This window comes from Vigna angularis, chromosome 1 (assembly GCF_016808095.1).
Source record: "Vigna angularis cultivar LongXiaoDou No.4 chromosome 1, ASM1680809v1, whole genome shotgun sequence".
Classification (NCBI taxonomy): Eukaryota; Viridiplantae; Streptophyta; class Magnoliopsida; order Fabales; family Fabaceae; genus Vigna; species Vigna angularis.
In genome coordinates this window covers 1,377,216-1,446,498 of record NC_068970.1, presented here as the reverse complement: position 1 = coordinate 1,446,498, position 69,283 = coordinate 1,377,216, and the positions used below count along the sequence as shown (strand labels likewise).

Here is a 69,283-nt window from a genome sequence, read left to right as displayed (position 1 = left end):
ATTGTGTTTCAATTATAAGTCGTGAAACACCTTTCAATGGCAACAAATCCCAATCAGAATAACCCTACATCAATTTTAAAATCCGCTCATCGATCACCAGTCACAAACATTTATAGATCGATGTGAAATGCAAAGCAAAGTTTGATTCAAAGAAAATTAGCATACCATGTATAATTTTATAGACAAAATCATCAGGATGTGCAGGTGGTATTCTACCAGCCACAGTCAAAATGTGAGTAATATTATGGTCTTTCAAAGAAGCTTTGTTAACTGCAGTGCCAATCGAACCCAAATACAGACCCTGCATCCATAACACACAGCAATAACAGAATAACAGCCTTTAACACAAACAGAATGCATTCAAAAGAAGTCCTAATGAAATTAGAATTGTACCTCATCTATTTTGAAAGGACTTTTGTCCTTTTTGTAGGCTTGAAATAAATGCCAAACCCGTGCGATAACTTCTATTTGCCCATTCATGCATTTGTCAAATTGTTCTATAGCCGCTGAGGTGCTCATTCTCGATCCCCTTTAAAACAATAAACATCAATTCAATATTAACATGAATCGTTGGTAGTCAATAAATAAGAAATGAAAATCGAACACGGAACACAAACTGATTGCAAAATATTCTGGTAAAAAAGGTTACGATTAGAGCAGATGGATGTGAATGCGATATAGTGTTTTGCGAGGAAGGAGAAGAACTTACCAACAAAGCGTGCAAATTGATTGCTGTGAAATATTTGTAACAAACTTATTGCTTTCTTCCCTTTTTCTTCGTCATCAAAATCCTTCTAATAAAGTAATACTTTATTTATTTATCTATTTATTTTTAACTCCACTTCTACCTCCTATTTGTAGTTTATTATTCCTCCTCCTACCAGTGAGAGATAGGTATAGAACTATAGTGATATAATAATATGAAATTAAGATCACGAATTTTGAACCGGAGTTTGTTCTATTACAAAATATTTTATAAGCTACAATAAAATTAATCTTAATTTATTAAATCTAACATAAAATTTCCCAAATTTGTTCTAACTTCACGAATGGAGCTTTTAGTAACAAACAAATGTTTAACTTATCATATATTCATAATCACTTTTAAAAGAAAAAAAATTCCTAACTTAAAACACTGTAAAAACTTTTTCACAAAATTTTCCTATATTTATTTTTTTAGAATTTATATACCGACTAGTTTTAGCCCTAATTTATAAAATATCTTATTTAAAGACCACGTGAATGAATTGTACAACAAAATGGTTATTTTTAGGGTTAAATATGTTTTTCGTTTCTGTGAAGTATAACTGATTTTTGGTTTTAATCTCTACTCAAAACTTTGATGGCATTTAGTCCTCATTGTATTGAAACATGTAATATTAGTCCTTAAAAATGGACGACGTCAAGTTTTTGTTGATCTGGCAAACGGCGAGGTCAGGTCCTTTGCTAGCTTCTGTCTTAAGTATCTGTCACGTTGCATTTTTAATTAATGGAATGAGATTAAGTAATTGGCACGTGTGTGGATGATTGAAATCAGATTACGAATTATAGCGTTTTTCGTGAACCATGGCGGTCCTTTTGTTTTGTTTGGAGAAGAGGTGTTGTTTGCATCACCGTGATGGATCCTTTTGTTTTGTTTGGTTCTTTTTTCTTTTCGGGTAAACTTACGCTGCTTTTCGATTTGGGGAAGGCAAGAGAAGGTTGCTTGGGTGACCCAGCAGAAGCAGCCACAAGTTCAGAACAGAGTACGTGATTTGTGTGATATTGGGTATGACTATGAAGCCATGAACTGCATATGCGCCTTGCCTCATTCTGTATGGCACCGTCCTCTTCAAGCGAAGCCCCAGAATCAGCAGGTTTCGCATTTTGGATCAGGGTCACGACCCGGTTTACAAGCTAGATCTGGCGCTGTTAACAAAAAGGGTTGCGCTGGAACAAGGGTTTTCCCTTCATCAGAACACCCAAACCCTAAATCCCCAATACTTATATTCACACGCAGAACACCAAAACAATATGTATCATCTTACCTCCTCAACAAGACAAACTCTAACCTTCAACTGAGATTACGAAGAAGAACCCAGCTTTGCCCCAACAGAGATGATGAAGAAGCTTCGAACTTTGCCCCCAAGTGAGATGATGAAGAAGAGCTCTAATTCGTAATCTGATTTCAATCACCCACACACGTGCCAATCACTTAATCTCATTCCATTAATTAAAAATGCAACGTGGCAGATAAAGATAAAAGCTGGCAAAGGACCTGGCCTAGCCGTTTGCCAGATCAACAAAAACTTGACGCTGTCCATTTTTAAGGACTAATAATACATGTTTCAATATAATGAGGACTAAATGCCATCAAAGTTTTGAGTACGGACTAAAATCAAAAATCAGTTATACTTCAGTGACGAAAAACATATTTAACCCTTATTTTTATAACCTTAAAAATATTTATTTTACATAATTATTTAAAAAATATCATTCATAAATATATTTTAAGTATTTATTTTTTAATACATAATTGAATTGTTATATTAATTAATTTTATTATTTATTTTCTTTAAAATACATTTTTATATAGAGAGAGGAGAGAGACGAGCTTAGATGAACCAGAGCCACAAATTCTCAAATAAAAAAAGTCGATAACAAACAGGACAGAGAAACTATTTAGCCCGTGAAAGAAGTTAAAAAAAATATATTTTACTGTTAAAAAAAGGATAGGTGACAAATTATTTTTTCAGTGAAACTCCAGATATGATTGATATTTTGAAAATCGTGTCAATCAAATATTTTAATAATTATTTAATTTTTACAATCTATTAAATATTTAAAAAGTCGTATTTTTAATAAATTTTTATTATTTTTATTATTTTATTGATTAGGTGATATATTTTAATTGAATTACGTGATTGTTATTTTTGTTATCATTTTATATAATTTTCATGTAATTTTTTAATTTTATATAATTACATTCTTAGAAAAAATATTTTAAGTTTCCAGAATTAGAAAATGACTTTTTTTTCACTTTCTTTTTAGTTTAAGAATTAAAATAGTAAATTTAAAATTTGAGAGACTGAAACAATCATTTAATAAAATAAAATTTGACAATTGCAGAGATTTAAAAGGTATTTTAGAAAAATATATATACATTTATTTTTGTATAGTATTTGACCAAAAATGGTTTGAACGAAAAGCTAAAACATAATTTTAAAAATTATGAGAAGTAGAAAAATGAATTTTAAATTTAAATTGAAAAGTAAAATTATCTAAGCTGTAAAGTACTAGAAGCACATTTGTTTATAAAAAAACTTGTAAAAGAATGACAGGTAGCATTGTTTTACACACTATAAAAACACGTGTATTGACGTGTATATCACGCATTACATGTTTACACTTACACACCCTTGCCCACTTGCTAATTATTTAATGGTTTAATTGCTTCCTTTGTCCCCAGTTTGGTTGAATTGTGTCAAATTCATCCTCATTTTTAAAAAAGTTTCATTGTCGTCCTCACGTGGTGTAAAAGTTTCATTGTCGTCCTCACATGGTGTAAAAGTGTCAATTGAATCCAAACATAGAAAAAATTTGTGTCAAAGTAGTCATTTTTCCTATATCTCTGTGTCTTCCTTTCATACAATCAAGTACAGATATTCATTTTACCTTATCCAATTTATGGCTTTTCATAGCTCCAGAGAAGTGACATATGAAAGGAAGACACAGAGATATAGGAAAAATGACTACTTTGACACAAATTTTTTCTATGTTTGGATTCAATTGACACTTTTATACCACGTGAGGACGACAATGAAACTTTTTTAAAAATGAGGATGAATTTGACACAATTCAACCAAACTGGGGACAAAGGAAGCAATTAAACCTTATTTAATATATATTTTTATAAATCAAACAATCTTGGCTTTTATATTTTATATTGAATTCAATAATTATTTTTTTCTAAATCTCTGGATCTTATTACATTACAAACTTCGGACATGCGCCACCAGTTAAAATGACGAGGGAAATCAATGAAGAAATAAAGAAGAAAAATAAGGAAAAATTCAATACTTAAAAACAATCACCAACAGAATTTGATTAATCTAGATAAAACTAAATATAATTAAATTAAAAAATTAAACTAATTTAATTTATTTGGTTTGGATTCTTGAATTCAAAATAATAAATTCTTCCAATAAGTTACTTTTATAGACTGGTGGTCAAATTAAAAAGTCAAGATGGAGTATTGAAAGAATAACTAGTTGGCAATAAAAAATATGTTGAAGTTTGTGTTGTAAGCTATGGTACTATATTTTCGTTGTAAGCTAAAGACTGGGAATAAAAGTTCATATCCAGAGACAACAACTTTGAATGGTTTAGAATTTAATAATTCATGAGTAATAAACATGTGAATCTAAGGATTTTTTAAAGTTTCGCAATTAAATATATTATATGTTGATAATATAGTCAGATGTAAAGAAAATTGATTAATAATGAAGAGTAGATCTTACAGCATTTTGGATGAGGTATATGAAAAGGAGACCCCAAAGGAGTTACTGAGAGATATTTCAGAATGGCTACTTCGTGTGACATACTCCATTTCTTCATCTTCTCAATAGCTCTGCTTTCACTGCTGTCTTCATCTTCGTCGTTGGCAGTGAATGCACCATCTAAACCCCATGCCTTCATCCTGCCCATCGAGAAAGACCCAAAAACCCTTCAGTACTCAACTTCCGTGGAGATGGGCACTCCTCCGTTCACACTAGATCTAGTCATTGACATAAGAGAACGTTTCTTATGGTTCGAGTGTGGCAGCGACTACAACTCCTCAACCTACCACCCTGTCCGATGTGGGACCAAGAAATGCATCCAAGCCAAAGGCACCGATTGCATCACATGCATCAACCACCCTCTCAAAACGGGATGCACTAACAACACCTGCGGGGTTCAACCATTCAACCCCTTCGCCGGCTTCTACGTCAGTGGCGATGTCGGACAAGACACCCTCTCCTCCGCGCACTCCACAACCCGTGCGAGAGCACCCTCCAATTTACACGTCCCGGCCTTCATCTCTTCCTGCGTCTACCCGGATAAGTTTGGGGTCGAGGGCTTTCTCCTGGGCCTGGCCCGCGGCAAGAAAGGAGTATTGGGCCTTGCAAACACTGCTATTTCATTACCAGCCCAACTCGCAACCAAATACAAATACCACCTTCAACGCAAGTTTGCGCTCTGTTTACCTTCCACTTCAAAATTTAACAAACTCGGGGATCTCTTTGTCGGTGGCGGCCCTTACTATTTGCCACCTCACGATGCTTCCAAGTTTCTAACTTACACTCCCCTCGTTACCAACCCCCATAGCACAGGCCCGATCTTTGACGACGATCCTTCCGCGGAGTACTTCATTGACGTTAAGTCAATCAAAGTTGACGGGAAAACTGTGAACGTTAACAGCTCTCTGTTGTCTATTGACAAACAGGGAAACGGGGGCACAAAACTGAGCACCGTTATTCCTTACAGCAGGTTGCACAGTTCAATCTACCGGCCTCTGGTGGATGGTTTCGTGAAGAAAGCGGCTCTTAGGAAAATGAAGAGAGTGGCTTCGGTGGCGCCGTTTGGGGCGTGCTTCAGTTCGAGAACGGTTGGGAATGTGCCAGCAATAGCTCTGGTCCTTGGAGGTGGGGTTGAGTGGAGAATCTATGGGGCAAATTCTATGGTGAAGGTTAACAAAAAGGTGCAATGCCTTGGGTTTGTGGATGCAGGTTTGGAGCCTGGAAGTCCCATAGCAACCTCCATTGTTATCGGTGGGTATCAGATGGAGGACAATCTTTTGGAGTTTGATCTTGCTTCTTCAAGATTTGGTTTTAGCTCCTCCCTTTTACTCCACAATGCTACCTGTTCCCATTTCAGACTCCTTTGATATTTCCCTTCAACGTTTCCTTAATTTCGTGATCAATAAATTTCATTTTCCCTTGTAATCGTATTTATCACGTCCTGTATTTTTAGTCAAAGTCATTCACATTCTCGGTTTCGGTCTCTTCTATATCTCGTTAACTTCTCGGTTTCGGTCTCTTCTATATCTCGTTAACTATGTCGAAATTCAATAACAAATATTTTAAAACTTAATTTTTCAACAATTTCTCACTTGAAAGCGTAGAGATAGATTTCCCATTATTACAAATCTCAAACACTCGTGTATGGATATTACGTGAAATAGATCGTTACGCATATCTCTTTCTTTTTCCTCTAATTATTTACTATTTATATATTTATATTGAGATTTCAAACATCTTTTAGGCCTATCTGATTTTTTCTTAAATGTGTTAAACCTACTATACATGAGACAAAAATATATGTGTTACTACCGAGGGTGGACAACCGACCGGGAAAATTTGGACACTACCGATCAGGCGTTCCAAACCTGGTATATCCGATCGGATCTCGTAAGCACAACGTATCCGATCGGGCAGTTGTGTAAAACTGCGGGCTGAAGACAGCAGTTGAATGCTCATGAATGTGTGGTTAATGAGGTAACGGTCCTTGTCGAGCATTTAAAGTGTGCATTAAAAACCATTAAGAGGTAAATTAACGGGGAATAATCTCTGAAATTATATAAATAGTAGTCAAAGGAGAAGGTAAACTCTCTGTTCTTTTGATAATTATAGACTTGCGAGAGCCCATTCTGACTTGATCGTCGGAGTGTTTGCTGTAGGTCAACCCATTTACACTGATACCGAGCGCAGAGGAGGCAAGAGAAGGAAGACCGATCGGAGGAGGAGGAGTGTTTCCGGACGGAGGTAGCAGGAGTTTTCCCCGGTCCCATTCAGCAGAAATAATATGTTTTTAGGATATTGGTTGATCAAATCAACAAACTCATTAAAAAAAGAAAAAGTATTGTTATTCATATATTTATAGAGATTTTTTATTCAAATTTTCAGTTCGGAAACTATAGAAATTAATCATTTAACTATCATTTAATTTATCTCCAAATAAAACGAGTCATATAGTAACATTTTGAGAGATAATCATTTTATTATTGTTCTTATCTTTTGTAAAGTTTATATATATATATATATATATATATATATATATATATTAAAAACTTCATTATATTATAAATCTTATTATAAAAATACGTTATTATGGTTTTTGGTTAACTTAAATATTAAAGTATATAATGCAGATTAAGCTTTATTCCATACTTAAATGACTAAACGTAATCTCTTTGGAGTTCAGAGCTCAGTGCAAAACATTTACCTATATAACAACTTCTCCAGAAATGGCTGGAAAGAACAATTTAAATTCAATTTGTTTTAAATGTTTATTTACCTCATTAAAATATAATGTGACCAGGTTAACACGTAAGCTTGAGTCGCGTGTGTTATTTTATCAACATACGTAGAAGAGTGTAAAAAGGAATTGCTATTACAATATGCCAATTGATGTGAGATGAACTTAGTTTTTTAGCCTTCATCCAATAAACACATCATTGTGAATAAGAAGATACAGAGAACATTATATAAATCCATGATGTTCCTTAAAATGAAAATTAAAGCTAAAGGATAAAGGAGATGAGCAGGAGCAAATAAATTAGAGGAGGTCAGGGACACTTGTAATTTCGATGCAAAGCACTTCCATTTTTATTTGTATAAAAGTTATTGTTTAATACAATTTGTAAGAATATGATTAATTTTTGTTTTAGTCTTTATTTTAAATTTTTATATTCAATTTTTGAAATTCATGGAATTGGTCGCTAATAAATAACATTAAAGTGTCACATCACCACTTCGTTTTAAGCCACATCCAATCTTGCCATGTTTATAATTAATTAATTATTAATTATTAATTGTAAACAGTGGATAATTACAAATTGTTTAAAACGTGTTAAAACTTAAGTTCATTTGTTTAATTCAAACTCTCAAATGATTTTACTTGAACTTGCTAGTTTCATAGGTTTCAAATCGAAAAAATAATCATCATTTCAAACTCATTTCAACAAAAATGATTCATGAGTTACTAAAGCCATAAAGAGAGGAAGCAAAAGAATAAAAAAGAGTTTTCTTCAATTTTTCAAGGTTAGATCAAGTTTGAAATATAAACTAAAATAAAAATCATTTGATACTTAAAAACCTTAAAACATAATTAACTCGTAACAATAAAATTATTTTATTAATTAATTAATTAATTATATAAGGTATTATGATTAATATAAAACAATATAAAAGTTAATTTGTTTAAAAAGTATTTACTGCGAAAATTCAATACTAATGAAACTTGAAACTTAATACCGTATTAGACTAAAATCTTAAAACAATCCGTTTAGAAAAAATATTCATAGACACCAAAAAGGTAATCAACACTTAATATATAGAGAGAGAAAAAATAATAAGTTTATAAGTTATATAATGTGATAAGAAAAGAGAGATAGAAATAAATAAAAAACAAGGGTATAGTAGGTATAGACAAAAAGAAAGAGTCTATGTATTATTTGTCATAAATTTATAAGTCTTCTTTCCATGATTTACTTAACTTTTTTTATATTCACTCAATATAATATCAAATTATTCAATTAAATAAAATTAAACTTTAGAATTTAGTTGAAAAATATAAAAATAACTAGTAATCATTAAATTAATCTATTTTTTTAATAAAAACTCATTTAAAAACACTTAAATTTATATATACGTGTTAAAATAATTTTTAGAATTTATGCATTAAAATTTTTACTTAAATATTGAAATTATTTTTTTTAAAAGATTTTAATTTTAATAAATATTATCATTTTAATAATTTTTAAAAAATATTAAAAATATAATTGTAAAGTCACACTTGTAATTTTTTAATTTTAATATTTGAAATACAGATTTTAAACAAAGGAAAATACAATTTTTTAAGTTATTTCAAATAAACATTTAAAAAAAATATTATACATTTAAAATGTTTTTTTAATTTAAATTAAAAATAAATTAATTTGAATATTTAAAACTAAATTAATTTTAAGTATAAATTCTAATAAGTTATCTATTTGTATATAAGTTATAATTATGTTTAATTATTAATTTTATGTAATTCACTCGTTCTCTTTATTTGCACAATATTTTCCTATATGATCAGACAATTCACCCAACAGTTTCTGAAGTGAAGGATCTATTGATTTATACACGAAACTTTGCAACCTTGTGTTTTCTATAATTAATCAACAAATTAGATATTTTACAGTAATTAAGTTCCGTTGAAAATAAATAACAATAAAAAGATATATAGAAACTAACCTGAATATTTATTTATCATCATTCCTTTGAATAATTAAGTAGATATTTTATGATAATTAACCTTTTTGGTTATCTATTTTTTTAGAATTATATATACGAAAAATATATATCTTTTTCATCGATGAGGAGTAATTGTGGAAGAAGGAAAGAGGAGAGAATACGTTTGGGACGCGGCTGCTTGTAAATAGAAAAGTTTTAGACGTTAACTTCTAATGCGTTTGTATGGATCATATTCACCCAAACACACTCACTTTTCTTTAAGTATGGCAAATATCGAATAACGGACAGGGATTTCTCATCAAGCACAAGCCTCATATAAAACTCACGTGCATATATAGGTAAATTTCTCCTATCATCTTTACTAAATTATTTTAAATATTTATCATTAGATTAACATAATTAAATTGTTTGATAAAATAAGTAAGATAGCAATTAATATATATACATACATAATTAGTCTTTTAAAAACACTAGTTTGCAAATTATTGCAACTATTTTTTAGGGTTTTTGTTTCCTGTATAAACTAAATACATTATATATAGAGTTGTGAAAACGGGTAACTCGGCTCGACCAGATCCGGTCCACCACAGGTTGGTCACTTAGTGAATCAACTTAATCCCGCTCACTTATTAGCAAGCTGAAAAAATTCAAACTCAGTCCGACCCACAACGGGTTGGTTTAGTACTCACTTAATTATAATTTTTTTTAAAACAAAAAAATTATAATTTTTTTAAAATTCAAATTTAAATAAAATTCACTCTCTAAAATGATATTAAACTCAAAAGACAATTCAAAATAAAAAAATATACTATACAATTCAAGCGTAATAAAAAAACAAGCACAAAAGCGAACAAATAAGTTTTGAATATTGATAATTTTTGTATCACTTATCCATTTATAATATTAGAGTATTGAATAGATAAATCTAAAATATTTTTCTCTCTTAAAACATTTTTTTTATCCTCATCTACAATATAATAAAAAAAATAGTATCTCATACTATTGAAAAACAAAATAATAAATAATTATATTAAATTAGGTGGATTGATGAGCCAACCCGACTCACCATGGGTTTAACCCGGGTGAGCCGAGTTCTAAGTAAGTTGAATTGAAAACTAACCTGCATAAAAAAATATATTTTTTTTCCAAACCCAACCCAGTTCAAACCCGTAGTGGTTCGAGTTGACTTGTAAGTTACAATCCATCTTAAGAACACTAATGATATACATATATATTTAGTAAGTCTGAAGTATCGAATAAAAAAAAAGTTATTTGTTAATTTATGTAAACTTATATTTTCTTTCCAGAAAAAAAAATTATATAGAGAGATTAAAATTGAGTGTCACAAAATATATAAAGTTTTTTTTTTCAAATTATAATCAATCAATTAATATTATAAAATAAAAAGTTTAAAAATCTGAATTTTAATAAATTTATTTAAAATATTCACTTCGGTTAGGTATTTTTCATAATAACTTAAGTTAGAATATTTTATAATCTTTGGAATATCTCAAGTAAGAAAATCAAACTAATACAAATATGTTTAACAAAGAAGAATAGTACAATCGAAGTAAACTTTCAATAAATTCAAAATAAAATTTTATACATCTAATTATAACACAAGGTAAAAATGTTCATTATTAAAAAATATTTGAAGAGAATTTTCAAGTCATTGTTACGTGAATTTTCTTTTGTTTTACCCACAAAAAAATTATGCTCAACATTTCACACAAGGCCTTTTACTTACATAATTTGAATTTCTTTTAGGTATAAAATTAATGCATGACAAGTAAATTTATTATTGTTGAATAAATATAAAACTAGATATTAAGGTTCTACTAGTATACACTAGTGAAAAAACACCGTATAACGTCGAACTACAAAATAGCCCAGTTAAAAATGACCGGTGACATTTTTGTAAATAAATGCAATTATTAAACGTCGTTTATAATTGTAATTAGACGTTAAAAGGTCAGTGAATTCAATAAAAAATTGAGCGGGAGATTGAAAATTCGTTCATTTTATCTTAGCGCGCGAGACCCTTCTCTTCTCAAACTTTTCTCGAACGAAGTTTGACGACCATCACAGGTAATCTTTCTTTCATTTGATACAAATGCATGTTAATTAACTACTTTATGTATGATTTTTCTTTGTTTTAACCGATTATTTTCGTGTTCTTGTCCTTCATATATGCATTATGCTTTCTCTCTCACGGTGACGACACTTTATTCGGATGAACCCACCTTCTGAAGATTAGTTTTCGTTTTCGTTTTCAATAACTTATTTGTTGAACTTGTTTTTTTTTTACTTGTTTATGGTTGTTGTTTGGTTGAACTTGTTTGTCGTTGTTGTTTGGTTGAACTTGTTTGTTGTTGGTTATTGTTGTTTGTTGTTGATCAAAGTTCATGCTTTATAAAATACCAAAAACTTAAAATTTGTTGTTTTTCTACTTTTCGTAGAGTTGTTAAAAAGGATTACAAATAATTAAAAAAAAAATTGATTAACATCTTTGACAAAATTTGACGTTAAGTTAACGTCGAATATTGACAAAATTCGAAAAATTCGACGTTAATTTAACTTCTTCTGATATAACGTCGTTCGCGAATTCGCCGTTAAAAGTCCAAAATATTCAACGTTGTACGCGATTTTTTACTAGCGATAAATTTAAACTATATAAAATTCGAGATAAAAAGTTTGTATATTTATAAAACAAAAACAATCAAATAAACATTTATGAGTTTGATTCGATTTTGAATATTGTGTATTGAATGAGTGTTGTATATTAAATAAATTTTTTTGACAAAATTAAAGAATAGTTGGTAAAGAGATAAATCATACTTAAAACAAGTTAAAATATGAAGAAGATTGAAGTGTATAGACATTAAAAATAAATAAATAACTTGAAATTTTTAATTTTCGATTCATCGTCAATTTCAATACTCTTGAATATAACTTATTAATATTGTCTTAAATGATCCGGTCTATATTCTAAATTTAACATCTCTAACCTAAAATATCATACACCTTTTTCATATGAATTATTTTACTACTAGAGATCAATTGAGTTACATAAATATCTATTTTTGTTTTAATATAGAAATTTCTTTTATTATGATAATTTTAATGTATCAAATTAGATATATTTCCAGAAATTTCTCTTCGTAGTTCGTTAAGTAATATTTTGTAATAACAAAATTATCACAGTCCTTTAATAAATCATGGAACTTGTTTAATTTATCAACAAACATAAAATACTCTAAATTTCTTTAAACATAAAAATTTAATTCTATTAAATAATCTAGAAAAAAACACGTCTACCAGTATATTTTTAAATTTGTATCCTCGTTATCATTATGTAGATTTTTTCATGTAGATATTTTGTCAAAGAATCATCTTAACCCTCCATGATAAATTGTTGAAAAGTTGGGTACCCTCGTAAACTTGTAATAATTTTTGTCTTGCACATGCTCCCTCAAACAATTATTTTAGTCTCTTTGCAATAATTTGGAATTGTAATTGTTATATAATTAATATAAATAATCAGTAGTTAATTATCAAATAAATAACAAAAATACATGTTGTATATGATTTTTAAATATGAATCACAGAGTTACTATAGCACACTCATCCTTCAATTTTCTTTAAACAACATAAGCATCTTCTAAAAATATTTTTCAAAAAAAAAGTGACATTTTAAACAAAATAAGCACGCACTAAATTTTATATTTGTAACATTCTAGATTTTTACAAATGTTACAGAAATCTTCCATGTTTTAAAAGATTATATTATATACACATTCTCTTGAATTTACTCAATATGATATTTACCAATTGAGAAATAGTCGGATTGTGAACATAAGCACGTGAGCTAATTTTTTTTATACAGACATATGTTTAAAAATTTTGATGGTTACAGTTTATTTTTGAGAGTAAATTGAATTTCAAGAATTGTAAAAATATGTTTGTTTAGAGTAATACTGGGTGGCAGAAACATACTAATAACTCACAATTGAAATTAAAAAATAAAAATAAAAGAAAATTACTGTAATACTGTTATAAGATAAAAAAGAAAAAGAAATCCTATGAGACTTGTGGTTTTTATTTATTTATTGTATGCAATGTTGATGCAGCTTACGCAAGCACCAATAATGGCAGGTGTTTCCAAACAAAATAGTAATAACTTTACTCTAAGGGAGAGGCCCACCACAAAAAAAGAAAGGTGACGTGTCCACGCCCACACAGACGAGATAGAAGATAAGGACACAGCCACAACAATGTTTAACCAAACCATAATTCATTCTCTTTCTTCTCTTCTTCTTCTTCCATGGCCTCTTCTTCTTCAATGGCTTCTCTTCTTCCCATCATCATCATCTCCTTCCTCTTCCTCTTTTCACTCTCCAACGCTCACTCCCCAGTTTCCTTCACAATCCCTGTCACAAAAGACGCTGCTACCCACCAATACCTAACAACCCTCTCCTACGGCACTCCTCTTGTTCCCACCAAACTGGTCCTTGATTTGGGAGGTTCTTTCCTCTGGCTCCACTGTGCCTCCCGAAACACCCCTTCGTCTTCTTCCCTCACCACCCCTCACCGCTCCCTCCAATGCTTCGCAGCCAAAACCCACAAATCCCCCAACTCCTTTCTCTCCGGCCCCGTCGACCAGCACCACTACCAACCTTGCCAAGTCTTTCCGGAGAACAGCATCACCGGAACCATCGCCACCGAAGGAGAACTCGTGGAGGACCTCATCGCCCTTCAATCTGCGGAATCCAAAACCATCCACGAGCACCAGAGTCGCTTCACGTGTTCCCCTAACTCCCTCTTGCATGGCCTCGCCAAGGGTGCCAGAGGCATGGTTGGCCTCGCTAGGTCCCGCAGTTCGCTTCCCTCCCAGGTTTTCGACAACTTCAGCACGCAGCGAAAACTCACTCTCTGCCTCTCCTCCTCCAAAGGTGTTCTTCTCTTGGGGAACGTCGCTTACGAATCCGAGATTCTCAAGTCTCTAACCTTCACACCCCTCGTCACCGGTTTCCCCTCCCTCGACTACTTCATCAACGTCAGCTCCGTCAAAATCAACGGGAAAAGGTTGTCCTTGGACGCCTCAGAGTTCAACGAGCAAGAGGGTGGTGGTGGAGGGGCTCTGACTCTTATAAGCTCAATTGTGCCCTACACCACCATGCAGAGTTCCATTTACAACTCTTTCAAGGAAGCTTTTTTGGACGCTGCCCTGTCCATGAACATGACCAGAGTGGCCTCCGTGGCACCCTTTGAGCTCTGTTTCGGTTCCTCGCAAGTGGGGTCTTCTGTGCCGGTCATTGAACTGGTTCTGCAGAGTGAGATGGTGAAGTGGAGCGTACATGGGAGGAACTCCATGGTGAGAGTGAGCGATGAGGTGTCGTGTTTAGGGTTCTTGGATGGAGGTGTGAACCCGAGAAATTCCATTGTGATCGGAGGGTATCAATTGGAAGATGTGATAGTGCAGTTTGACTTGGCCACTTCCATGGTGGGATTTAGTTCTTCACTTCTCACCAAAAATACCAAGTGTTCCGATTTTAAGTTCGGTAGTTCCATTCCTGCAGAATCCATCTGAAGATTAACCATCTTCTACATCTAGCTCTAGTAGTACTAAGGACTAAGTCCTTCTGTTTGATTTATGTTTCTGAACTGAAGCTTCTAAATTACCAAGTTTTCTTGTCTAATTAAGTTTCTGAAGCTTCTCAATTTTGTAAGAACTTGATTTTTGGATAGTTTTTTCCTTTTTCTTTGTTATCCTGCACTATTGGTTGTATTATTTAAAAGATGGTGGTGAGAGATATTATGATCTTATGATTTGATGGCACTTTTGCGCCACTGTATTTTTGACATTGGAATGGGAATATTGGTTAATATCGTGTGCTTAAAGAATTTTGTTAAATTGCAAAATGGAGGAAAATATAGTGATTGGATTCGTATTCTACCCCTTTGATAAAAAGGGCATCTCTGATTATGGAATTTGGACACTTACGAAAGGATATCATGAATCCATTGTGTAGGGCAAAGAGAAGAAGATGTGGTTCACATAAATTCAATTCTTTTCTTTTCTTCTTTGTTACAAAAAGCATGAAGTTACACGATTGGCTGAGAAACAAAGTTGCAACAATGATGACGCATTGGGCCAGTGAAGTGGAAGAAATTATTAATATCATGAATGCTGCCACATTTCATATAATGGTTCTTTACCACCTTCCATCCTCCAGTCAATTCTCTCTGCAGTCACTTCTGCACAATCTGGATACTTTATTGTTACACTGATAGTTCTCTACTGAGGAACTAGTTTCTTCAGTTTAATAAAAAGAAAATACAAAAATTTCAGTTGATGAAAAATGAAGTGGAACTTTTACTAAACAAAATAAATGTTTAATTACACGAAGTCCTTTCAGAGAAAGTGTCTTAATTTGGCTTTATTTTTAATTGTTTTAATTTTGCTTCTAAATTCGTTAATATGCATCAATCAATTTTTTTTATACTGTTTAAATCGTTAATAGTAATTGTTTAGGCATGATTTCGTGATAATTTATGTACATGTAACATCAGGATTTTGTGATTTGAAAATTTGGACTGATAAGAAAATTAAAAACGGATTTAGAATAAGGGCTTTCTATGGGATTATGTGCAAAGTGAATGTAAAAAATCAAGTTTTTATTAACAACGAAGTGCAAGTTTTTATTAACCACGAACTGAGTTGGATTGCTGGTGGAAGGTGCATATGTCTTCAGTATATATTAATGTGTGTAGATTTTGAATTTTTGTCACTTTTATGCTATTCCCATGATTGTTGGGTTTAGGGTTAGTATTTTTTTAATGTATTTTGTCTTTCAATGTTATGTTTTTTTTTGTAATTTTTATGTAATGTGATTCAGTCACTATTGTTTATAGAATTAGTTGACAATGGTGATCCACCATTACGTGAGAGTGTTAAAGTTGTGATCTCCATTTAAAATCGATCTTTTGGTGTATTTATGGTATATGTTTTATATTCTTTGGACATTTTCATATTTTATATGGTTATATATATATATATATATATATATATATATATATATATATATATATATATATATATATATATATATATATATATATATATATATATATATATATATATATATTACTTGAGATGTATATTTCGAAGTGGTGTTTTATCATGGTGAAAATTTTATAAATAATGGATCACTCAAATATATGAAAAAAGTATTATTTTGTCATGTGATTCGGATAAATGGAATTACTTTGAGATTTTGTCAATTTTGAGAAGATGAATTATGTTAATGTTAAAGAGATGTAGTATTCAATAGGTTAAAGTTCTATGTTAAGGAAAATTGAAATGGTTGTATGATAACAAAGGTTCATGTGGTGAATATTGTCATACTCAATGTTCAAGTTTACTTATATATTGTATAACTTCAAATAATAAATATGTTCAAATATTTTTCTCTAGGAGTGATAGCAATAAAAATAGTTGTACATATGATATTAGGAAAGATGATGAATGTGAACTTGAAGTTGATATGAAAGAGGAAGGGAGGATGAAAATGAGAAAAAAGGTTAATTAAACCTAAAATAAAATTAAATTCACTTATACATTTTTTATTTATAAAATACATTAATTGGTCTAATTAATTAACATCCTAAAAATTTATATCAATATTAAATTGATATCAATAATGTAAATAGCATTATTCCAAGGACATTATGTATTTGGAGTATAACATTTTAAATAATTGTTGTTATGTGGAAACTTTAATATAACAAATTAATATTTTTAAAATTTGTAGGTCATATTATAATTAAAATTGTTCACAAGTAAACGTTTTGTAAATTGAAAGATAACCTTTAACTTCAAAGAATAATTGAGGTAACAGACAAAAACCACGAGCCTTTATTAGTATACAAAGATGTACAGTACGACGTAAAAGACAGACAATGAGTGATAGATAACTCCTGTGCTTTTAACGTTGTAGAACACGATTTAAACATGGGAGCACGTTACGTTTCGAAGTAAAAGAGAGGAGCTAAAGCTTAATCTTGACGAAGCCTCATCAATCACCAAAAGATTGTTCTCTAACTATGCCCCCCAATAACAATAGATGTTTCAACAGAAGACAGTTTTGCTTTCATCCCTCCATTTACAAATGCAAGACACGCAACATTTTTGCCTGCCATCACCATGGAATTGGCTCCATGAATACTCCACTCCACTCCCCCAGCTAGCACCAGGTCAATGACTGGCACAACCAGACCAGTGACAGAATTCTCAATGGTGCTTGAATCGAAGCATGCATCAAACGGTGCCTCTGATGCCACTCTCTTCATTCTCCTTCCTGCTGCCTTCTTCACAAAATCTTGCACAAAAGGTTTGTAGAGAGAACTATGCAATTCAGTCCATGGAGTCACAGTGCTGATTTTCGTACCCCCATTTCCATTCTTGTCAATGGACAGCAGAGAAGGGTTTAAGTTGACAACATGGCCATCGATCTTTATTGATCTCACATCAATGAAGTATTCGATAGAGGGAGCACCGTCTATAGACACAGCAGTAGTGGCAACGGGGTTGACAACAAGGGCGGTGTTTTGGAGAAACTTGGATTCAAGTTGAGAATGGCCACCAGCAGCAGCTCCAATGAAGATCTTACGAAATCCTTTCAAGTTATTTGAAGAAGGGAAGCAGAGAGAGAAGATGGGAGGAAGCTTATTAGCCAAAACAAGTTGTGATGGAAATGAAAGTTTTGACCGTGAAAAGCCTACGATCCCTATGGTTCTTTTGGGTAAACCTTGCAAAGCACGGCCAGAGATGTCAACATCCAGATCAACGCAGCCAGCAAGAAAGCCAGGTACGTATGTGGGAGGCAAGGATATCACGTCCTCGACCATTGAATTGCTGGTTCTGAATTGACCTAATGGGTTGCTCATTGTCATAACACAATCGTTGATTGCACAACCTGGTTTATAAGGGCCAATGCAGCCAGTGGCAATGCATGAAGCGTTTTAGGGGCATTTCTTTGACTCACAGACAACTATACACTTGGAGGAAGAGTTGTAGCGTTTTGTGCTGCAGTCGTGCTAGAGGTTCTCTCCGCCAAGATCAATGGCGAGATCTGTGTTGTGTTGGGGAGTTCCTAGGCCAATTGTGGTGTAGAACACATTGGTTTCTGGGTCTTTCTTAATTGGCAAGATGAGGGGTTTTGCTTTGGATGTCGATTCAAGGGGTAAGGGTAGACAGGAAACTGAGAGAAGGGTTACCGAGAGGAGGATGAAATGAATGACTGCAGGAGGAGAAGATGGAGCCATTGTGAACATTAGCTAAAGGGATTGCTCTGCGCCGTTCAAAATGTGGACTTGGTTTTAATAGCAAAGCACTTCCAATGTGTAGGTATAATCTTAATGACCATACTTTTTTGTCAAAATGGGTAGATGTGCGAACTAAAGATCTCTGGATATGAAATTAAAATCCCAACAACCTACCCCGCCATGTCTCATCAAATATAAACGATCCCTCCCATTGGCTATGGCTGACATGCTATAAAGGGTGTTTCTTCCAGCGCCACATCAATTTTTTGAGTATTTTCGTTTATTTTGAAATGAACTTCTTCTACATTTGCAGGGTGTAGAAAGTTTAGGCTGTTATAAAAGAGACTACGCAGCACTGTCATTACTAACCCAGTTAAAGAACAGGGCCTTCGGGGACAGGCCATGACGATCCAAACCCTGGCCAGCATCTACTGTTGGGAGCTATGATGATTTCGTTAAAAACCTCTACAATAGAGCAGAGCCAATATAGATCGTCAATAACGTGAGTAGAAAAACAAATAAAGAACTTGAGAGAAAACGTTCTACTCTAAGAAAAGCTGTAAAATGCAGAATGTAAGAGTGTCTAAATATGTAGTGTCACGTTTCTAATACCTCTATTACAGTCCTTATATAGCTAACTACCTAAGTAACTAATCAACTACCAAGATACTGTCTATAGCAGGTCAGCTTAGTGCCAAGAACAAGTTAGCTTCCCGTGCAATCAGTCCTCACAGTATGCTTCTGCTTCAGTTTTTCCAGGTAACAATTCAGCCAGCTTCTTAAATTTGCCTCTTAGAGTTCTTTGACCGCTTGTCCAGGTAAGCTTGACAGCTAAGCACAATACAAATAGACAGTTTTGACTTCAGTTATCCAGCGTGGCAGCAGGCTTGCAAGCCTTCACAGCAGCTGCACTTTCTCCAATTCTGCCAATCATCTCATCCAGCTCATATTGAAGCCAATTGCTCTCTCAAGTGCACTGCACAACTCAAAACAGCACCAAATCACTACCATGAACTTGCACATCAAAGTTTATTAACAAAATATTCTACATATTGTCTAGAATTAAAGCTACAAATAACAAGACTAAACTGAAAGTAACGTAAGCTCTACTACTACTTAAACTATACTACTTAAACTATACTGCTAAAATAGAATGAGGACTTTAAACTACTCTTAAAACAGAAAATGGATCCTAAAAACAGCTCTAAAACTTTTTAAAACAGTAAGAGAAAACTAAAATCAAGGATAACTAAAGCAGCAGGTAATATAAAAACGCACATAAAAACTAGAATCAACTAGGAATCAACAAAATATGATTAGTAAACTAAAAAGGAAAAACAACTATCTAAGCAAATTTGAAATGCTAAGAGAAATCTAAAAACAAATCGAAACACTAAAAACAGTAAAGAATACAACATTTCACTATGAGTTGCTCATTGTCATAACAAAATCGTTGATTGCACAACCTGGTTTATAAGTGTCAATGCAGCCAGTGGCAATGGATGAAGCGTTTTTGGGGCATTTCTTTGACTCAAACAACTTTACGGTTGGAGGAAGAATTATAGCATTTTGTGCTGCAGTCGTGCCAGAGGTTCTCTCCTCCAAGATCAATGGCTAGATCCGTGTTGTTTTGGGGAGTTCCTAGGCCAATTGTGGTGTAAAACATATGGCTGACATGCTATAAAGGGTGTTTTTTCCAGCGTTCTATCAATTTTTTGAGTATTTTCAGTTATTTTGAAATGAACTTCTTTTAAATGTAAAAGATGCATTCCAAGATGAATGAATACATTTGCGGGATGTAGAAAGTTTAGCCTGCTATAAAAGAGTACACAACACTATGTCATTACTAACCCAGTTAAAGTAGTGGCCTTCGGGGACAGGCCCTGACGATCTAAACCATGTTCGGCATTCTAAACGTTGATCTTTTCTTTGTAAACCATATTGTATAAAGAAACCGTTGGCTTTAGTCCTGAATTTATCATCTTTTCTAAGAGAAGCTCTGCTTCCTTCCACTTTCCATCATTGCAAAGAAGCCCTATGGTTGAGCAAAAACTGGCCACATTAGGGACCATTCCATTGTGAACCATTTCCTTGAGTAGCCTAAAAGCCCTGTAAGAGCTTCCTTCTTTGCAGTAACCATGAATCATCGTGTTATATATAACATTGTTTGGTTCGAAATGCAGCTCCCCCAATGATTTGAATAGTTTTGAGGCTTCTTTCATGTTACCAGTTTTACATAACCCATGTATTAAGACACTGTATGTGTGTACGTCTGGAACCAAACCAGACTTCTCCATTAAAGCATGCATTTTGCGTGCTTTTTCCATATGATTTAGTCTTGCAAAAGCATCAATCAGAATCGTATATGTCACTTTGGAAGGAGCAAAACATCTCTCTTCCATTTCCTTGACCAAGCTAAGAGCTCCAGTTAAATTCTCAACCTTACAATACCCTGCAATCAGAGTATTATAGGTTACTAAAGTTGGTGAAAGTCCAGTTGACTTCAATTGACTGAATAATCTAACAGCAGTGTCTATTTTTCCAACACCACAAAAACCGTTGATCAGTATATTGTATGTAACAATGTTAGGACTGAGGCCAACTTTGCTCAATCGATGAACTAACTTTATTGCTTCACCGAACTTCTTCCCTCGACACAGCCCACCTATTAAAATGTTATATGTCATAACCCCACACATAACACCTTTCTCACGCATTTCACCAAACACCTTAAAAGCTTTATCCACCATCCCACCATTACAATATTCTCCAATCACACAGCTGTAGGAATAAACATTTGGCACTATTCCACTTTGCTTCATATTCTCATACATTTGAAACCCTTCCCTTTGAAGTCCTTGTTTGAAAAACCCGTTCATTAAGACACTATAAGTATGTTGATTAGCAACTACACCCAACCTATCCATCTTGCAAAACAACTTCTTCGCCAGCATGACATCTCCATTCTTGCAGCACCCATCAATCAACGTAGTGTATATAACAACATTAGGAGACAAACCAAACTCCTCCAACATGGTCACAAGCCGAAACCCTTTCGTTAAGTCACCAACCTCACAACAACCCTTGATCATAATCCCAAATGTGTAGACATCCATAACAACTTTAATCTTGAATTGGTTAAAAACCCACCAAGCTTTATCGAAACAGTTTGACCTAATGATCGAGCACAGAAGATTGTTGAAGGTGTTTGATGTAGGAAGATGACCCTTGTGAATCATCTGGTGTAGAAAAGTGAGGGCCTGATCAGGGGAGTGAGAATGAACATAAGCATTGACAATTGTTTCATAGAGAGGAGCATAAGTTGAAGAAGAGGAGAAATGGGCTTGTGTTAGTTGAGGTATGAAGGAGGAGGGAGAGAATGTGTAGAAGGGGATTCGACCAGAGATTAGACGCAAGATAAGAGATTGAGCTTGGGGTAGCATGTCATGGGATAGGAGATGGTTTAAGATGAAAGCGATAGAGTGAGGAGTGTGATGAAGGCCCTCATAGGTTGAGGAATTGAACAACAAAAGTGCTTTTGGTGGAGGCACTTTCACCATTTTTTGGATCACTATCAGAGTTTTTTCATGAGACATCTTTCTCCAACCCTTCCTACATCTCAAAACATCACTGAACTAAGCTTGTTCCGATAATTTTATTCTAGAATGCTTTTTCCAAAATATATTTTATATGTTTTGAACAACTCATTTCAAAATCCTATTTTAGAATTATTTTTCCAGAAATTATGTTCTGAAAATCCAATTTTAAAATACATGTTTAAAAAATTATTGAGAGCTTATTCTATAAGACTTTCATAACAAGTAATCTAAAACACGGGTCATTTTAAAAAGTATGGGAATGCGATTAGAAATTTTGGGGGTACAAGAACAAAAGCCGCTTTAGTTTTATATTTGAGATCGAATGAGATTATTTTGTAAAAAAAAAAATGGGCAGGGTTGATCTATAACGAACATATGTCCCAGACCCAAATTGTTCAATGCACTCATGATACCACTCTTCATTTTTTGGAATTGCTTTTTTATGGGGAGAAATGAGTAATCTAGTTATTATATGGTAATGTTTTTTTTTTTTTTTTACTTATAAGAGATTTATTTCTTCCAATTTTAAATGAACTTTTTTTGTACAGGATGGTATCTTTATATTCTTTAAATCGTGGTTGGGTTTAAATTTCGATCCAAATTACATAAATACGTTAGAAAACCTATATGGGAAATTTTTATACAATTTATAAGGTATGTTGAATTAAAATTTTAAACTCTCAAGGAAGCAACCGTCGAATTGAAATGCAAATTCTTAAATCCCACATATCTAATTTAACAATTTTTTTAAAAATTATATATTTGTTTTTCAAATATTATAATCATATTTATTTTATATTTCAATTTCAAATTCATTGAAATAACATTATTAGAATAAAAAATTATATTTAATATGTTGTATGTTTTAAACTTTGAATTTTTTTTTATTTTTAAAAAACGTTTTAAATGATTAAAGAAGGATTGAGTATTTAAATAATTCAAAATTTGATGTAGCATGGACCCTTCAAATAATCCAAACCCGTGACTCAAGTTACGCTTTCCTCTCGAGTTTTCGATTCCCTTCTTCATTTACGTTTTTGCTTTTAAAACAGTCTTTAGCTACGCTTCTTATCTTTTCTGGCACATATTCATGTATATCCCACGCATCACACTCAACATCATTTCAAACCAACTTTAAATATGTAGCAATTAACTTTAAATATGTTATAATTTTTTAAGTTTATTAGGTTGATAAAAACATCAATAAGTAATATGCGTTCCAGTGTTTGTTTCTGATAAACTAGTGTGACATTTTTTAAGTTTGACGATCGACATTTCTATAATAAGTATTAAATTAGGTTTCACTAATTTTCAACCAACTTGTCTAATTATTTAATATTTTGTTGTATTAATCTGATTTAAGAATCACAAAAGCCAAACATGTAACTTGATTTCTCAGTTAAACATCAATGTTTGGCCTAACTTTTTCATGAATGATATCATTGTCATCTCAATTTGAAGCTATCTTCCAATAAATGAGCATGCTTAGGTAAGTGACATTTGACGTTGTCTTCGTAATTATATAAATTCTTGCACCATGTGCGGTTCAACAATCTTGACTACGTTGATTACGATTTAATTTTCAATCGCTTTACGCAAAACTTAATTTAATTCTTAATTATAAAACTTTGTTAAGACAACTCTTTGCGTATCTTTCGTTACGTATAAACACTTATTTTTTTTCATATATAAAACTATAGATATTTTTAATTTGAAAATGAAAGAATATTGTCTTCTGTACCAGCAAGACCGGACGCCGTACGGAAAGACATCCGCGAGCGATCACAATGCCGACCGCCAAGGTCATGACCGTCCCGGGCGTCCAAACTAGCAGACGTCCAAGGCCGGCCGCCCAGGTCACAATCATAGACCGAGCGTCCAAACTAGCAGACGTCCACAAGGCCGGCCGCCCAGGTCACAATCAATGACCGAGCGTACAAACTAGCGGACGTCCAAGACCGCCCGCCCAATCATAGACCGAGCGTCCAAACTAGCGGACGTCCAAGGCCGCCCGCCCAGGTCACAATCATAGACCGAGCGTCCAAACTAGCATACGTCCAAGACCGCCCGCCCAGGTCACAATCATAGACCGAGTGTCCAAACTAGCGGACGTCCAAGGCCGCCCGCCCAGGTCACAATCATAGACCGTGCGTCCAAACTAGCGGACGTCCAAGGCCGCCCACCCAGGTCACAATCAAGACCGCACGTCCGAGCCAGGACTGATCTATTGGCCAACTGTACATAGAACGAGCGGGCCGCCAAGGCCGTCCATCCAGGCCGACCGACCGAGTGTCTATCATTGGCCGGTCACCCTGCTGACCGGACGCCAAGACCGTCCCTCCCAGGTTGACATCCTTGGCCAATCGTCGCGACCGTCATTCACTATGCCGACTGCGTGATTAAATACTAATGACTCGTTAAAGCCCTTAATGAAGATCAAGGTTTGATTGGTCCGTTATCAGGCCCACTAAAGGTAAAAGGGCCGTTATCAGGCCCATTAAAGGTAAAAGCCCATTACAATCAGTATAAATAAAGGTCTCAGGTATGAGTTCTAGGGGAATTCCTTACGATGCAATGCATACATGCATCACAAACTGCTCTGTCATATTACTGACTTGAGCGTCGGAGTGCCTTTGACAGGTACCCGACCACTCGGCTTGGAAGCATGGAGCAGCGCTTGGAGCATGGGGACGTCCGCCCGGCTTGGAGTATGAGGACGACCGCCCGGCTTGGAGTGTGGAGCAGCGTCCGTCCGTCACTGTACCGTCCGCCCGGTCTGCGTCAGCTGGAGAGAAAGCGTCCGCCCGATCCGTAACAGCTTCATCATTCGTCCGCCCGCCTCTACGGTTCGTGATCGTTCACCCGCCCGTCTTTGACAAGTAAGTTTGTGTTTTAACAGGATCCTCACTGAAAATGTCGAAACACCTTCCATGATAAATACACTATCTAAAAGTCTATGTTTACTTGTGCATGGAGAAGAAAATATAAGAAAAATAAAAGTGCAAGAAAAAAAAAAGAATGAAGAGTGATCGAAACCAACGACATGCCAGAGATTTTCTTCCATACACCCTGGAAGGACGGCGATAAATCATAATTTTGGTCCCCTCCACTCAGCTACAATTTATATAAAAAATTAACATATCTTTAACTTAAATTATTACAAAAATAAATTTATAAAATTTTTATTTTATATAATATTTAACTTTAATTGTTTGTATTTAATGTAAGACTTTAACTCACATTTAAATTATTTTAAATATTATTTTCAATGGGTACTACATTTCTTTGTTCAGAGGATATCTCCTCTCATGTCATTTTATAAAAATTTAAAGTATTTGTTGTGTCGACATCAATGTCCGTGGATGTAGTTTTCGTGTGTATATATATATATATATATATATATATATATATATATATATATATATATATATATATATATATATATATATATATATATTTTTTTTTTTTTCCTGTGATGCAAGCATGTTGATTTTCAAAGCAATATTAAAGTGGAGGTCTAATGTACATCATGCGACATTTGAAGAAGAACGCATAACCTTAGCTTCTGTGTGGACGTGAATTAAGTGTTCCATAATTTAAATATAGGCACTAAATATCTAGATTAGCCTTACCATATTTTGAAATGCTCTATGGTAGATATTTTTCAAAAATAAAACTGTTTCTGCTGAATTGAGACGAGATACCGCCTGTGTGTTGTTTCTGTCTCTACCGAACGTTCGCTTAACTTCTTGTTTTAATAACCGATAGACTGAGAATGACCTGTAGAAGATCCTTTAACGTTCAAGTCATTTTTTTCTAAAAGTATTAAGTAATTCAATGATAAGTCAAAAATAAATTTATTTCGAAATTAAACCTTTATTTATAAAATTTATAAAAAAATTTATTTCTTAATGATCATTAATATAAATCTTAATCATTCATTAATAATCGTTGTAATATTTATTATGTTTTAACTTTGCTCAATTATTATCCAAACCGAACGACGATGAAACTCTTTTCTCTACGTCTATCACTCGGTTCTTTCAAACCAGCCGACTATCGTAGCCAATCGGATTTAGGCTCACAATAACAAAAACTAATAAAACAATAATATATTATACGATGATTATTTTGAAATTAGTGGCACGTGAAGACGTTCCCCCGGTGGAAATTATGTATGTTGTTGTGCCATCCAAGAGATGTTTTTTGTTTGATTTTACAGTGAGAAATTGAGACGTGGTTTTGAAAACAAGGGCTATTAATGAATACACGTGGCTGCGATAGTGTGTGTGGGTAATAATGAAAAGCAGAGTAATATTTGGTCATTGTCGCAAATTTGCCATGCGCAGTTGAATCGGGCCCACACCATCCACCACACTCCTGTGTTTGCTCTCTCAATTTGTATGCTTTATGGACACTACTATACTATGCATTAGGAAATTAATAAAATTTAGTTTTATTATAACTTCTAAAAAAATACGAGACTTTTAATTGCAGTTTAATGTATTCCAATTTTAAATGGATTTTCAAATATCGTAATTAAAAGTTAATAAGATTTCAAATTGAAAATTTATAAATAAGAAAACAAATTGAAAAAGAAAATTCCAGTAAAAGGGATGAAATTATAAACAAATACACTTCATTCTAAAGCGTATTAATTATCATCACTACATCTAATCCTAAATTATGTAGCTGCCTTTAGTTAAATCTATAAAAGCGTAACAAAGTTTATAATGTTTATTTTATTCTTCTGAAATAATTAGACAAATACAAATTTAAATGACTGAAAAAAATTTCTCTAAAATTAACATCAATGTTAAGTTTCTTTAAAGTTTGAAATAAATGTTTATAAAACAAGTAATGTATTTTTCTTAATAGTTATTTACAAAAACATAATGAGATTTTACAGTAAAATTGATTTACATTAACTTAGACTTGATTCATAATAGTTAAACATTTTATAAATAATTGTGCAAAAATTAATGATTTTGTTCCTCCCAACATATGAAGATCTTTAAAGAAAAAATATTTTCTAATTTACATTTTATAAAAAAAAATGACTTTTTATTTATTTTAATCCTTATTTAATTTTAGTGGTTATAAGTTATTTTGTGATGAAGATAGCATATGGTAAAGAATGTATAAAAACGAAAGCACAGGTTAAAGAAATATTGAAGAATTAAATTGGAGAAGATTAAATCTGTGGGCGTGTGATAAAACGGTGGGCGTGGGGTTAGTTAGATTATTAAAGGAACAGAAAACAAGGTGTGTTTATCCACAAAGAACAACCTCCACGTCACTTTCTTACTTTTTTTATTCCAACTATTATTCTACTTTTTCAACCTTCACTCAACTACGTCATTCAGATTCTCCAATTAAATACATCTATTTCTATAATTCAAAAAGAAAAGTCATCTTTAAACAATTATAGGTGATTAAATATATATTTAAATTAATTTCAATTTTAAACCTGTATTACTTTTGTTCAAAAGTATTTTTTATTTTTTATTTAAAATCAAAAGTAAAATTTTATTTTAAACTATTTGTCGTTGTCCCATCAATAAGTGTTAAAATATTATATGATTAGATTAATGTTAATCAAACACCACCTTCTTAATTTAGTCTCAAGTTGCTGTTACAATCCATAGAAAACATGTAGGGTCACCCATGGTTTTCATCATAATAATTCTAAGCAGTCTTATTTTTTCCTACGTACATATAATAATAAAATATTAAAATTTACTTTGAGTTTAATAATTGTAAGACAAATTTTATTTAAAAACAAAATTTAAACAGACATAAAATAGAAAGGCTCTATATAGTGAATATATTTCTATTTGTTATTTTATTGAAGTTTTATATAATTTTAAAACTCAGTTTCTCTTAATTTTTTCAAGACCAGAGAAGAATCGGACTATTATAATAGTATCAAGTTACATATTTTGAGGAGACACTGACACGAACATCATCATCGACCAACCAATCAAAAGTATGTTTCAGTAAGTATTTTAATTCCTATAAAGACTTTCATTATTTTATTGATTTATTGTAAAACCCAAGGAGAATATATGGTTGAATGAATTAAACTATTATATGCTCACAAAACCTAAATTAATTAATCTCTTTTATTTTATTCTCTCCAAATACATCTATTTGTTACATCTACTACCATTCTCTCTAGGTACTACAATTTTATTTTTTTATAACTATAATAATGAGACTACAGTTTCATTAAGTTATAAGTTTACATCAACCTTTATCATAAATTTGTTTCACATTAAGCAGAAAATAATAACAATTATTAATTTGATATATTTTCTCTATTGATTTCTTTTATCAATACTATTAGTCTTTCTTTATAAAATACACTACTTTATAAAATACACTACTAACAAAAATTGAATCGGACTTATTTCCCATAATTTATCAGAAAATTTAAAAGTGTACAATTTATTCATTTAATGTATATTATTTTTCTAAAGTTTGTGTCATTTTTTTAATAAGAAGCTTATAAACTATCCCAACATTTCCTTTATATTGATTTTTAATGAGTTATAATATATTTAGAGGTCATACTTATTAAACATTTTGTGCTTTTTTTAAGAAGGATTTTGTTGATTGGAGTTTGATATTAATTTTTGTCATAATTATTGTAACATTTTGTTTAATAGTATAAAACGATTAAATAAAATATTATAAAATTAAAAACAAATAATTAAAAATATATATGATATTAATATAGTTATTCAGGGTAATAGTTATAGTGATATAATATATACACATAAAACTATAAAATTATTTTCCTGAATTCTTCCCTTCCACAAAAAAACAATCAATCATTTATCTCATCATCTGTTCATACTATGAAATATTATTACAAAAGAACAGCAAAACATAAAAAAAATATACAGGGTTATTATAGTTATAATAATAACTATAGTAATTAGTATTTTATTAATTTTTATTATCAAACGTATGTGTTTTTCTAATTTTTATTAATACATGTGTTTAATTTAATTAGTATTATTATTATTATTTGTAATTAAAAATTTTAAATCATCCTTAATAGGTAGTTTAAATTTTTAAAATTAAACTCTTCAATTTTCCAAATTTTTGATTAATATATATATATATATATATATTAATGAAAGATTTGGTAATATGAGGAGAGATAATGTTAATTTTACCTTGAAACTAAATTCATTATTTAATAAATTTCTAAAGCTTAAGTGCATCAATTAATAGCATTTATACGTACTCTTAAAGTTTTTTATTGACTATCTCATTTGAAGTTAATTAAATACGTACTTAAATATGGTTATATTATCTAATTTAGAAAAAGAAGACTGAATTAAAATGTTAAAGTTAAGGGTGATAGGAAATGAACATCATGTTTTTAACTGCATACTTATTCAACACCACAAAGCAACATTTTTGTTTTAAAATATGAAATATTTGCAGATGAATGAAATAGAAAAATTAAAAATAATATTTTTTAAATATTAAATAGGTGTAAAAAAGATTAAAAACGTGTATGTTTATAATTTTCCAAAATTAGCACGACGAAATGGGTTGAACTGTTATATCATGAAAGGTTAGGGGAGGACGTGGCAGCAATATGAGTCGTAGGATGAAAGTCGCATTGAATCAGGCTGTGGGATCCATTCGCTGATGTTGTCGGATTGCAGTAACGCCGATTTGGGTCCCACGTGTCACTTGTCTAAACTCATCAATTAGCATCATTATTAGATACTCTTAAAATTAAATGACTAAACTACCCTTCCGGCTCCCTCTATAAAACCAATGAACACGCGCTCCTTCTTCCCATCCCATTCTGTAAGAAGATTCTGGTGAATGCGTAGAAAAGGAAAATAAACAGTTTAGGGGTGTAAAATGTTGGGTGTGTTCAGCAGCTCCATCGTTTCGCCGCCGGACGAGCTCGTGGCCGCCGGCAGCCGAACCCCGTCGCCGAAGACGACGGCGGCGGCGCTGTGGAAGCGGTTCCAGGAGAAAAACGCTTCCACAGTGTCGGTGGAGATCGGAGAGCATGTCCACCTAGCTTATACCCATCACAACGAGTCGCCGTTTCAACCCAGGTAAAATAAACCACCGCTGCTCCTTCCTTAATCATTCAACTTCAAAAATATTAATTATAAACTTTAGAAGAAAAAAAAGGTAATTCGTAAAATGATCGTATGGTTGATGGTGCCAAATCTGATCGTCGTGACTCACACACGACGAGTTAGTGAGTGAAATAACTGTAGTTACTGGTTACCGTGGTTGGTTCTTGCGACACGTTGCAAGAACTATAAAGTTGTCAGATTTACTTTTTATTTTTATTTTTTATTTTTAAAATGGTTTTGTTTGAATAAATAGGTAAAGGTAATTGCAAATTTCAACTTACAAAACTCAAGTTTCTTTTTAATACCGTTGAATTTGTTTATTTTTAATTCCTTAAAATGAAAAATATATTTTCGTATTTCTTTATAATATGAAATAATATAATAATATGATAATGTGTAATATTGATTTCAAATTTTATTAAAAGCATTTATAATCATGTATCGAATGATTGCTTGAAAAATGAAACTATAATATACGAATAGGTTTAAATTTTATTTAGAGACTTTAAATTCCATTTTTTAAACCTCTATGTAGTTTATTGCTTCTATCGTCCCCGAAGAGAATATTCCAAGTGATTGTCTGTGACTGTGATAAGTGAAAGTATAGTTGAATGGATCTGATTATTTTATATGTTCTGATTTTACATCGGGCAATTGGACGGCCCAATAGGCTCCATGGTTCCATGATGGCCCAACGAGTTTAATCAAGCGTACCGGATCTGATTATTTCTCCGTAAATCTAAATCTGAACATTCTGCGATCGTTCAGAATATTTTTTGTCTGTACCAACTAAACCTATGTCTTATCGAAACGGTTAATAGGTTTTTGCATTCAAAACCGGAGATTAGTCGCAGGAATTGGGCAATGAAAAGTTAAAAGTTTTTTTCTTTTTATGTATACGAATAAGAAGAAAGGTTAGTTTGGTTTGTCTAACTAAGTATTGAGTGGAAAATGCAGATCTTTTGCAGTGAAGGATGAGGTATTCTGCTTGTTTGAGGGAGTCCTTGAGAATTTGGGGCACTTGAGACAACAGTATGGACTGGGGAAGTCAGCCAATGAAGTATTGTTGGTGATTGAGGCTTACAAAGCTTTGCGTGACCGAGCACCTTACCCTGTTAATCACGTTGTTGGCCATCTCAGTGGGAGCTTTGCGTTCATACTGTTTGACAAATCCACTTCCACCCTGTTTTTGGCCTCTGTCAGTAATCACACTCCCACAGCATACACTGTAACTTGTCATTTCTTCCTCATTTTGATTTTATTATTTTTGGCAGGATCAATATGGTAAGGTACCTCTGTATTGGGGAATTACTGCTGATGGCTATGTAGCATTTGCTGATGATGCAGAATTGCTTAAAGGTGCTTGTGGCAAGTCACTTGCTTCTTTCCCTCAAGGTGCTTAACTTGTATCACCATTCCCATTAATTTGTTCTCAATATGTTAAGAATAAAACATTTTCTCTCATTGCTCAAACTCTTGCTCTCTAATTGGACAGGATGTTTCTACTCCACAGCTGTTGGAGGATTGATGTGTTATGAAAATCCTAAGAATAAGATCACTGCAGTTCCTGCTAAGGAGGAGGAAATCTGGGGTGCAACCTTCAAGGTAACAAAATGAAACAAATACATTATTCTTTAGATCAGTGTTAGTGTCTTTTGATCTCCATTGATGAACTGGTTGAATGATATATATATATATATATATATATATATATATATATATATATATATATATATATATATATATATATACACACACATCAGGTGGAAGGGCCAGCAGTTGTTGCAGCCAGACAATAGAGGTTCCTTTGGAGAAATAACCACTGCAATGAGGCATATGAATGGAGTACCTTAGTTCTATCAGTATTTTTCTTATCAGCACTTGGTTCTATCAGTGTACAGTAACGCTTGTCAATCTAATAAAAACTCCCCTGCTTCTAAATTTCCTTCGACCATTCTATTTCAAAATTTCAAAACTACAAAAAAATCAATTCCATAGCATTGCCACTGAACAATACAAATTGGACTTAGTATCCTTCACTTTTGCTACTCTTTTTAGCACGTGAAGAGATTCGAGTTTTCTGCAGGCGAGAACGCAGCACAACGTGATATTAAAGTTCCATTCCATATTTGGTTTCGTTTTAAAAACGGAACAAAACAGGACACACGAATATGGCAATGAAGAAAGCAAAAATAGGAGTATTTGATTCATGAAAAATAAGAAAGAAGTAGAAAATTACAAAATAAGATGATTAATTATTAGGTGTTAAAGAGGGATTAATTACAAAATAAGATGATTAATAAGATGATCCATTTTGTCTGAAAGATTTTGTCTATTATTCATTTATTACTTTTTGGATATTTATTAAAAGAAAAATTAAGTTATATATGCGAGTATTTCTATTTTACTTTATTTTTTTTATAAAATTTAATTTTTTTTAAATTATTCTGTAAATTATAAACTCAAATAAAGTATTATCGTAAATCACTAGTAGTCTTTCTGCGAGAATAATTATGGCATATTATTTTAACGTTAGACCTAATGTAATTTTAGAATTGACTAGAGTTGTCTTACTACGATTCAATATTATACTTTTAAAAAGTACATATCTCATAACTTGTGTTACTTTTAGAACTTGTTTTAATATTTAATAGATTGAATTTTGTATAATATAACAGTGTTACTTATTTTATATATATGTATGTATATGTGTCTATAAACTATTAGAACTTGTGTTAATCAAACATTATACTTATTTTATTTTAAAATTAACTATGCATGCTGGTAATATTGATTTATTATCCTTGAAAATCATATTGATGTAATCTTCAAAGACTACTGTAGAAGATGCAATTCATAGTTGGAGAGTGATAAATTAGGTAATGAATTCAATGATTATTTTTATAGTACACATTATTACAAGGAGTATGTTTGGTACTCGATAAATTACAGTAAATTTTAATTTATTTAATCTTTTTATTAGTTTTTCTCATTTAATATATTTTCTTATTATTTTTAATTTTTTAATTTTACAGAAATAAACCTCATTTTAATATTACAGAGACTCAATTTGTTGGTTTTTATTAAGTTACTTTTTTTGTGCAATTCAAATTAAAACAAAATTTGTATCTAAGCTTTCATACAGTGTTATGAAAAAATTACATACAATAAAAGTTATAAAGTATTTTAATGCAACAATAGTTTTAAATTAAAAAAATAAAAATAAATAAATAATAATTTTGTTTAATATTCATTAAATTAATTAATTTACAAAAATAATTTCTCCAGTAAAAAATGAACAAATTTAAAAAATAAATAAAAACACTGCAAAATTTAGTAAAGAATAAAACTTTGTCCATAAACTCAGTTTGGGTTTGGGTCGCTTTTGCAAACTTAAAAACTTAAGTTTCAACTTTTTATCAAGTGCATGAAAATGTAGGTGCTTTTCTGTTTGGTGTCTTGAAAAGTGCAATAAATGTTTGGCAGCTCAGAAAACGTAGTAAACTTTAATAAATGCATTGTGCACGTTTAACGTTAAGTTTTAGCCAAACTCTGTTCCACACACTTTGGCTATCATTGCAAAACAGGCAGACATGTTTTAAATATTCAAAATAAAAAAAGCAGACCAAAATGGGAGAAATAAAGACAAGAAAGAAGAAAACTCAACAAAGAAAGAAAATATTATTGCAGGATACGTAAACTTGGTTGCCAACGGTGAGCATCTAGAGTGAATTAACTGGCAGGAGAAATGTCTTCCAAACTGCAACAAAGAATGCAAAAGCTTAAAAAATATTTGGTCACAATCCCACAAACAATTTCGTCCTATAATATACTACCTTTGTCCCAAGCATTCAATGATGTCACCAGTGACTGTGGATCTTTTCTTCTTTAGAAAAGCAAGTGATGCAGCCTTCCTCAATATAGCAGACCCAGCAATGCATCCCAAAACTGTTGGATTTTTACAACTGAGATTCGAGTTTGAATCAGCAGCCAAGATATGTTGACGTGCCCATGATAAGAAGACAGCCACACTGCACCACTTAAGATAAGCATAAAAAAAACTTCATGTTCCAACTGCACAATTAATGATATCAATGGAGCTAAAAAAACGTCTGCAATGGAGTAGGATGTCAAGAAATGGGTTAAAGATATCACTCGATATCCAACGAGGACTGGAGTAAAGATTTTAAATCATATTAAATAAAGTGTAAGTGGGTTCCATAATCCCCAAAAACATTTGGGAGGTCAGAAGCGTCGGATGGAATGGATTCTACCATGTTTTATTTTATTTTATCTTAATTTTGAAAAACTCAAGTAATGAGGATAGTAATGTCATTCCATTTTCTTCCCATCAATAAAAAGATTAGCCAACAGCATATAAGTAAATACTTCCTGCCAATCAGTAATTGAGTCACTTTACTTCAATTCTCAGAAGAACTAATGAAGAATGCCTTAACAGCATTACCGAAATAATCTCCTTCCAGAAGTACTTTTAAGTATTAGATATAGTTGTGTTCCAGCCAAAAAGATGAGGATATGATTTATTCATTTAAACAGGAAATCAATATTCTACTTGAAAGTTCATCAGCAAATTTGGCACTAGAAAAATCAACTACTGAAAATAAAGAAATTTCCATCTCACAGAGAAGAACCACCCAAACATAATATAGCACACGAGAATTTTGAAACAAGAACAGAGGACTTGCCTTCCAGAAAGGATATCACCTTGGCCACCGCAACGTCTAGGAGAACCATATATGTTCACTGATTTGACTGCATAAATGAAAATAATACCACAATCACAAACGACTTCTTAGCATTTGCAAATCTCTATTAATATTCTTTATGCGGATACAATTTATCCACTGGAGTCGTTTGACCATGACTAAATTTTCTGGTCATGGATAGAACATTTTTGAGTTCCAAAACCTGCTAAATTAATATAGCCATAGGAGACACCCAACACGTGCACCGAAACAGACTAATTTAAAATGAAAGACTTCTTTGTTGCCATTGCAGAATATTGTTATTCAAGCAAAATCTTTGATCCCCCTCCTCCAAAATAAAGAACAAAATAAGACTTATATTGGTGAAAGAACTACCTGTGTCACCATCACTTACAAGATCAGAATTTCCTTTCCTTAGGATAGTAACACCGCCAATCCTGTTCATTAACAACAGTCCATAATTGTAAATAAAGTGGAGCATTGAATCACAACATAGATAATAGTGAGAAATAACTACACATTGGGGATCAAAGCAAACTATTTAAGCATTACGCTATTATCTAACTCCCTTTATTGTTAAAAGATATTAATTTTCTTTTAGCAAAATCAATCAGAAGGATTATATACTGCTTTTACATATTACACAGACTCGAGTGAAAACTAACAGATGCTTTTTTACTACTCTGTTAGTCCAAGTACATGTGTGGATGCACAGAATTTTACAACTCACTCGTTGTCTGGATACATGTTTCATAAACATCATAACACAAAGAGCAATTGTCTGACAGCATTGACATAAAAAAATCTAGTAAGTTGAATCGAGGAACTTACTTTTTGGCAAGAGATAGCAGTTGTTGAGGAGCATCTACATCATTTACTTCAGAACTCAGTACTTTCTGAACAAGACGCTTATATTCATTGACATTTGGTGTTAGAACAGCTAAGGGATAACCACGAACAAGGTCAAGATTATTTGTAACAAGAAAAAGACCATCCTGAACAACACCCAGAAATTTAATGAGAATGCTCAAACATAAAAGTGAAAAAAATGAGAGGATTCACATGTTATTCAACCTTGTGCTAGATATCTAAAACTCAATATACCTACCCCATCTATAACTATTGGGATACTTGACTGTCTTGCATGTCTCATGAGTTCACTCACACAATCCTGACAATATTGAGCAAATGTTGAATTAAAGATGGTGGACAGAGGCGGAAAGAATGTCATGAAAGCATATAAAACAATACATAGAACTTAAATAAGAAAAATATATTGTCTACAGCACAAGTTAAGGAGAAAACCTTCCGTACCAAATAGCATTAAGTTTCAAGAATTATGCCTTACCACATTTGAAGCCAAATGAACGTTTCACATGTATTAAAAAAACCTTGGGTTATTCTCCAGTGGTCTGTTTCCAAAATGAGTGCTTTTTGTCTGTCACTATATCATAGTTGTTTTGTTTTGTTTTTTATAGAATGATTCATAGTTGAAATTAGCATTACATGAATGAACTAGATACATCAAACATGTTTAATGATAAAATGGATGGGGTTTACCATCCTAACGTTAACATGTTACAATTATGAGGGAATGGCATAGGGATAGCGAAGCCCTGAAATAGGATCGCACCTCGTAGTCAGAAGAAACACAACTCACTGAAAGACTAAATGCATATGCCTCACTGAGAATTAGAAAGAAAAATTATGGATTTAAGATAAAACTCGAAAAAGTAAACACCGTGTGTAATAAAACAGGTACACAATGAAGCATTCAGGAGAAAACATACCAGAAGAAATGGGTCTCTTCCAAGGCCTGGACCAACAACAAGGCAGTTAAATCTTTCCATCCACTTATCAACTTCAGCAAGAACCTTGCTTGTTATGGATCTCTTGTTTTCCTCCCTGAAATTAGTCTCTCACTAAAAACAAAACCCACTTGGTTTCGAAATGTTCATACAGGGGGGCATAATATAACATTAACTATACAAGACTGGATGTTATACCCGACATTATAAGATTCTTCCAAAACAGGGTGCACAATCAACTCAGGACTGTAGCTTTTGATGACAGGAGCAGCATCTTTTGTACAAAAAACATGGGACAGATCTGCACCCTGCATGAATTGGAATATAATGGGATAACTTGAATTGATAGAAAAGTTTTTCTTTCTTTTTCAGATCAAGAATTCAGTTAAAAGGCAAAATGTTAGATATGAAAGGAATGCATGCACTAACAATTTTTAAGGCCGAAATTGCAGCAAAATATGGAGCTCCTGTGTATTCACGGCACCCTCCAATAACAGCTATATTTCCTGATTTGAAAATAACAGAAGGAAACATTAGACATGACTTCTTTTTCTTCAGCCAAAAAATAAAATACAGGGTTTGGTTTTTCTTTTGGTGTGCTACAAACTCAATTTGAAAAATAAACCCAGTTTCATGGCATGTTTGGATATCCTAAAAAATAGGTCTGCACATCAAAATTTTGTCTGAATACTGAAATTTTCAGAAATAAAACTAAGGTTGCCTCGCAAATTCACTTTGAAAACTTAAGCTTGGTTAACTTTAAGCTGAACTTAAGTTAGCAAACTTATATCCAAACATGCACATTGTATCCCAAGTATTACTCTCACATTGTCCTCGAAGTAAAACTAGATATATGAGTAATACTCCAAATACGAATATCCATCAATTTAGTCCGTAAATTCATATATTTCAAACTATCAGGAACCATTTTAAAGCTTTTTTTTTTAATATTTATGAGACTACTTATCATAACTTTTATTATTTACATATATATATATATATATATATATATATATATATATATATATATATATATATATATATATATTTCTGCTTTAGACACCGTTTAGGAGCAAGAGTAATAATCATGTACTAAAATTGTGGTTTATTCTCTGTTAATAAAATGGATCATAGAAAGATGCAATGCAAGGATGTTGTTATACCAGCCTGGCCTTTATGTCTGGTAGGATCAAGGGCAGGAGTAATTGCTCGAATAACACTCTCAGAGTCAACCTCAATAGACCTTAGGGCTTGCATATCTCTAGAATGAGGTCGATGATCAATGGAGACTTCCAGACACCTTATCAAGAATTGTTGTCTTCTGAAAACAGGAGAAGAAGCCAATATGCAACTTTTTGCACAGTCCAACAATAATCGGGAATTCATGCAATCTTTCATTAGCATGAGCAAACAACAATCCCTACTAACACAACACAGACACTTTTATCTCTCAGAAATTCGGAAGAGTTAACAGTGGTCATAGCCAGAGATGAGTTTAAAAAATGCCCATCTCATAAAAACTAAATTGCTAAGTTAATTTCTTCTAATAGTAAGCATGCCGACATTATTAATTTCTTCAACTAACCAATTGAATTCAATTTCTTACCAGAAATCTTTGAGAAACACATAGTTTGATTGAAGCGAAATAGAAGTTTAGAAATTGACGCAGATAAAGGGTAAAAAAGAGGATACCAGACAAACTTGGCAATACCTGCAACTCCCACTGTTCCAGAGAGCTGTCGATGTCTATGGTTATGTTACGATGACTCAGCTCAGTTCATTATTCAGACTGGTAAATTATTGGGCCAACGAAATTCGATTACTGCACAAATTGGTCCATTCCGAGCAGCCAATAATTTAATATTGGCCCAATGTAATTTCTAAAACCACCCCACCTAATTTCTAAGTTTAACTGCATTTGTACTTTTGGTCTTTTACTTTTCAGAGATACCCTTCTCAGGATATTAGTACCACAAGAACAATAATATTTTGATAACTAAAATAACTATTTAATAATTGAATAATTTTTTATTATATTTATATATAATAAGAAATTTCTCCTTTTTCAAGTATTTTTGTAATTATATAGATCCTTATAATTTTAGCCTTTTTCTATTTTTTTTAAAATCAATTAACTACTTACAGTAAAAAAATCCCAATAATAAAGTTGTAAATAATATTTATTTTATTATTACATTTTTACAAATTTAATGATATTTATATGAAATAGTTTATATTTTTATTAACAGAAAAGATAGACACATATGTGAAATTAGTCCTAATATGGAACTGTTGATCAATCTTCAAAAAACTTCGAATCATTATCACTTTGACATGTCTATCATGTGTAAATAGCCACATTTACCAAAATTTTAAACCTATCTAAAGGAAGAGAAAAAAAAAATCAATTTCATATCTCAGCTTTAGCTTAATTTAGAGAAATGTTTGGTCAAGAAAACATTGAAGACATTAAATACACACAATCTTATATCCAATTACAAGTGTTTCTTAATGCAAAAATAAGAATAGATCTAAAAGTGCAGATATTTTAAGAATAATATTTAATTATTATTTAAAAAGTCTTATTTCCTAATCTAAACACTTTTAAATTCAAGAAAGTGAATATTAGATGGAATGACATACATTGTTAATTGACTCACAATAACTAGTATTGTCACTGTACCAATAATTTAATTGACTGTTGTGATCAGAAATTATACGAGATAATATCCATTCATAATTTAACCGCAATAAAAATATTTATCTGTTATTCGTGTCGTTATATATATATATATATATATATATATATATATATATATATATATATATTTATAATTATTTTAAAATTTGTAAATACTTAGTTGTGAATATTTAAAAAATATATTTTTATACTTTTAAAATAGAATCTAAATAAATAAAAATTATGGATATACAATATCTAGGCGCGTGTGTTCACTTTCCAATAAGAAGCCAAATAGGAAGCCAAATTCTCATTTTCTTTTCAAAGTTCAAACGAACGTGGGACCGTGTCTTTCCAGTTACAACCATTTTCCCTTAGTTAATCGGTATGATGGGTTAGTGGGTTCAACCCAAATTCTCTATACAAAGCACACTTTAGATTTTGGAAGCAAATTGCTCTTATACTGATTGTGTTGTTCAATACGTCACCAAATCTCAGTCTACAAAAAATATTGAAACTCAATGACTGAATCAATGAATGCTTCTTTGCTTCCTCCACACCCATCCCTTTCTTTTGGCTGTTCCTCATTGATGCTATTTACCAAACTGACCTACCAAGCCAAGTTATCAAAAACATGATTCTTCTGTTTAATGCGTGCCATGAATGTCATCTTGCTTGCATGCCACTCTTCTCAGTCTGCCTTCAGCTTTTAACTCTCTGTTCATAACTCTCCACTCCACCACTTCGACCGTTAAAGCCATACCCATAATCTAAAATTTTATTTTTATTTCATTGTTTAATGTCTTCTCCTAACAACCCAACACAACACGAGGCTGAATTCATGCCGGTTTTTGAAGCTATTAGGAGGGCTAAGCGCTTAAGGTTGTTTGAGCCGTCTTTGGGCGTTCTTGGGTTTGTTCTTGTTACTGTCTTTGTGATTTGTTGCTTCTTCTTCTCGGATAATAGATACTCTGCTTCAAGATTTGGATTCTTGGAACTATCACAGAGGTTTTCTTGGTTGCGGATAAAAGGGTCTACTGGGGAACGCAGAGTTGAGTTTCTTGGAGGCGAGGGTGGAGGGTGTGATTTGTTTGATGGGGAATGGGTTTGGGATGAGAACTACCCTTTGTATCATTCAAAAGATTGCAGCTTTCTTGACGAAGGTTTTCGATGTTCGGAGAATGGAAGACGTGATTTGTATTACACAAAGTGGAGGTGGCAGCCCAAAGGTTGTAACTTGCCAAGGTAGATTTTGATGTTTGTTTTCCCATGGTTTCATTCTATTACTTCTTAAGTTCGTTATCTTTCTCATGTCTTTCTTTAGTAATGATCATTGGATGAAGATGGTAAATTGAAATGCTGGTCTAAGAATTTCGTTAAGGAACAAAACCATGTTGTATCTCGATGTTCATGCTTAATTTTAAGTATTTGGAATATTGGAGTGATAAGAGATAAAGATACTCGTGGTTTGTGACTTACAATGAATGTCTTTAATCATCTAACTGGCATCTTGTCAGAAGGACTGCGACCAAACATTTGGGTTGCAATTTGCTATTCGTTCTGTTGTCTCATTATCACTCCTTTGTAACTTTCAGCAATTGGGACATGCAGCTATGTGAAAATGACAACATTTTGTGAGTGTGGTTTCCATGCAGAAACTCGACTCTTTCATGGATGTCTATATTGATAAGCATGATGAAGTGTTCGATTCCTTTTGCATTATTCTCTCTCTCTCTCTCTCTTTCTCTGTTTCAAATTCCACATCATTTTCACTTTTTAACAATTTTTTGCTTTGTCTTTTCCTAAGCAACCCTCATTTTATTTGTTAGTTTTGACCGTTTATCTTTTCATATTAGATGTAGCTACAACCTTGGCCTTTTGCTGGAGTCTTGAACTATCTTCCTTACATGCCCTTTATGCATCCTGTCTTAATTTTTCTGAAGAGATTAACTTTTCTATATTTGAAGTGTAAAAAGGCTTTTATTTTACGAAAGTCAATAAGCTCTTATTGGGTGACAACATAGCAGTGTTAATTCATTATATTACAAAAACCTTTATATCCATAATTTTATCATACATGTGACAATCTATGATTGAATGACTTTTACACTGGCAATTCATCCTCGTTAAATTATTTTCCCTAGTGCTGCCAGTTTGTGATATGTATTAGAAAGTGAGTTTATGCCTAACTCATCCCCACAAAACCGGCTTGTAAGGTGAGGTTTGCACCTCATGACTTCCAACACACCCCCTTCACGCCGAGGTATAGACATCTCGTGCGTGATAGTAGAAATTGGGTGGTCCGATAACGGCCCAATAGCGGGTGGAATAGAAGAATAGAATGCCCACTTAGAACTCGCTAGGATAGGCTCTGACCTGGTTCTGATACCATATTAGAAAGTGAGTTTATGCCTAACTCATCCCCACAAAACCGGCTTGTAAGGTGAGGTTTGCACCTCATTTATATATTATAATTTGGCCTTATCTCTAGTCGATGTGGGACTTCCAACAATATGCTTGTGTAATGTTGGTTAATCTTTTGAGGATGTTGGTGCTAGTGAATCATGGAGTTAAATCATATGGATGAGAATTAATTGCCATGCATTAATTTTTCTTTTACTTACACAGTCGGTTTCTTAGAACAGATTGAATGCAACGTTGATGTTGGAGAAACTGCGAAACAAACGAATAGTGTTTGCGGGGGACTCAATTGGGAGAAACCAATGGGAGTCACTCTTATGCTTGCTCTCTAGTGGAGTTCCTAACAAGGAATCAATCTATGAAGTGAATGGCAGCCCAATTACAAAGCACAAGGGGTTCTTGGTGTTCAAATTCAAGGATTTTAACTGTACAGTGGAATACTACAGAGCTCCATTTCTTGTATTGCAGAGCCGGCCTCCTAAAGGAGCTCCTGAAAATATCAGGACAACTCTCAAAGTTGATACAATGGATTGGAACTCTGAGAAGTGGAGAGATGCAGATATCCTGGTTCTTAACACAGGGCACTGGTGGAATTATGAGAAAACAATAAGAGGGTATTTCGATCCTTTCCATATTTTTTTGTATTACTGCAGTTTCAATGATTCAAAACAATTTGTTGTATTACATGGCATTTATCTGTAAATTTTGGCCAAGCAAAAGGGTTGAAAGTTTTCCATTTTGGTTCAGGGGTTGCTATTTTCAAAAAGGCATGGAAGTTAAGCTGGAAATGCAGGTAGAAGATGCATACAAACAGTCCATTCAGACAGTAATGAACTGGATACAAGACACAGTAAATCCTAGCAGGACCCAGATTTTCTTTCGTACTTTGGCCCCAGTGCACTTCAGGTTTGTTTGACGATTCTATCACTACAATGGATATTCTGAATATTGTAATGATCCAATGAATTGATGTGATATGTTTCAGAGGGGGAGATTGGAAAAACGGTGGAAACTGTCATTTGGAAACACTTCCGGAGCTTGGCTCTTCACTGGTGCCTAATGACAACTGGTTGCAGTTCAAAATAGCCAATGCGGTCTTATCTGCTTACACGAATGTTTCAGAAACTAAGAAGTTCATGGTGTTGAATGTTACTCAGATGAGTGCTCATAGAAAAGATGGGCATTCATCGATCTATTATCTTGGTCGTACTGTGGGGCCTCATCGTCGCCAAGATTGCAGCCATTGGTGTCTGCCTGGTGTACCTGACACTTGGAATGAGCTGCTTTATGCACTGCTGCTTAAACATGAAGCTGTTCACACTGAGAAATCGTTTTGATTGTGTTGCATGGAATCATGTTGCGCAGAAATTAGCCAATTCTTTCCTAGAAAAGTGTTGCAGAGAGCTGCAAGAGATATTTTACATTAGAAATTTGCAGCCAGGGTTCAAGGTATCAGATTTTCTTGTGTGTTTTGACTATTAGACTGAGGGATGGAGCAACTGTAATTATCAAATTCTTTGGTAAGGTAACACGAACACAGTTTTGATACAACATGAAACATTATTTAAGGAAAATGCCAAGTGCAATTTTGTTCCTGTTAATTTAGAAACATGTCTTCATTTATTTAAAATTTAATAATACGAATAAATGTTCTTTTAGTTGTTTGATATAAAAATATGCACACTAGTTCTTATCATGGAGATATTATTGAGCTGTTGGACCAACTCTTGTATATGAGCCACCTCATAATTCTTTTCTTACTATTTATACAGAGAATTAAGTTTTGTATAAGTTAATCAATTCGACTGAAGATATAAGTTATGAATAATAATTGATTAAGAAGTAATCATTTTGAAAAAGTTGTTAGCTTAACACTTTTGGTAATAGAAATAAAGCATAGGATTTGGATAGATTGGTCCAAGATACTTTGCCTCATGATTGGAGAAAATATGCATAGTAATATCTAAGAAAGAACTGAGGATCTTAAAATTGGAAGAAATAAAAAACGGACAAAATATTTAAAGAAAGTAAAATAAACTTCAAATACATTTAAAGGATAAAAACATAGTTTTTTAAGCATCACTTTAATTAAAAAGTTATTCATGAAATGCATAATTTCATCCTGTAATGTATTATTTATAGTAAATGATACAACTAATTAACTTTTTCTAGGTATTGGTAATTTAAATTAGTGTTGATAAAATGAGTTCTTCTATCCCATCTCGTTTATTATAATGGGCTGGTCATTTAATGAATTAATTTAACCTAATTTAATTATTAATGAGTTTAAATAATTTAAATTTAATGTGATTTATGATAGGTTAAATTGGTTAACTAAAGTGTTATTTTTTTCTTTAATATTAGAAAAAAATTATATTTTTTTTTCTAATTAAAAATCTAAATAAAATTCAATCTAAATATAATCCAAAATAATTTCAAATTAATAAAAGAAAAAAATACATATTTTAAATATAATTCAAAATTATTTAAAAATTCATATATTATCTAAAAATATAAAAATACAAAATAAATTACCATTTAATATTGTCACTTAACAATTTATAATATTAAAGTATTAAAGGATGAATCAACCATATAAACAAATTTATGTTAATATTTTAAATTTTTAATGTAATTTAAAATGCGAACTAAATTCAAATAAATCAAATTTTTAAAAAACCAAATTTATTTTAATTCGTATTAAAATTTATAATTTTTTTAAACTTAACATCGCTCAAATATTGTTAGACTCGTTTTTCCAAATTTAAATATATATTTTTCTTTGATTTTTTTAAAAAGTAAAAGTGAATTATTTGTAGTTTTAGATAAATCCAAAGACGAGGAAGTATTCTTCATAATACTTTTTCATTTGAAAAAAAAATTATTTTTAGATATCTCAAGAATGATTTGTGGTCAAATTTAAAAATAAAAACATAAAAATTATATATATTTTTTTAATAAAAGTACAATATTATCATTATTAAATAATTTAACATGATAGCAAGTAAAAATTTTAATTAACTTCAATAAAAAAATTTAGCAATATTATTACTGGCATAAAACACTTTAGTTATTGCGAAACATTCACGATTTTCAAAATTTTCGAGAGTTATGATCATTTGATATAAATTTCAACAATTTAAAAACAATTTTATCCGAGAATAAAATCCATGACCAACATGTACATGCATTCTTTGATAAAAGTGGTAGCTTAAAGTTAAAGCTGAAAAAAATAAAGGAAAAGGAAAAACTGTGGAATTAGAAAATCTGAGGGGCGGTGCCGGTGAAGAGAGCGTAGAAGGTAGCGAGTGAAGCATCTTCAGCTCCAATGGCGGATACCTCGAGTCGATCCAGAGACCTCGACAAGCTCCTTCTCCGCCCTGGCAATCTTGTCGGTCCCAGGTTCGAACCTGGCGCCGAGGTACTGTTATTCTTACTGTTCCTATTCCAATTGCTATTCCTATTCACATTACTCTCTCTCTATAGGGTTTGGTTTGTGTTCCCTTGTGGTTTCTCTGTTGCAGTTGCGAGATGACCTTCAGGCCTTCGCCAAAGTGTTGGTGGTAGGGGCAGGTGGTTTGGGTTGCGAATTGTTGAAGGATTTAGCCCTCACTGGTTTCCGAAACCTTGAGGTCATTGATATGGATCGCATAGAGGTTACTAATCTCAACCGCCAATTCTTGTTCAGGTTAACTTCACGCCTTTCTTTTAAATCCTCATATTTTACTTGTCTAATAATCCCATTAGTCTTGGTTTGGTATTTCATTTCCGCAGTTTCTTTTGTTAACTTGCTTTGCTTGTAGACTTGAAGATGTTGGCAAACCCAAAGCTGAGGTAGCTGCCAAGCGAGTCATGGAGAGAATCAGTGGCGTGCAAATTGTGCCGCATTTTTGCAGGATTGAGGACAAGGAAATTGAATTTTACAACGATTTTAGCATTATTGCCCTTGGTCTTGATTCTGTTGAGGCACGCAGCTATATCAATACTGTTGCCTGTAGTTTTCTAGGTGTGTTTTGTTTCCTGTACCTTTCACTTAAACTGCTTAGGATTTTCCTTTTGAATTATGGTCGCAGTCATGCTTTTGTAGTTTTCCTCAATATTACTGGAAATCATGGACAAATAACCACCATTGTGGTTGCATTGCAGTGACAGACATCCAATAAACCTTGATGTTGTGGCAAAATATGTGGTCATGAACCATCTTTTAAAACTTTGGATTTATATATATATCCTCCTTCTCTGTTTTATTATTGAATTGTTTTCAAGAATTGGTTTTTCATTTTTCACTCTGGCATCAGATATAAGGTTATCAACAGCACTCTGACCTGAAGTATAAGGTTTTCAGCAGTATGCTTATTCTAATATTCAGTTTTTTTTTTTTTTTTCTGATAATACTAGAGTACGAATCTGATGATAGTCCACGAGAAGAGACTATCAAACCTATGGTGGATGGTGGGACTGAAGGTTTCAAGGGCCATGCCAGGGTTATCTTGCCAGGGATCACACCATGCTTCGAGTGTACAATCTGGCTTTTTCCACCTCAAGTAAAGTTTCCTTTGTGCACCCTGGCTGAAACCCCTAGGACAGCTGCCCACTGTATTGAATATGCTCACTTGATTAAGTGGAATGAGGTAAATCATTGTTTACTCTTTCTGTTATTTGCAATGTCCATTATTTCATGCAGAATTTAATTTATAGGTTCATGGTGGAGTGGCTTTTGATCCAGATAACCCTGAGCATATGAAATGGGTTTATGACGAGGTGACCACTATTTCTTAGTGAGTTTCTTGACAGGTTAATGTGCATTTTTGGCCCACGAATCAGTTAGAAGTATAATTCTTTATGTTTTACAGGCTATCAAGAGGGCTGAGCTTTTTGGCATTCCTGGAGTTACTTATTCTCTTACACAGGTATGTGGATGATTAAGTTTCATAGTTAATCCATAGCAAATTCTGAGTGTTTATGTGGTGTGTATAGTTTTGTACTTTGGTTTTCTCTGAATGATAAATTCCTACGAATTCTTTGATGTTTATCTTGTTTATTGTGTTTTCCCTGGTGATACCGGCCATATTCTTCATTTATCTATTTTCACTAAGAATTAATTATTTTAATAGGGTGTTGTGAAGAACATCATTCCAGCTATTGCTTCAACAAATGCTATTATATCAGCTGCATGTGCACTAGAAACATTAAAGATTGCAACAGAGTGCAGCAAAACTTTGTCGAATTATTTAACGTATGGCTGTTTTCTTATCAATATTTTCCTTCTGGCCGTAAATATTATTGATTGTTTAATACCTCTGTAGGTATAATGGATCAGCAGGCCTCCATACCGAAGTGGCAGAATTTGAAAGGGACAAGGACTGTCTTGTGTGTGGTCCTGGTATACGTATTGAACTGGACACTTCAATCACATTGCAAAAGGTTATTTTTCAATTATCAACTCCTCAAGTTTTTCATATAAACATATATGTATGAGTTAAGATCTGTTTACATAATGTGTAAGTCTTTTTAGACTTATACTAAATCCAACCATTAATTTTATTAAATATGATTGTTCAAATCAATTTACTTATGTTGGTTAGGGGAAAGAGTTTTAAGGAAATACAAATTGATGCAATACGAAAGAGACTAGCTCGTGACTTACACCTGGTGTAAACAGATCTTAACCCTGAATATTTTTGTGTGTGTATGTATGTATATATATCAGAGTGACTCTAGTAAAACATTTGCTTACGTGATAATGATTACAACTACCAAACTTTAGACTTACACCTGGTGTAACAGTACCACCATGATTGTTGCTATCACCACCATCATGACTATCGTCGTTGCTTCCACTACATAGTGACATCGGTTATGGTGATGGTAGCAACAATAGTCATCATAAGTGGTGATGATAGTGATGGTGGCATGGGGTAATATTTATGGTCATGAATCTTTAGAGATTTGATGGCTGCAAGATATTTTAATTTGTAGTTTTTAGTATTTTAATCTTCACCGCCTATTATATTTAATCTTAATCCGATGTTTGTAATTAGTTCTTCTCACTAAAGCCACTTCTTGTGTGTGTGTGTACATATTTACTATTTATTCATGCAGCGAATGTCAATTCATTCTGTTTTAGTTGCTACCTCATCATAATTTGAAGCCAAATCTAGAATGTTTCATTGTTAGTTTATTTTCAACCCTTGTTCCCATCTTCCTTTCCCTTTATTTTTTCCTTATTGATGTCTGTAGAAGAAATTCTTAGAATGTTGAACATTTAGAAAGATTTAGTAAGCATTAATCTTAGGAAAGTCCGTCCTTTAACTGGCAAGACCGGCCTTGTTTATTTCATGAAATGCTCATTCATTATGAAAGGTGAAATAATGTTTCTGTGATCTATTAAATGTTCTTGGCTCGAAATCAGTGAAATTAGTACAATAAAACGCTAGTGTACTGATGATATATATATATATATATATATATATATATATATATATATATGTGTGTGTGTGTGTGTGTGTATTTTTCAACAAGTGTACTGCTTAGTTATTTGTTTTTAAGCAACTCGTATCTTAATGCAACTTTAGCACATTCCTTTCTGCTGCATTTTCTAATCAAATTGTGGTTAACAGTTCATGGATCTTTTGGAAGAACATCCTAAGTTGAGGTTATCAAAAGCTAGTATCACACATCGAGGAAAGAATCTGTACATGCAAGCTCCCCCTGTATTGGAAGAAATGACTCGATCAAACCTGAGTCTATCTCTTTTTAACCTCATGGGTAAACTGCCCAAGGATGTTGTACATGTGAATGGTATGACAATCAAGAACGACCAAAAGTTCTCTTGTTTGAGAAAATTACGTGTTGTTTTCAAGGGAGTCGATGGGATTACAGATATGGATACAGCTGGAGGAGCATAACCTACGCCATCGTATAATGTGTTGGTGCTTGGAGTTTTTAGGCTCTATTAGGATAATTATTGTTAGATATCTCAGATTGTTTCCAATATTGAACAGGTACGGTTTTACAGTTTCTACCCTGTCAGTTTTTCATATACAAGCCAGTCAATAACACTTTGATGCAGGGGATTGATTGCCCCACAGGGTGACGAATTTTGCAATTCCATTTTATCTTATGCACAGTTAGACTATATATGATGAAATTAAGTTGTTTTAACGTTTCCAAGTGCCCGTATTTCATCTCTGAAATTCTAAAGTTGGTCTTAAAATATCTTGATGGAGATGAACTGTAGATTTGTTGTGGTAGAGAAATGTCCTCACAAGTATAATTTGGCAACAAATGGTTGAGAGTTTTGAAGATTCTGGTCTCTAGTTATTATTATATTTACTAAAGTGAAGTTAAGGCGACCATTTTGGATTGAATTTAGAATGGGTCAGCTTACGGACGGGAGAAATGTGCTAAATAGAAACCATTAAACTAATAGCTTTGTACATTAGGGGGAATATCTTCCCGGCAGGCTAAAATTCAGGGTATCTTCACACATCTCTTGTTTGTTGTGTTTGAAAAGATTCATTACCAAGTCATACATTACAACTAACAAAAGTGACAACTTCCATTGTTTGAATCTTTGAGAAGTATATATAATACTTGGAATGGTTTATCTTTCTTTGGAGTGTTTGGTTAATTGTCTTTCAATGGCTAATGATTACATGTCAATTGTTTTAGTGTCAGGTTATATAGCTAGAAATTCATTACCAGGTTGTGATTGCAGATTCCGTGCAAGACATTGAAGTCAACATTCGAATATATAAATTTCAGTAGTTGAAAAGTATTCGATTGTGTTTGAAGGTGTATTATTAGCACACTTTCCAATTTATATTAACATGGAGTATAGTATTATGTATAATTTTATGAAGTGTCTGTATCAATATATTAAAAAATGAGAAGTTCTTGTCATTTCTTGGTAAGAATAGAACGAGAAGGATGGTGAGCTTACATAACTCAAGTGTATAGAATAACTCTACCAAAGGTATTATATTTATAAAAAGAACGAGCGCCCAGACACACCCGCACATGTGTGTGTATTACATAAACAAACAATTATGCAATTTTATTAAATATTTTTTTACATCAAATTAATAGTATATTTTAATTTAAAAGAAATGTATATTAATTTTTATATAATTATTCAATCATATCTCCACCTAAAGTTAACCACTGTATGTATAGTATATAGAAGAGATGTTTACAAGCTGAAAAAATAAATTATAGTATGAACTAAAACAAACGTGGATGGCTTGGTTTGAGAGATTCTCTTCCACAAATGAAGAATTTTGAAAATAAGCAAAGTAAATCAAAACGCACTTTATTTATAAAACTCAAAGAAGGGAAAGTAATCGTCTTCACTGTGTATGTTGATAATATGATTTTATCTTAATTGATCCTTGCAAAATAGAAGTTTTGAAAAAATATTCAATTGCTGTATTTGAGATGGTAGTATTTAATTTTTATAAAAGGTGATTCTTGTAATCATGAATTATCTTTAGTAATTAATTAAAGGACTAAAGTGTCGAAATATTTGTTAGTAAATTCTGACAAAATTTGTTTGTTGATTTACTATTGAGACAAGTACTCTTTGTTGCTTAGAAAAAAAAACAAATAATCATAGTCTTTAATTTGTTTTCAAGCCATATGTATTCATACATTTTTTCATTAATTTGTATTTTAATACTATTTATTTTAATCATCAAACTATTTTTTTATTTTATTACAATTAAAATGGTTTTATAAAAAATAAGTTAGTTTCACTAATTTTTTATTTTTATCTATACTTCATACATAAAAACTAAAATAAAATTTATTAACCAAAATAATTTCATTTAAATAAAAAATTGTCATAACAGAAAAATTCTCATGTCATTAATACCAACTATGAAAAAATTAAAACTATTTAGAGTAAGTTTGTTTAAGATTTAAAAAAAAAATATTCTGATAGGAAATAATTTAGTGGCTAATTTGTCGTAAATAAAGAAAAAACAGAAATCGATTGTATTTGTTTACAGTGAAAAAAATTACGTATTAAAAATAGGTAGTTATTTAAAAAAAAGGTACTTTAATAACTTTTTATTGTAATTTGGTTGTCCTTACTTGTAATTATTTTAATAAAAAACCTGTTTAAAAAAGTTATAAAGGGCAATAAAATTAATTTAACTTACGACTATAGTTAGTATTGTTTTGATTTGTCGATCCTTGAAAACTTGTGCGATTGCGACGGCAGCAAGGTACAAAGTATGAATAGGCGAAAAAGAAAAAGAAAAGAGAGAAACAGTATAGCTGTTACGTAACAACACTGACATGGAGCAAAGAATAATGGTTCTTCTTCCACATAATCAGGAACCATATTTTCTCTGGTGGAGGGTTTGATAATTAAAAGAAAGTTAGGGTAATGAAGTGAATAAAGTATAATGATGAAGAAGATAATTTGAAGAGAAGAGGGCGAAGTGCAAGTGTGTGAAGAAATTGACCTGCGACTGTGGGCTTTATATAATTGATTAATGATAGGAGGCATTATCGTTGTTAAGAAGAAAAAGTTATATGGGTGGAATTGCAGTGACAGTAACATGCAGGGTGTGTCTCGGTGGTTTAATATTGACCAAGAGCAACCGCTAGAAAGAAGATAGAAAATGGATAAGAAGAGTTTTGAGACAAGAATTGATTGTTTACTGAGCCATGAATGTTTGGTTTTTTGGATATGGTATAAGAGTGGACCATTCTCAACCATTGGTGTATCTTTGGGATCATGAATCTGCATCTCATCGATTCAACAGTTGTTTCCTGCTGTTCCTCATCTCATCCTTTTAAGATCAACACACTTCCATCATTCTAGTGGGCTACTTTTGTGGGCCTCAGCCAGATTGGCCAACTCTCTCCATGGCCCACCAACCCACATGCCCATCTCTATTAAACCCTCTCCCACAAACACACACATCAAACTTTCTTAACTCTAATATGGAGGTTGCTCTTGAACTAGAAGATGACCTCTTTTTTGCTGACTTGAGCAAGCAGATTTCTCTCCTGATTATGGACGAAGAAGAAGATGAAGAACACCCTCTTGCTTCTTCTCCTCAAGAACACCACTTTCAGGTTTTTTCACTTTACTCTTGGATGAATTTTTCCTCCTTCAGAAAAACCTCGCTTCAACTTAAATTTCTTTCTTTTATTTCAGACCTATTCTTCTGGGTCATTCTATCATCCCCCACAGTCTGCTATTCTCTATGAGCATGCTTTGAGAAGACAGAGCAAAGGGACAGGGGTGTTTATCCCTCAATCCACTCAGCCCAGAAGGAAGCACAGGAAAGGAAGATCAAGCTCAAACGCAAAACATCAAAAGCAGTCTCCAGACACGGCTGCTCCTGTTCCTATTAAAAAACCAGTTTCGAATCCGAAAATGGTTGAGGATACGTACATGTCTTCCCACAAAACTACATAAGTCGTATCGCTTGATTACTTCTATATGGGTCTGATTAATTCTTTAGTCTTTAGGCAATAATTGTATGGTTATGTAGTTTGAACAAACCATGTGCAGGTCAATATGTGTTGACAGTGATGCCAGTAGAATAATTGTATATACAGTGGAGATTGCAGAATCTTCCTTATGAATTAGTTTTTGCAGGGTTAGTTAAAGTTTGATTGAAGTCAAGGTGTGCACAAGCATGATTTGTTGTTATGATGTTATCTAGTTTGATGAATCTGTCCTTGTTTTTTTTACCATTTCTGTCGATTTTTCATTTTGTTTAACTGTGTTTGTGTTTAACATGGGAATAATTCAGAAAAAACATAAAACCAAACCTTACGTTGCTTATCACAGATATTTTCTGTTTCATTAATGACGATAGAGAAACAACAGTACTATTGTTTTTTTAGCAAAAGTTGAGTAAAATTATTTTTGCAAAGGTTTTCAAACCACCAATATCTGTAAGGCAACTGGCTGGCTATATATGTATATAATTGTGTAACTTTTATTAAAAGTTATATCCTAAATAAATTTTGTAAAATAATTTTGTCGATTGCTTCAATCATTTTTATATCATTTCACAATTATATATATCAAATTTTATTAATACTGGGACATTTAAATGTTTATATTCTTATATATTTTAATCTACACGTATCACATCAATTTTAATCCATGTAAATAATGTATTAAGTAAGTTTAAAAATATTTAATTAAGAAGTTTATCATTCCATGATTTTATTTGAAATTTTTATCAATTCAACCTTATGAATTATAAAATACATATTATATTGGCTATGTATATTAAATTTTATAAAAAAGAAATAATAATATAATTGAAAACATGAAATTATGTATATTTTAATATACGTTCAAGAAAAAGTAGGTATTGCCTTTTTTTTTATGTGAAAGATGTATCAGTTGACTTGAGATTGTTTTGTAACACTTTCCGAATTGAAAAGAGGAATGTTTAGTCCCATCATGCACCTTCCATCCAAATATGTTTAATGTAGGTAACTAAGTTCAAAATTTCCAAATTAGATATATATCATTAAATAATATTAAGTAAAAATAATACTAATTGTAATATTTTCTTTTTTTGTGAATTCAACCCAAAGTATTTAAGTATCTAAAGTGGTAAACTATTTTTATATTTATAGTACTATGAGTTGTATATTAAACAACTAAGTATGTGTCTGTGATGTGATGATGGAAGAAAATTGAATGGATTGTTTAAATAACAGAATTTCCCTTTTTAAATACTTCCAAAATTAATCGCTCATGTTTTAAAAATAATATTTTACATGCATAAAAGGTATTACTATTTCTTATTTTCTTAAAAAATACAAAAGATTAATTTTTTATAATTATTTTAATTTATAATGCGTGTAAAATGAATATAAATATTTACATTTTATTATTATTTTGGATACACACTTTTACATTTATTTCACATAATAAAATAGATAAAAAGAATAAAATTTTATATTTAAAAAAAATAAAAAAATAATATAAAATTAATTAAAAGAATTGTGTGCCAGTGTATCATTTTTAGAACTATCAAAACGGGTAATCCGGCTCGATCAGATCCGGCTCACCACGGGTTGATCATTTAGTGAGTCACCCCAACCCGACTCATTTATTAGCGAGCTTAAAAAATTCGAACCAGACTCGACCCACCACGGGTTGGTGGGTTAAGCAGGTTGACTCATTGGCTCATAAGTTCTTTTCTAAAAGTAAAAAAAAAAAAAATACTTTTAATTCAAATCTAAATAAATATCACTCTAAAATGATGTTAAATTTCAAAGACAATAAAAAAGTATGATACAATTAAAGCATAATCCAAAACCAAGCACAAAAGGAGAACAAATAACATTGATAATTTTATATCAATTGTCCATTTATAATATTAGAGTATTAAATAGATAAATCTATAATATTTTTCTCTCTTGAAAAATCTTCATCTTTATCCTCATCTACAATATAATAAAAAAAATATTAACTAATAATATTGAAACACAAAATAATAAATAATTAAATTAAATTAGGTAGGTTGGTGAGCCAACCCGACTCTCCACGAGTTCAACCCGGCTCACCACGGGTTCAACCCGAATGAGTCAAGTTCTAAGTGAACCGAGTTAAAACTAGCCTACATAAAAAAAATTACATTTTTTTAGACCTTACCCGACTTAAATCCTTAATAGATCGGATTGATTCACGAATTACAACCTATTTTAACAACACTATCTTTTTGTAATCCTGACTTAATCATGACAATTCCAACCTCTTCGGGAGTCATGAACACAAATTTCACATATATAGGTAGTTGTTGAAAATCATTCGAGAAAAAAAGCCAATTTTGAATTAAATCAGTCTGAAAACTATCTATAACATCATAAGTTAAAACTTCTAACGCAACTGACTAATAATATCCATACAAAATTAATTGTTATTTTTAGATTAGTGATTAATACATCAGATCAATTATGAAAAAAAATTACATTTTATTATACAAATATTATTTATATATACATTGTAAATATTGTTGTTATTTTCATAAATTTAAAAATATTAATTTTAAGAATTTTTAAGAGGAGCGTGATTGAGAGGAGTTACTAAATAAGAAAAAAAAAAGTAAACTCAATTCAATCCAATTAGTTTGATTAAGTAATTTGATCCAAGTCAGACTCTTTGCATCCTAATCAAACAATGTATAAAAAAATGACTAAAATAATTATTTCAATGAGTTAAATTTTGTAGTAAATATTATTAATCGGAAAATCAAGTTTAATCACAATGAATGATGTTTAATAAAAAGAAGAATAATGAGAAATAGCTTAAAATAATAATATAAAGAATTGGAGTGTGAAAATAATTAACACAGATGGTTCTAAGCTTCACCGCTTGTGGAGTCCATAGCAGTGCCGATGAATGACACGTAGGTAGATCTTCTTTTACGTGGCATGCCATCACACCTTCCTTCCTTTATACAACACTCATCACTACCAAATACATGTCCCCTCGTCACAGCAACACGTAAATTCATTCTACCTACCTCAAAACCTCTCTATAAAACCTCTCTATAAAATATCTCATTAACAAGGCTTCCTCCGACCATACAACATATACTTCAACTACCCAAAATTTCCTTCAAAAACTCTCTAATCAACCAAAAATGGCCAGCAATAAGGATTCCAAGTTCCCACCTCAAAGCCAGAAAACGCAGCCGGGAAAAGAACATGTAATGGATCCACTCCCACAAACCATACATGCAGACTACAAACCCGCCAATAAACTTAAGGTATTTTTCAGTTTCTCAGAGTGTAATGTTTTTTTGCCATGCTTTTAGTCTAAGTCTTGTTGCTTACAAGTTATGGTGTGGATGTGCACAGGGAAAGGTGGCGCTGGTGACAGGAGGTGACTCGGGAATTGGAAGAGCGGTTTGTCTGTGTTTCGCGAAAGAGGGTGCAACTGTGGCTTTCACATACGTAAAGGGGCATGAGGACAGGGATAAAGATGACACTCTGAAGATGCTGCTAGAAGCTAAAACAGGTGGTGCAGATGATCCGTTGGCAATAGCGGCGGATATTGGCTTTGATGAGAACTGCAAGCAGGTGGTTGAGCTTGTTGTGAAAGAATATGGACGCATCGATGTTCTGGTGAACAATGCAGCCGAACAGCATTTAACAGACTCCGTAGAGGAAATCACTCAACAGCAGATTGAAAGAGTCTTCGGGACCAATATCTTTTCACACTTCTTTTTGGTCAAGTACAGAATGAAACATATCCAAGATATAATTTTTGACCTCATGTATGTATATATATATATATATATATATGCTGACCCTTTTTTTGTAGGCATGCTCTGAAGCACATGAAAGAAGGGAGTTCCATCATCAACTCTACTTCAGTTAACGCCTACAATGGGAATCCAGAAGCGTTGGACTACACTGCTACTAAGGGAGCCATTGTTGCCTTCACGAGAGGTCTTTCTCAGCAGGTGGCGAGCAGGGGAATCAGGGTGAATGCTGTTGCACCTGGACCGGTTTGGACGCCAATACAGCCTGCTTCAAAGTCTGGTGAAATGATTGAGAAGTTGGGGTGTGAGGTGCCAATGAAGCGTGCGGCTCAGCCTAGTGAGATTGCACCATGTTATTTGTTCTTGGCAACTGCTCAGGACTCTTCCTATTTTACTGGTCAAGTCCTCCATCCAAATGGTGCGTCACTTTTATGCCTTCTTTTACTGTAACAACAACAACTCTCTTCAAATTTTTCTTACACGTTCTCTGCTTTCTTGTTTTCTCTAGGTGGAGAGATCGTCAATGCTTAATGCTGTCCAGTACCACCTTTTCTGCCTTTCTCTTTTACACACAAACAAATAAACAACACTCTTATCAAATAAACACTGTTATCTTCCTCTGTACCATGTGCCTTCATTTAGTAACAAATAAGGGTGCTCATACCTTCACACTACAAAACCTTCACACTACAAAAGGACAAAATTAATTTAAAGTCATAATATATATATATATATATATATATATATATATATATATATATATATATATTATTAAAAAGAATCTTCAATTAATGTACTTTTAAGAAACGTGTGAAACAAAACTTTTCCAACAAACTTCTGCTCCTTTCATTTAATTCTGTGTGTTGTCACAATTCTATATCATATTATATTTATTTAGATATAATTAATTATTTAAATAAAATTAAATATATAATTAATTATTTAAATAAAATTAAATCTATGCGCAGTAGGAATAAAATATCTTATCATTTATTATAAATAATAGTGATAATTTTATATTGATAATATTTTTATATAGAGTGAAAACTAACATGACAGATTTTAAATTACTTATTGGAAGGAGAAAATGAGAAATTTTATTTGTTAGAATACAGACAAAAAAATGTAGACCCACGGTGTATCTCTCTCTCGTAAAGATTGAGATTAATTTGAATGACATTGTTACTTTATAAAATTAATTTTAAATATTAAATCTAAATATCACGTCAAACGATCCGTCTAGAATTAGAATAGTGTCGATAAACAGACAAACATCTCATGGATTACATAAGCATCTAACTTTGTCATTTCATCTTTTAATTTGTTCAAAACGTCTTTGATTCTCATTCACATAAAAGTAAAACATTTTTATATTTAAAGATGTCCTCCTTGCTAGCTAATTGTATTAAACTAATTCTATTAAATTATAGATTATTTATATTATAGTATAAAAACTGTTTTTATTAAAATCTGAATTATATTATTTTGATTAAAACAAATTGCAAAACATAATGGAAACATATTATTTTTTTTTATCAAATAACTTATTGAAAAGTGATTTTAAATAAATAAATATCCTAAATTAAATTTCTAAATGAAAAAGTTTAACTGTAAGTTTTTAAAAAAAAAATACTCTAAGAATTTAGATAAACTTTTCAAGTTCCGAAATAGTTTTAAGAAAAAAAATATATTTAATACTATTTACAAATTGGTATGAATTATTTTTTTTTCATACAGGTAACTTAGTTATTTATATTAATTTATATTTTTATATATGAATTATTTTTTTTTCATACAGGTAACTTAGTTATTTATATTAATTTATATTTTTATATCCTAATTTTCATAATTATATATCATATTCGTTTATTTTTATTTTTGGATAGATTTTGACTAAGGTTTTTCTTATCAATTTTTTTAATGTAATCTATGTAATTAAATTTTATTTAAGTTAAGAATTTAAATAAACTTTTCAAATTTATTCTAAAATAGTTTTAAGATAAAAAAAAGGAAAAAACACATTTAATACTATTTACAAATTGTTATGAATTATTTTTTCTCATAAAATATGTAACTTAGTTATTTGTATTAATTTATATTTGTATATCTTACTTTTCATAATTATATATCATACTCGTTTATTATTATTTTTATTTTTACTAAAAATTATAATGCTTGAAATTCAAAATGAATAGATTTTGAACAAGGTTTTTCTTATAATTTTTCTAATGTAATCAATGCAATTAAATTTTATTTAAGTTAAGAATTTAAATAAATTTTTCAAACTTATTCTGAAATAGTTTTAAGATAAAAAAAAAAACATGCAGTTTCTGTATGTTTGCGATGCCAATACGAATTGCAGTTTATTTTGGTTACTATTGTATGGTTTACCATATGAAATAGTTAACTGCCAATAGAAAAATCCAATTTTTTTAAAATTGAATGGCTGAGTATAGTTCAGTTTTTAATAAAAATAGTTTAGTTTTTATAGTATAAATATAGTTTAGTACAATTAGGCTAATTATGCCCAGCACAATAAATAGTTAACTAAATTGTGAATTATAAAACAATTTACTGAATTGTATTGCAGTTAACTAAACTAAAAAATAGTTCAGTTCAGTTTTTTTGAACTATTTTTTAGTTCAGTCCAGTTTTTTTTGAACTATTTAATAGTTAACTATAATTGGTTTATAATTGGTTTATAGTACAGTGCAGTTTGCCCACCCCTACTCCTTGCTACTGCTTCGCTTGTTTAATTAGTAAATTAAGAATCATTACCATTATTTTTTAACTCGAAGAAGATATCATAATAAAATATAATCATAAATTATAGATATTATATATAAAATTTACTTTTCTATACACTATACTTTTAATTTAATGAGTTATTTCATATATCTCTATTTAATATATATTATATTTTATCCTAATAGTAATCAAGGAAAGTGAACATCATTTATTCATTCAGTATTCTTACTCTTCCATGTTTTAGTCTTTGACTTCTCAAAATTTCTTAATTTTGTTTGAAATTCTAATGATGATTATTTTAGCTTAATTTCTACCCCTACAAGTCCTATTATTTATGAGATTTTAGACTTGTAGATTGTGTGGATCATATGAAAATTAAAAAATCATGCAAATTCAAGCATTATTAAAAAAAAATGAATAGTGATACTGAATAAGGGTGGTGCAACTAAAGGTAATTCGAGACATCCTTGTTAGAAATTTAAGTTATGCATTACATTAAAAACAAAAAGTTAAGTAACATATAAAAAAAAAACTCAAAAAATTATTACCTTAAGATTTTTTATAAAAAAGTTTTCTCAAATGCCTAAACTTGTAAACTTCCAATGTCATTGAATGTCTCAATCTTTAGTTGTCATCCGTTAAGCAATTCTTATACTCACATATGTGGTCTTATTATTAATAAATGGTTCAATTTATTCTTATTGAAATGATTCAATTTTTACGTGATGTCTATATTGACTTCAACCAGTGATTCTAACCAGCATTGATAGCTTTAACTGTTGATAATCAATGACAACACTTTTTAGTGGTATTGAAATCAATGGAGACTTTGCACGTATAAAATTGCAATAATTTTAAAAATCAAGGGACCAACTTGATCCATCAGTTCATTAGTGGCTAAAATTCAACAAAATAAATAAACAATTAGACAAAAAAGAAGGTAATTAAGTGTAATAACACGAAAGTAAAAATAAGTGTGTAGTATAAACAATGTCTTGCAGTTAAACATAAGAACACGTATTGATAATTTAATTTAAAAAATACAAATTATTAAAATATTAACGTAATTAAGTGTGGAATATTTGTAGGATGTGACAAAGAGAAGAATCCTCTTCATTTTAAACACAAAACTGAAAAATTGATTTAAAATAAATTTGCTTGGCTTTTTGTAGCCGCCGCCGCCGCCGCCGACCATCCTTAACATCGGAAGGGTGATTTTGTGGGAGGAATTTAGGAGTTTATACAACGTAATTTTTTGCGACATTTATTGCTAAACTTCTTATACAAGGACTTTGAAAAGGATATAAAGTAGTAATAGAAAGAAATAGAAAATTGAAAAGTATTTTATGAAAAGAAAATAAGATTGTGAAATTAGAAAAAATTATTAGGAAAGAATTAAATGTAACTGGATAGAGAGAAAGTGGGTGACCCACCTAAAGTAAAGTTGCGGCCTTGATTTGGCGGTGGGACAGCTGTTAGAACATAGCATAGGAGAAAATAAAAAAATGTGGTTCTCATTTTTCAACTGCTACCACTTAACCCTTTCATCAATCTCATATCATTTCGTTTCAATCCTATGAAAATGACGAGAAAGATGAGAAGGAGCACGCCATGCGGCGTTAGGGTTGGTAATTCTAATTGTAATTCTAACCTCATTCCATTCGCAATTTTGTTCCCATTTCGATGAAAACTATGCTCCCTCACTTCTCACTATACAATTTCACTTTATAAATCACAATCTACCAATCTTCTCTCAATTCATGGCTCCCAACCCAATGAAGATGAACACCAAGCAATCTGCGAATTCGAGTACGAGTACCATAGCAGCGTCAGCAGCAGCTTCGTCCCAGGAGATTCTGGTCCGCGAAACGCTGCGTATCAGCGCCAATTTGGCCTCCGCCCCTCTCCTCCAAACGCCTTCCTCCCTCACCATGATCTGCTGCGAGGAAATTGATGGCCGTCGATGGAAGTACGTCGCCGAGACCGATGCCTCCGGTCATTTCAAGAAGAATTCCTTTCGCCCTCTCTCCCTGCAGTCTCCCCAGGCCCCTCTTGACGTATCTTCTTTTCTCTTTTCTCTTTTCTCTCTATCGTAAACCCTCATTCCTGGATTCATTCTCTCACCATCACGATGCAGGAAGTTCTCGCTTTCGTTAGATCCTATGTTGTTCCCGAGGGTTTCCCCGACAGTGTTACTCCTTCCTACGTCCCCTACATGACATGGAGGGCTCTTAAGGTATCACTATTTCCATCTTCCTCTACCAATTCACAATCTTTCCATGCTTTCCTAATTTCTAACCCTTTTTCTTCTAGCACTTTTTTGGTGGAGCAATGGGCGTTTTCACCACTCAGACCCTCTTGAGTTCAGTTGGCGTCTCCAGAAACAGGGCTACTCCTGGGGCTGTCGCCATCAACTGGATTCTCAAGGTAACTATAACCGTGGCAATCATTCTCAGCTTCACTCGCCATTGTTTAGCTGAATGTGAAAATAAATAAATAAATAATACCCGTAGGACGGTGCTGGTCGTGTGGGGAAGATGCTGTTTGCTCGCCAAGGAAAGAAATTTGATTATGACCTCAAACAGGTAATCGTTAGCTTCCTTGCTTCTTTTGCTCAACCTCGTCATACAAATTGGTTCTTCCCGAATTCCCACAATCTGCAGTCTCAGAGTTTTTGTGTTACAGCTGCGGTTTGCGGGTGATCTTCTGATGGAGCTGGGTGCTGGAGTTGAACTGGCAACTTCTGCAGTGCCGCATCTGTTTCTACCTCTGGCTTGTGCTGCAAATGTAGTAAAGGTTTGGCGACTGCTTTGCGATGAGTGTTTCGCTTGTATGTGAGCTCTGCAGGCTTATTTGTTCATTTCTGCTCTCAGAATGTTGCTGCTGTAACATCAACATCAACTCGGACGCCGATTTACAAAGCCTTTGCCAAAGGTGAAAACATAGGGGATGTCACTGCTAAAGGAGAATGTGTTGGCAATATTGCGGACCTGGTATGTTTCTGAACTTTGATTAATTCTAATGTTGGCATACTTTTGTTGGAACATTGTTTGCAACAGTTTTTGCAACCTGGGCTAACCTGGTACTCGGCTTCCTCCTTTTCTTTGCCTTCTAATCAATCAACTTCATTCTTGCATGGGTGCATGGCCATTACATGCTTTGAAAATGATGACTTTTGAAGTGATCGCTTTGATTTAATATTTAATAGCATACAAGAAAAACACAATATTTAATATTGCTCGGCATATATAGTTCTTGGCAGGGGGTGTGATGGAATCCTTCATGCATTATAATATCCCCAAATTATATTATATAAGTTAGTGCAAATCTCATGTTGAAAGATGACTTTGTAGGATTGAATTAATTGTAAATTTAATTTGTAAAAGTCGTATTAGAGACTGTTTACCTCTTTGAACTGTGTCATTATAATTGAAAAATCCAGGTTTGATGATGTTTGTGAAAAATTGTTTACCTTTCGAAATCTCTTTCAATTTGCAGTTAGGAACTGGTTTGAGCATACTGATTTCCAAAAGGAATCCGTCGCTTGTCACCACATTTTCCCTCCTTTCATTTGGATATATCGTTAGCTCTTATAGAGAGGTTTGTCTTTTGTGTATGCTATGATAATGCTTATCTATCTGTACTTCCAATCTGGTGATCGTGTGTATCTAATGTTTAATGCATTAATAGGTTAAATCTGTTGTTCTGCACACACTTAACTGTGCAAGATTCAGTGTGGCAGTAGAATCCTTCCTCAAGACAGGTAGTGGATCTGTTTAAAATCATCAAACAGTCAATCCATGCTCTCTTATTGATCAGGCTGTTCTTTCTTTTATAGAAAATTTAATTTATATAATCACTAGATGCAATTCCACTAGAAGCCTTGTTCACATTTTAACTAAAGTTAATCTATTTCAGGACGAGTTCCCACTTTGCAGGAGGGCAATACGAATGAGAACATATTCAGTTTTCCATGGAGAGATAAGCCTGTTGTCCTTGGTATACCAATAGGCTAAAAGATCTTTACCAGCAATCATTTTGGGTGAAAAATTAAAACTGAACTCTTTTTTTAACTGTCTTTCTAGGATCAAGAGTCAAGGAAGCATTCCAAGACCCTAGTGCATATATTGCCATAGAGCCGTTGTTTGATGTAAGCCTTTTTGAGGACTTGAGATTTTCCATCTCTTTCTTAAGTTATTGGTTGATTGATGTTGCTATATAATATATGTAACTGATGTTCTCTTAAATTGGTAACAGAGGGAGAAATATATTGTTACGTATAACCCCTTGAAACACAAGGTTTATGCTGTGCTCAAGGATCAGGCAAAGTCAGATGACATTCTCAAAGCAGCATTCCACGTGAGATATATGGTTATCTTATAAATTTGTCAGAACAGATCGGGAAATATTTAATTTGAAAAGACCTTAAGACTTAAACAACTTTGTTTTGTAGGCTCATGTGCTCTTCAGTTTGTTAAATTCAAATAAAAGTAAGACCTCGTCTTTGAAGGAAAGTGGGGATCTTAACTCAAACGTGACGCACACAACTGCTGATATTGAGGCTTGTATGGCTGATACTTGCAAAATTGTGACAAATTCTTATGGTCTTTTCAAGAATAAAGCTAAGGAGCAGGTAATGAAGCAAACGTATTTATTTGTTGGTTCCGCAGCCTATATTGTTTTACTACAGTATTTTTTGGCCTGGCTTTGAATGCTGTGTTTGACTAGTAATTATTGGCTATTGTGGTGTTGAGTTTTGGACATTTGGAATGCCTTACATTTGTTGAATGCAATCATTGTCAAAGGACTTCACCCTTTTCTGGGAGATGGGGTAGGAAGAGGTGCTAGTTTTGAACTCATGTTTCTGTTTGACCATACCTTGAATATTCAGTTGTTTTAAGTAATTCTCAGGGTAGAATAATTATTTTTTACATATATTTTGATAGCTGGAATGAAAAGATATTAACATTTTTAATGCAGTTTATTCCCATCTTCATGAGGGAGTTTAATGCTGTTGTATTTTATACTGTAGTTATAACACGCTCCATTTTTGTGAAGAGTGTTTGTTACTTTGATATTTTATTTGATTCCGTGAGTGACGAGAATTGGGGAATTAGAGATGCACAGTTGTGAATCTTAACTGTAAATAATTGAAATCTGAGGGCTTATCTGCATGCTCAAGATTTTTATCAGCATTTTTTGAAGTATATATGTTGCAAGTCATTGCAAATGCCAAGTTCATATAACCTTTTTACTTGCAGGGTTGGACAATGTCAGAATCACTTCTAAATCCTGGTCGAGCTAGGCTGTATCCACCTGATAATAGATGATATTCTCCCTGCTGCTGGGTTCAGTGCCAGAGTTCTTGGGTTTGCTCTCAATGTGAAATGGGTCTGGCAATTGAAGCTTAAAATAACCACCGTGCAACGAAAACATGCAATGCTTGTGGAATTGTAGCATCCTTGACCCTCTTAAAAGCCAAATGAACTTTTTGCGGATGTTCTGCGTGGATGGCCTTTAACATAAGTATGGCAGTTTTAGCATGACTGCATATACGACCACGTAAAATACCAATGCTCGTCTCTTTTTCTCGGTCGAAATATACAAATTTGTTACTCTGTTTTTTCTATTTTCTTAGATTTGTTCTTTATTCTTTTTGCAGTGAGCATCATTCTGTAGTATAAGTTTTCAATTTCAATTTTGCAGCTGAGTTCAAGAACTTGTTGCTCAGTGTAATTTCCATGTTGCATTCTTGTAGCTTTATTTGTGCAAGAAGTCTGATTAAATTAAGCTAGGTCCGAAGTATTTGTATCCTGTAAATTTTTTCCTCGAAGCAGGAAGCATAGGAATCATGGTGTGTTTGGACTAGAATTTATAAGCTTGTTTTTAAAGGTAACACTTTGATGATTGTATGAACTTCATCTACATTCATATTACTGTGTTACTGATGCACCACCAAATCAAAGATTGGGTGTTTTCTATTTACTGAATACGATATTTGAACTCTAACTAATTAATTTATTTCAAATAATAAGTTTTTAAAAAAATTTAAAACTAAATTTATAGGGGTAAATTTCATAAATAGATACAAAATAAGTATTTTAATGAATATTCATATGTAATAAATATGAATATTTTATTTTTTTTCATTTTTTAATGGTTTTTTTTATAGATTTATGTTTTATTTATTTATTTTGAGTTCTGGAATTAACTTTTAAACAACTTAATTTTTTTAAACCAACATTGGCAACTTGATAGAATGTATTTTTTAGAATTGAAATTTATTATGAAAAAATTATCACCTAATAACATTACAAAGAGAACCAAACCATTAAAACTCATGTCTTTTATCAGTTTTCGAATTTATAAGTTTATCTACATGGCAATTTTTTTCAAAAAAAAATGTGGATTACTTTAAATTTCATAATATCACAATTCTTCATGTATTTTCGCCATATTTCTTTTAATTTGAGATAAAAAGCTTGACAAAACAAAATAGAAATCACATTCAAACCACATTTGCTTATAACCATATCTTGAAGCATATTCAAAATTTTATTATTAGCAACTCCTCTAACATAAAAAATACTTAAAAGTTCTTTTTATTTCTTTTGCTCTTGATCCGCTTTAGAGTTTTTTTTAAGCCTTAGCGTATATAATTTTCTTATTAACAATACCAATGTTTCTTTTTTTTTTGTTAAAAGTTAGTTAAGACTTTTTTTTAATGACGAATAACAGGCTTTCAATCAATTTAAGCAAGATTTTTGTGTCAGTCTTAACTAAAATAATTTTTAGTTGATATTGATATTAACCTAAATATTTTGATTGGCATAAAAGGAAAATATACCCAATAAATACCAATTGAAAAAATCTTTATTGACTTTACTGAATAAAAAAAATATGGACTTTGACTGAAAAATAACTTCAAATGATATTTTTAAACTATTAAATGTATTTTAATATTTAAATAATTTTGTGTATTAAGTAGTGATTGAAATTATATATTGAAGTAAGAAAATTAAAATTCAATAGATCTAAATTATTATATCCAAATAAAACAATTAAAAATAAATAAATAAACTTAAATTAAATGTATTGGTATTTGAATGTCATGGAAATTGTGAACCTCTTTATCTAAGTACAGAGTTGATTTTTTAAAATTATTCTATTAACTATTTTAAAACCTTTTTTTTAATAAAAGAAGTTGAATATTCTACCTATTTATATGATTTGATATTTTATATTTCATATAGGTATTTAGGGAGATATTATATATATATATATATATATATATATATATATATATATATAGAAATAAAAAAAGTTAGGCCTCATATAAGAAACAAAATTCCAAAATAAATTGCATTAGACTTTGGACTCTTATGTGAATAGTGATGGTTTTGGATCAGGATTTATATCTAAATCAAGTTGTAAGTCCAAATCCATTTTTAGATTTATATTTTTTTGATGGAAATTAATTTTTTTTATATAAATCTAATTTTAATTTTAAATCTATATTTTAAAAATAAAATAATTATTTCATCTAATAGATATATATATATATATATATAAATAAAATAATAAACAATATAATAATATTATAATTTAATGATATTAAGGATTAAACATAATATATTATATAAATTCTTAACATTAAAAAAACAAAACCATATAAATGTTCACATAAATCAAAGCATTACAAGAATATCTTATATAAATAACAACTTAACTAATAAATTAAGTATATGTCAATTTAGTTTCTTGCAACCTAACTCTTGAAAAACAAGAGTTCATTGACAATCCATTGATGTATACATTACCAAAATTTGGTCTTGACAAGTCCATGACCATGAACTGCTCTCCCAAATAAAAAACTAGGAACATTTGCGCAGGCAACAAGAACATTAACCAAGGTTGTCAAATCCTTAAAATAAGTATATGGATGAAAAAATCAAGTGCAGTGTGGGAAAAAAACCATTCATCACACACCCATGTATCATCAAATCATACATTCAAATCAACTAGATTGCTAAAAGAAGAACTTTATTCAGTGATGGTGAGCTCACCCAATAATTTCATTTTTTGAAGAGTATATATAACTAAATGCAAGAGACACATCAATTGCACATAATATATATAGAAATATTCAACTATTACTTGCCATGGCTCCAATCTTAAGCAAAACAATGGAACTAGGTTCGTTGGGTTTGGTTCCCAACAACTCAGCCTTGTCCCACTAAATTATATCTGAAAGACCTCCTTATTACTAACAAAATTAGTGAGCACATTTGAGTGTGCCATAGATAGAAACCAAAGAATTCTTAAATGCTAGTAAATAGGAGAACCTTTTTCTATTTTGTCTCCTTTTTCAGCTTTTTATTTTTTATTTTTTTTATGGTTAAGAATATTAGTGTCAATGTTTTACCCTTGGTCTTATAAAACGACAATATACTTTTATATTTCATGAAAATGTATATGAATGAAGTAACAACAACAAAATCTCCTTTAGACGAGAGTTTCTAATATGAATGAAGTAACAACAACAAAATGTGATGAACTAAATTATAAAAAAAATGTATATATTTGAATAATTTATATTTGTTAAGTAGAAATTTGGAAAGAAAAAGAAGAAACACAATAATAAAGCTTATTAGATTATTAATTAATGGGAATGTTTCCAAACAAAACCGCCAATATGTATCTTCCCCCTTTCAAGCTCCTCGCATGTGGGAGGGAGACAGGATGATTACTAAATAAATACTATGGAATTAAGTGAAATCAATAGAAATCTTACAAGATTTGTGACATTGCTAACTTGATTGTATGAATAAAACTTTTAAATTTTTTTATATTTTTATTCATTTTTTTCAATTCAAACATATTATAATTAGCAATGAAGTTTTAGAAGGAGAAATTTAAGTCTTGAGAGAATTTCCTTTTTGGAAAAAATAAAAGTAAAATTATGTAACATTTGGAGTGTTTTGTTGTAGATAAAAGAAAAATGAGAAATTGCTTTAGGTTGCTTTTTGCAGTGTGGTGTGTTCTGTTTTATTGTTATGATGCTTTCCCTTAAACCAAAGAACATTCTGCATGGAAGGATGTGCATCCCGATACAAATTAAAGACACCACCTTTTTTCTTTTCACGCTTTTATATTCCCTTTTTTTTCTTTTTCAACCATCCATTTCAACTATTAATTATCCATTAATAATTAATTTTTTCAACATTAACTAATGTATTTAAAATGCTAATTAACTCATTCACAAGAAAAGTTAACTTTTTTTAAAAATTCAGTTTTACACAAGTTTTATGATTTGAACAACAAGATATAAATGAAAAAACAAAACACAAATTCATTAAAAAGATCACGCTTCTTTCTTCTTCCCCAAGTGGACCCATTCTTCTTTTCCCCTTTTTAAAGCAAGGCGTGCTTGCAAGATTTGTATGATTATTTATGGCTGCATAATGATTCATCATCGTGAAATTCAGATATTATATTAAAACAGTAAAGTTATGTAATATTGTTATTATATTATCATTAAAATGTAAAAGAAATACTACAAGATGTTTATTTTTTTTTTTGTGATTGTTCATATCGTGCCCTAGTGTTCATAGGGATAAGGTGACAACCGACAAAGACAGCAAACTAGGTTTGCCCGTAATGCAATGAACCATGTTTTGTTAAAAATTTGTGGACAAAATCCTTTTAATTCAGTTGTTGAATTGTTGATTGATGTTTTTGAATTTAGAGCTATGTAGCAGGTATGTGTGCATGTGTGTGCCAATGTCAATTGCCTCACCAGTTCATGATAACCTCTGTGGCCTCCACCTCACGCATTCACACTGTTTTTATCTTTTCTTAGTAAACCATTATCAACTGATTTGAAGTCAGATAACTAGGTGTAAGGTATTATGAAACAGTACGCATATAATTTGGATATGTATGCTATAAGAAGATGGCTCAGCTGAGATTGTTCAAGAACATGACAAGATTACTATCTTCTCTTTAACTCCAACCATTCATTAAATTTATGATATTTTAACACTGAATAAAAAATAGTTAATGATGACATACAAAGTTTACTTTTTTTCTGCTGGCATGCAAGGTGTACACTATGATTACTAATAGCTTTTGACGAGTTTAAGTTTTGTTTGATGAGTAATAATGAGTTTAAGTTTGAATGCCAGAAGAAGAATATCAAATAAATAGCTTCTTTCCGCCAGGCACGGTGATGACACACACATGTACTCAGGTCCAGACATAGAATCCAAGTTTCATTGAAGACAAAAATCCAACGCAAAGCTGAGTTCGCATTTTCTTTTTCTTCTTTCT

At 31.9% G+C, this 69,283-nt stretch overlaps 12 protein-coding genes across 28 annotated transcripts in view; 8 read left to right on the top strand and 4 right to left on the bottom strand.

Annotated features, from left to right (window-relative positions):
* LOC108333457 (dual specificity protein phosphatase 1) overlaps positions 1–4,624 on the bottom strand; it is a 6,663-nt gene extending 2,039 nt beyond the window's left edge. The window contains exons 1-3 of one of the 4 annotated variants that reach the window (XM_052869927.1): positions 4,500–4,624; positions 394–529; positions 166–301 (exon numbers count right to left, since the gene is read on the bottom strand). In XM_052869927.1, coding sequence (XP_052725887.1) covers positions 166–301; positions 394–529; positions 4,500–4,588 — 361 coding nt within the window. In that variant the 5' untranslated portion in view covers positions 4,589–4,624. Of the gene's footprint in view, positions 1–165; positions 302–393; positions 530–617; positions 865–4,499 lie in introns of those variants that run through there. The other 3 variants (XM_017568910.2, XM_017568918.2, XM_017568926.2) reach the window with 3 other exon arrangements.
* Positions 4,562–6,022, top strand: LOC108334428 (probable aspartic proteinase GIP2). Its single transcript, XM_017570270.2, has one exon. The coding sequence runs from the start codon at positions 4,562–4,564 to the stop codon at positions 5,903–5,905; it is 1,344 nt and encodes a 447-aa protein (XP_017425759.1). The 3' UTR covers positions 5,906–6,022.
* A 7,521-nt stretch (positions 6,023–13,543) lies between these two features.
* Positions 13,544–15,096, top strand: LOC108330809 (probable aspartic proteinase GIP2). Its single transcript, XM_017565373.2, has one exon. It carries the CDS (start codon positions 13,582–13,584, stop codon positions 14,845–14,847), a length of 1,266 nt encoding a protein of 421 aa, XP_017420862.1. The 5' UTR covers positions 13,544–13,581; the 3' UTR covers positions 14,848–15,096.
* Positions 15,097–17,174: 2,078 nt separating this feature from the next.
* LOC108334853 (probable aspartic proteinase GIP2) lies at positions 17,175–18,919 on the bottom strand. Its single transcript, XM_052872009.1, has one exon. It carries the CDS (start codon positions 18,210–18,212, stop codon positions 17,358–17,360), a length of 855 nt encoding a protein of 284 aa, XP_052727969.1. The 5' UTR covers positions 18,213–18,919; the 3' UTR covers positions 17,175–17,357.
* Positions 18,920–19,075: 156 nt separating this feature from the next.
* On the bottom strand, positions 19,076–22,218 carry LOC128193308 (pentatricopeptide repeat-containing protein At4g11690-like). Of its 2 annotated transcripts, none has more exons than XM_017570674.2 (2): positions 20,436–22,218; positions 19,076–19,560 (listed from the first exon to the last, which is right to left on the bottom strand). In XM_017570674.2, the coding sequence occupies exon 1, from the start codon at positions 22,178–22,180 to the stop codon at positions 20,495–20,497; it is 1,686 nt and encodes a 561-aa protein (XP_017426163.2). In that variant the 5' UTR covers positions 22,181–22,218; the 3' UTR covers positions 19,076–19,560; positions 20,436–20,494. The 2 variants fall into 2 exon arrangements, with proteins under 2 accessions (XP_017426163.2, XP_052727968.1); XM_052872008.1 differs by lacking the exon at positions 19,076–19,560 and adding an exon at positions 19,843–20,288.
* A 7,787-nt stretch (positions 22,219–30,005) lies between these two features.
* On the top strand, positions 30,006–32,247 carry LOC108331907 (stem-specific protein TSJT1). Of its 2 annotated transcripts, XM_052879494.1 has the most exons (5): positions 30,006–30,279; positions 31,264–31,504; positions 31,581–31,701; positions 31,802–31,911; positions 32,070–32,247. In XM_052879494.1, the coding sequence occupies exons 1-5, from the start codon at positions 30,077–30,079 to the stop codon at positions 32,103–32,105; spliced, it is 711 nt and encodes a 236-aa protein (XP_052735454.1). In that variant the 5' UTR covers positions 30,006–30,076; the 3' UTR covers positions 32,106–32,247. The 2 variants fall into 2 exon arrangements, with proteins under 2 accessions (XP_052735454.1, XP_052735457.1); XM_052879497.1 differs by having other exon boundaries at positions 31,802–32,247.
* A 1,556-nt stretch (positions 32,248–33,803) lies between these two features.
* Positions 33,804–38,634, bottom strand: LOC108342505 (ATP-dependent (S)-NAD(P)H-hydrate dehydratase). Of its 9 annotated transcripts, none has more exons than XM_017580939.2 (11): positions 38,553–38,634; positions 38,005–38,162; positions 37,271–37,347; positions 37,040–37,149; positions 36,824–36,938; positions 36,142–36,204; positions 35,865–36,028; positions 35,409–35,470; positions 35,013–35,079; positions 34,143–34,337; positions 33,804–34,066 (listed from the first exon to the last, which is right to left on the bottom strand). In XM_017580939.2, exons 2-11 carry the CDS (start codon positions 38,096–38,098, stop codon positions 34,039–34,041), a joined length of 975 nt encoding a protein of 324 aa, XP_017436428.2. In that variant the 5' UTR covers positions 38,099–38,162; positions 38,553–38,634; the 3' UTR covers positions 33,804–34,038. The 9 variants fall into 9 exon arrangements, with proteins under 9 accessions (XP_017436428.2, XP_017435955.2, XP_017436344.2 ...); XM_017580466.2 differs by having other exon boundaries at positions 38,005–38,264; positions 38,553–38,609; XM_017580855.2 differs by having other exon boundaries at positions 38,534–38,607.
* A 1,257-nt stretch (positions 38,635–39,891) lies between these two features.
* On the top strand, positions 39,892–43,530 carry LOC108338318 (protein trichome birefringence-like 10). Its single transcript, XM_017575121.2, has 4 exons — positions 39,892–40,766; positions 42,167–42,556; positions 42,690–42,848; positions 42,928–43,530. The coding sequence occupies exons 1-4, from the start codon at positions 40,321–40,323 to the stop codon at positions 43,277–43,279; spliced, it is 1,347 nt and encodes a 448-aa protein (XP_017430610.1). The 5' UTR covers positions 39,892–40,320; the 3' UTR covers positions 43,280–43,530.
* A 1,601-nt stretch (positions 43,531–45,131) lies between these two features.
* Positions 45,132–49,920, top strand: LOC108323829 (NEDD8-activating enzyme E1 catalytic subunit). 4 transcript variants are annotated; one of them, XR_008250325.1, is made up of 10 exons: positions 45,132–45,363; positions 45,467–45,630; positions 45,746–45,948; positions 46,341–46,573; positions 46,641–46,703; positions 46,796–46,852; positions 47,057–47,178; positions 47,249–47,366; positions 48,563–48,946; positions 49,663–49,920. XR_008250325.1 is itself a non-coding variant. In XM_017556601.2 (9 exons), the coding sequence occupies exons 1-9, from the start codon at positions 45,271–45,273 to the stop codon at positions 48,848–48,850; spliced, it is 1,341 nt and encodes a 446-aa protein (XP_017412090.1). In that variant the 5' UTR covers positions 45,132–45,270; the 3' UTR covers positions 48,851–49,115. The 4 variants fall into 4 exon arrangements, 1 of the variants encoding a protein (XP_017412090.1); XR_008250327.1 differs by having other exon boundaries at positions 49,650–49,920; XR_008250324.1 differs by having other exon boundaries at positions 49,617–49,920.
* Positions 49,921–51,771: 1,851 nt separating this feature from the next.
* Positions 51,772–52,658, top strand: LOC108338113 (uncharacterized). The gene is given in 3 exon segments (XM_017574829.2): positions 51,772–52,034; positions 52,117–52,314; positions 52,317–52,658. Coding segments are annotated over 3 exon segments (441 nt in total). The 5' UTR covers positions 51,772–51,821; the 3' UTR covers positions 52,347–52,658.
* Positions 52,659–55,493: 2,835 nt separating this feature from the next.
* LOC108335776 (NADPH-dependent aldehyde reductase 1, chloroplastic) lies at positions 55,494–56,882 on the top strand. The gene is made up of 4 exons (XM_017571926.2): positions 55,494–55,705; positions 55,797–56,173; positions 56,263–56,621; positions 56,712–56,882. Exons 1-4 carry the CDS (start codon positions 55,580–55,582, stop codon positions 56,732–56,734), a joined length of 885 nt encoding a protein of 294 aa, XP_017427415.2. The 5' UTR covers positions 55,494–55,579; the 3' UTR covers positions 56,735–56,882.
* Positions 56,883–60,461: 3,579 nt separating this feature from the next.
* LOC108323881 (protein root UVB sensitive 6) lies at positions 60,462–64,867 on the top strand. The gene is made up of 13 exons (XM_017556692.2): positions 60,462–61,008; positions 61,089–61,187; positions 61,265–61,378; positions 61,465–61,536; positions 61,637–61,747; positions 61,825–61,944; positions 62,450–62,551; positions 62,642–62,714; positions 62,870–62,950; positions 63,037–63,101; positions 63,209–63,310; positions 63,405–63,584; positions 64,213–64,867. The coding sequence occupies exons 1-13, from the start codon at positions 60,712–60,714 to the stop codon at positions 64,279–64,281; spliced, it is 1,485 nt and encodes a 494-aa protein (XP_017412181.1). The 5' UTR covers positions 60,462–60,711; the 3' UTR covers positions 64,282–64,867.
* Positions 64,868–69,283: the final 4,416 nt, after the last annotated feature.

Bases quoted from the DNA above. Each gene is read 5' to 3' on its own strand.
- LOC108334428 (XM_017570270.2), top strand. From the start codon at position 4,562: ATGGCTACTTCGTGTGACATACTCCATTTCTTCATCTTCTCAATAGCT.
- LOC108330809 (XM_017565373.2), top strand. From the start codon at position 13,582: ATGGCCTCTTCTTCTTCAATGGCTTCTCTTCTTCCCATCATCATCATC.
- LOC108334853 (XM_052872009.1), bottom strand. From the start codon at position 18,212: ATGACAATGAGCAACCCATTAGGTCAATTCAGAACCAGCAATTCAATG.
- LOC128193308 (XM_017570674.2), bottom strand. From the start codon at position 22,180: ATGTCTCATGAAAAAACTCTGATAGTGATCCAAAAAATGGTGAAAGTG.
- LOC108331907 (XM_052879494.1), top strand. From the start codon at position 30,077: ATGTTGGGTGTGTTCAGCAGCTCCATCGTTTCGCCGCCGGACGAGCTC. The intron at 30,280-31,263 runs GTAAAATAAACC...TGGAAAATGCAG, and splicing joins GAGTCGCCGTTTCAACCCAG to ATCTTTTGCAGTGAAGGATG. The intron at 31,505-31,580 runs GTCAGTAATCAC...TATTTTTGGCAG, and splicing joins CCACCCTGTTTTTGGCCTCT to GATCAATATGGTAAGGTACC.
- LOC108342505 (XM_017580466.2), bottom strand. From the start codon at position 38,245: ATGCTAATGAAAGATTGCATGAATTCCCGATTATTGTTGGACTGTGCA. The intron at 36,029-36,141 runs GTAGGTATATTG...GGTGTTGTTCAG, and splicing joins TCCCAATAGTTATAGATGGG to GATGGTCTTTTTCTTGTTAC. The intron at 34,338-35,012 runs GCAAGTCCTCTG...TAAGTGGTGCAG, and splicing joins GGTGATATCCTTTCTGGAAG to TGTGGCTGTCTTCTTATCAT.
- LOC108338318 (XM_017575121.2), top strand. From the start codon at position 40,321: ATGTCTTCTCCTAACAACCCAACACAACACGAGGCTGAATTCATGCCG. The intron at 40,767-42,166 runs GTAGATTTTGAT...TTCTTAGAACAG, and splicing joins AAAGGTTGTAACTTGCCAAG to ATTGAATGCAACGTTGATGT. The intron at 42,557-42,689 runs GTATTTCGATCC...ATTTTGGTTCAG, and splicing joins TATGAGAAAACAATAAGAGG to GGGTTGCTATTTTCAAAAAG.
- LOC108323829 (XM_017556601.2), top strand. From the start codon at position 45,271: ATGGCGGATACCTCGAGTCGATCCAGAGACCTCGACAAGCTCCTTCTC. The intron at 46,574-46,640 runs GTAAATCATTGT...TTTAATTTATAG, and splicing joins ACTTGATTAAGTGGAATGAG to GTTCATGGTGGAGTGGCTTT. The intron at 47,179-47,248 runs GTATGGCTGTTT...ATACCTCTGTAG, and splicing joins ACTTTGTCGAATTATTTAAC to GTATAATGGATCAGCAGGCC.
- LOC108335776 (XM_017571926.2), top strand. From the start codon at position 55,580: ATGGCCAGCAATAAGGATTCCAAGTTCCCACCTCAAAGCCAGAAAACG. The intron at 55,706-55,796 runs GTATTTTTCAGT...GGATGTGCACAG, and splicing joins AACCCGCCAATAAACTTAAG to GGAAAGGTGGCGCTGGTGAC. The intron at 56,174-56,262 runs GTACAGAATGAA...CTTTTTTTGTAG, and splicing joins TCACACTTCTTTTTGGTCAA to GCATGCTCTGAAGCACATGA.
- LOC108323881 (XM_017556692.2), top strand. From the start codon at position 60,712: ATGGCTCCCAACCCAATGAAGATGAACACCAAGCAATCTGCGAATTCG. The intron at 62,715-62,869 runs GTAGTGGATCTG...AATCTATTTCAG, and splicing joins AGAATCCTTCCTCAAGACAG to GACGAGTTCCCACTTTGCAG. The intron at 63,102-63,208 runs GTAAGCCTTTTT...AATTGGTAACAG, and splicing joins CCATAGAGCCGTTGTTTGAT to AGGGAGAAATATATTGTTAC.